Genomic DNA, 71,305 nt, shown 5'->3' on the forward strand with positions numbered 1-71,305 from the left:
GCAATGGACAAATAGCATTATTATTTTTTTTTTTTTTTTTTGGGGTCCGGTCATGAGGCCTGAACTCTGGGCTTGGGCGCTGTCCCTCAGCTCTTCAGCTCAAGGATAGCACTCTACCACTTGATCCACAGCGCCACTCCGGCTTTTTTCTTTTTGCTTATGTGGTGCTGAGGAATCGAACCCAGGGCCTCATGCATGCAAGGCAAACACTCTACCACTGAGCCACCTTCCCAGCCCCCTATCATTTTTTTTTAAGGAGAAACTAGAAACAACTTGATGGTCAACATGACCAGCTAGAAATGGAGGTAAAGAATGTTAAGCACAGCCAGTGCCGGTGGCTCACGCCCGTAATCCTACCTACTCAGGAGGCTGAGATCTGAGGATGGCGGTTCAAAGCCAGCCCGGGCAGGAAAGTCCATGAAACTCTTATCTCCAATAAACCACTCAAAAATGGGAAGTGGCGCTGTGGCTCAAGCGGTAGAGCGCTAGCCTTGAGCTGAAGAGCGCAGGGACAGCAGCCAGGCCAGAGTTCAAGCCCCACAACCAACCAAAAAAAAAAGAATGTAAGCACAGACAATCAAATACACTTAATACAAATATACTTAATCAAATATACTTAATACTTATACTTTGATAGTATACCCATGAAATCCCAGCACTTAGTAAACTAAGGTAGGAGAATTGAGAATTCAAAGCCAACCTGAACTATATATATATGAGACTATATATATATGAGACTCATATATAGATATGAGTAAGCCACTCATATCTTTTGGAATACTTAGTTGGCAACATTTCTGAAAAGGTAGCCATAAAACAGATGAAAATTATATAAACCCTGTCTGGCATGCTCTTTCCTAAAAGAAGTCAAGGGTAAGTGAGAAAGGCCTATCCACCAGGAGCTGGTGGCTCACTTCTGTAAACCTAGCTACTCATACGGCTGAAATCTGAAGATTGCAATTCAAAGCCAGCCCAGACAGGGAAATCTCTGTGAGACTCTTATCTCCAATAAACACTCAGAAAAGGCTAGAAATGGTGCTGTGGCTCAAGTGGTAGAGTAGCTACCCTTGAACACAAAGAGGCTCAGGGATAGGCCTCTAGGACCCAGACCCTGAGTCCTGAGTTCAAGCCCCAGCACTGGGGGGGGGGGGGGGGGGGGGGGGTGGAAAGGGGAGAGGTGGGGGGTGGAAAGGGGAGAGGTGTCCAAGCTGAGATCTGCGTATACACATTACCTTTTCATCCTGGGTTGGTTTCACCTTTACTTCCTAACTGATGATCCCACACGTAAGACAAAATCTAGATGAGACTCTTCTGAATGACAGATGACTGATGTCTCCATCCACATGCCTACAGCCAATACCCACCAGAATACCTTCATACAACACCATCAAATTCAAGAGGTTAAAACAGATCTGTTTTGTTCTGAAACCTGCTTCTCCTGTATTTATTATTCTAGTTCAGGTACCATCAATTCTCATCCCCCCCAAGCCAGAATACTCCAGGGATGACTCCTAGGCCCCTACCTTACAACATTCTACCCCAAATTCTCACCCCAGTGCTTTCTCAAATCTCCACAGACATATTTCAAGCCTTCTAGTCATCTAGAACCCTACACTATAAAAAATTGTTCTCATCTCTTTGCCACTCATATCTCTTCTCTAATTTCTTAGAACTCAGATTTCCTAATCCACTTTAAAAATCCAGGAAGTGGCACTGTGGCTCAAGTGGTAGAGCGCTAGCCTTGAGCAGAAGAGCTGAGGGACAGCTCCCAGGCCCAGAGTTCAGGTCCCATGACCAGACCCAAGAAAAAAAAAAAGAAAAGCTCTAGCCTTGAACAAAAAAGCTCAGGGGACAGTGCCCAGGCCCAGAGATTAAGCAACAGGACTGACCAAAAAAAAAAAAAAACAACAACAACAACAAACCTGTTGGTGCAGGTGGCTCACACCTGTAATCCTAGCTACTCAGGAGGCTGAGATCTGAGGTTCACAGTTCAAAGCCAGCTGGGGGAAGGAAAGTCCGTTGAGACTCTTATCTCCAATAAACCACCAGAAAACAGGAAGTGGAACTGTGGCTCAAGTGGTAGAGTGCTCACCTTGGGCTGAAGAGCTCAGGGACAGCGCCCAGGCCCTATGATGGACGAGAAAAAAAAAAATCCTGCTGGTTAAACTCTTCAATTCATTAGCATGATATCTGTAACTTCAAGTCACAAAAATAAATTCAGCATTTGAAAAAAATGTACTTTCCAGGGCTGGAATGTGGCTCAGTGGTAGAGTGCTTGCCTAGCATGCATGAAGCCCTGGATTCGATTCCTCAGTACCACATAAACAGAAAAGGCCAGAAGAAGTGGTGCTGTGGTTCAAGTGGTAGAGTGCTAGCCTTGAGCAAAAGAAGCCCAAGGACAGTGCCCAGGGTCCTGAGTTCAAAGCCTCAGGATTAGAAGGGGGGGGAAAAAATCTACGTTTCATAGCCTCATTTTGTTGATACACCCTGAAGCTTGAAAAGGGAACTATGCAAATTCCTAAGTCTAAGTTCTCTTTATATAGATAAAAATATAGCAACTTTGACATTAAAGCAATTTCCTAATATTAAAATATCAACGAAGTGGTATACTGAGGATTAAAGTTGCCTTGTTCAGACACTAATAATCCATTTGTATAATGCTAGGTCAATCATCCACCCTTCTCTGTACCTCCATTTTCTCTTCAATAAAAGGAGACCATTTTCCTGAAATCCCTTTAACACTAAAATCTACAAGCTTACCAAAAGTTGCAATTTGGGTATTAAGTGGGTGCATATCATATAATGCTAACACATGAGGATATTTTTTTCGGTTGTGGGGCTTGAACTCTGGGCCTCGACACTGTCCCTCAGCTCTTCAACTCAAGGTGAGAGCTCTACCACTTGAGCCACAGTGCCACTTCCGGGTTTCTGGTGGTTTATTGGAGATAAAGAGTTTCATGGACTTTCCTTCTGGCTTTGAACCACGATTCTCAGATATCAGCCTCCTGAGTAACTAGGATTACAGGCATGAGCCACCAGCACCTGGCCACATGAGGAATTTGAGTTGTGGAATACCAAGATTCTTTTTTTTTCTTTGTCAGTCATGGGGCCTGAACTCTGGGCTTGGGCACTGTCCCTCAGCTCTTCAGCTCAAGACTAGCACTCTACTACTTGAGCCACAATGCCACTTCCGGCTTTTTCCGCTTATGTGGTGCTGAGGAATAGAACCCAGGGCCTTATGCATGCAGAGCAAGAACTCTGCCACTGAGCCACCTTTCCAGCCCCCCCCCTTTTTTTTAACTAGAAAGATAAACTATAAATTGCCCCTACTTTCTTTTATCCCATACTAACGTTCACTTTACAGAAGAAATTATGTAAGGAAAACAACATTTATATCATTTCTAAGTTTAATATACTAACCATGGTCCCAAAGGCTTCAGTATTTTCCTGATCTAAAAATAGGAGACAATAAATCTGCTCTAAGAATTTAATAAATAGAAAGCACTCAAGACAGCACCTAGCACACAGTAAATATCGAATGCAAGTTGCTCATTATTATCATAGGTATTAAAGTCATTCTGATCTTCACCCTCCAAAACACATTTTTTAAACAGACTTGGGAAAGACCTCTTGATTAAAAAAATAAAACTACTTTGTAGCAGCTCTAGGGAATGAGTTCTACTCTACTAATAATTAAGGAATAGGAACTTTCATTAAATCATCACTCACTATTGTTATAGAAATGTCTGCTTCTTGATGAGACTATAGCACTTACAGGAAACCTGAGTCAACCATTTTTTTCAGTTTGTTTAGTCAACCATTTAGATCTCATGCAGACCCCACTAGGAGAGGATCAAGAACTGAGACCAGCCCAGGCAAAGCCAGTAAATATCTAGGGTATATGTAAATTTTATAAATGCTAGTCTATCTACTCTGCCTACTAAAATCATAACTCTACTTTCATATAGCACGTACACATACTGCCTTACAGTTTTTAATTTGTTAAAAATTCAATGGACTTTGGAGGAAAGTTCCTCTTCCAGCATTATCATGCAGCAGTAGCACAAACAAGGTTAGAAATGCATCCTTACTTGCCTAAGTCTCAAAAGTAAGTCCAATACTAGTAACACTGCTCTTCCAGAATAAAACACTAGTATTTGTTATACAGATATTCTAATCTGACTTTAGCAGTCTCTCACTAAATATGCCTCACAGTCCTAAATCAAAGAGACCATTTTTCTTTTTCTTTTTTTATTGTGAAAATACTGTACACAGGGGTTACAATTACATGGGCAAAATAATAAGTACATTTCTTATCAAGCATTGTAGCCTCCTTCTTTGTTTCCCCTTCCCATCCCTTCTCATCCTCTCCGTGCCCCCCCCAATCCTCCCCGCCCCCCTTGGCCCCCCCAGACCATAATTTTTCAAAAAGCAAAACAGTGTTAAATGACAAGGGTACTCTTGTAAGGTCAACAAGACAAACTGAAATACAAGCTGACCTGAAAATTAAAACTGAATACATACCATTGATTACTTAGAAACTCTACCATGTTGTGTTTCCCATGTTTTTAGTTTATATTATTAATGCCTCATCTTTTCTCCAGTTGTATTTAAGTAGCCTAATGCTATTTTCTGAAAATCATTAAGTGCTAGAAGTCCTTCCCATTTCACATATACAGACCTGCTTTTCTGTCAAAGTCCCAGGGTCAGCTTATTAAGGGGGCTTTTTGCTTCTTTGCCTTCCCACTACAAGACTGTCCTAAACTAAGCGCAACTGGCTCACCTGTAATCTTAACTACTCAGGAGGATGAGATCTGAGGATCACAGTCTGAAGCCAGACCTGGCAGGAAAGAACATGAGACTCTATTTCCAGTTAACCACCAGAAAACTGAAACTGATGCTGTGTCTCAAAATGGTAGAGCTCTAGCCTTGAGCAAAAGAATTCCAAAAGTGTTCCAGCCCTGAATTCAAGCCCCACAATCAACCCCCCCCCCCCAAAAAAAGGAAAGTCTCACACACTTGCCTGCTCAAGCTAGCTTTGAATCATGATCCTGAGATTTCACCTCCTGAGTAGCTAGGATTACAGGCAATAAGCCACCAGCACCTGGCTTAAAAATCAAGATTTTTAAACAAAGAATTTTCAAAGAATACAACTGTTCCCATGTCAACTCCATTGGATGAAAAAATGCCTAGGTTTGCTGGGTACCAGTGGCTCCTAGCTACTCAGGAGGCTGAGATCTGAGGATGAAGGTTCAAAGCCAGCCCAGGCAGGAAGTCCATGAGACTCTTATTTCCAATTAACCACCAGAAAACCAGAAGTGGCACTGTGGTTCAGGTGGTAGAGAGCTCACATTGAGCTGAAGAATACAAGCCCTACAACCGAGAGAGGAAAAAAAAAAAAAAACCTAGGCTTTACATACCTAACCTGTAATTTCAGCAACTCAGGAGGTGGATGGTAGAACTGAAGACTAACGCCAGCCCAGACAAAAGCACAAGACAACCCGAAAAAACAAGCTAAAGCAAACAGAATTTAGGCATGGCTCAAATCATAGAGTGCTTGCCTAGCAAACATGAGATCCTGAATTTAATTCCCACTAGTAGAAAAGGGAACAAGGAAAAAAAAAGCCTAGGAGAATAGTAAAGCCTAGATCTGTCTATATGAGGGCATTTCCAGAAACAAATTGTAGTAAGCTTATGTTAATTTACAGATTTATTACACAGAGTTCTGACCAAATGCAATAAGGTTAAGAAACAAAATTTGGAAATTCTTTTTTTTTTTTTTTTTGGTCGGCCGTGGGGCTTGAACTCTGGGCCTGGGCGCTGTCCCTCAGCTCTTCAGCTCAAGGCGAGCGCTCTACCACTTGAGCTAAGCGCCACTTCCGGTTTTCTGGTGGTTTATTGGAGATAGGAGTCTCACGGTCTCTGCTGCCCGGGCTGGCTTTGAACCGCGATCCTCAGATCTCAGCCTCCTGAGTAGCTAGGATTACAGGCGTGAGCCACCAGCTAAAATTTAGCCCGGCTAAAATTTGGAAATTCTTTTTTTTTTTTTTTTTTTTTTGCCAGTCATGGGGCCTGAACTCTGGGCCTGGGCGCTGTCCCTCAGATCTTCAGCTCAAGGCTAGTGCTCTACCACTTGAGCCACAGCACCACGTCCAGCTTTTTCTGCTTATGTGGTACTGAGGAATCGAACCCAGGGCCTTATGCATGCAAGGCAAGCACTCTACCACGGAGCCACCTTCCCAGCCCCTAAAATTTGGAAATTCTTATGTGTACATTATACAGCTTAGCAGATACTGAGAAGCTCTATCCCTCATTATCAGTTGTGTTTAAATTGTTTCTGTGATCTGTTGTTTCCTTGTCCTTAATTCTGTCAGATGGATCCCAAAAAGCAAATGCTACCCCAAATCCCAGGTGAAAGTTATAGGAATTCTTCCAAGCCAAAACAGGCATGCATGTAACATGATTGAGAGAGCAAATATAAATAAAATCTACAAGATCTACATAAGACATTAAGTGCTTTCTTAAACCATCTGCTTTATAGCTAGACTCTTCATGATATGACACTAAAAATGTCTTATTTACCTAGTGATACATAAAACATGAGCTTTTTCCTTTTTTGTGTGTCTGTAGGGGATGGTACCAGTCTTAGAGGCTTGAACTCAGGACCTGGGTGCTGTACCTTAGCTTTTTCACTCAAGAATGGCACTTTTTTACCACTTGTGCCACAGCTCCAGGCTCCAATTCCAGCTTTTGGGGGTTAACTTAAGATAGAGTATCATGGACTTTCCTGTCTGGACTGGCTTTGAAATGCAATCCTCAGATTTTAGCCTCCTGAGTAGCTAGGATTACAGGCATGAGCCACTGGTGCCTAGCTTGACCTTTCTTCTTGAAACAACTTCAGGGTTCCTTCTACCAACAAGATAGTAGTCCAATGTTCTCTAAACAACTGAGAAAATGTTTTGCCCTTTTGGTACACTTAAAAAAATCTTTCAGACCTTATGGTATGGTCCACATATAAAGCATTTTGTGTGTTTATAATGCTGGTGATGGAAACCAGGACTGTGAAGCACATGTTCTACCACTAAACTACATCTCCAATCCCTAAAACATTTGTAAAATACTATCTTTTTTTCTTTTATACTGCCCAAGTATAAACAGAAACTTACTAAAGTTCCTGCTCCTGTAACATATTTTAATAATCAATTAAACCATTAATTTTTAAAAGTGTTAAATATTTGTTCTGATTTCCTACTGGGTTCAAAAACCTCTTTGATGTTAAGATAAGAAACAGATCTTTTCACTAAATCTAAATAGCACAAAGTGACACTGAAAAATTCCACCCTACATTAAACCTTTTCAAGTATGTATTTCAAATGTTCAACAAATAAATGGCAAACTTATTTATGTTTATAATCTTTCCTAAGCTTCTTTTCTGTAATAGTGCCTATTACTATTTCTGATCTTCAATGTACACCAAAGGCTATGCTATGCCTTTTAATGTTTTAGCAAAGACTAGATTCTACCTAACCTCTTTTGAAACAAACAAAAGCTATAAATGTAACTCAAAATAGCTTTTGTAGTTCAGTTCAACTCAAGGTCATTTCAGGGCTTTTAATTAGTAGGCAGGATTTACAGAGATACACACTTAGTATAGCTGAGGGAAACAGGAGCTTACTTATTCACTTTCTCATTGAAGAGTATTATAAAAACTATGTTGGCAAATATCAACATTCCTGACCACCACTGGAGGAGCACAAAGCAAAGCAATTAACTTCAAATATTTGTGTTTATTTTCAATCAACATAAACCTCAAAAATGATTAGAAGATTCCTTTTAGTTGTACAAATATAATATCTCTAATTAAAATTTATAGATAATCAAACTCCCAAAATCTTTTTGCTTCCATTCTGAAACGATCTTTGTTAAAAATTTTGAATATGGGCTGGGAAGGTAGCTCAGTGGTAAGAGTGCTTGCCTTGCGCGCGTGAGTCCCTGGGTTCGATTCCTCAGCACCACATAAGCAAAAAGAAAAAAGCCGGAGTGGTGCTGTGGCTCAAGTGGTAGAGAGCTAGCCTTGAGCTGAAGAGCTGAGGGACAGTGCCCCAAGACTAACCAAAAAAATTTTTTTGAGTATGAGACCAGAGCTAGTGGCTCAATGTTTGCTAGCTCCTCAGTAGGCTGAGATCTGAGGACCATGGTTCCAAGCCCTGAACAAACAAATTCTGAGAGACTTATCTCCAAATAACCAGCAAAAAGCCAGGAGTAGAATTGTGGCTCAAGTTGTAAATCACCAGCCTTGAGCATAAAATAGCCAAACAAGAGTGCCAGGCCCTGAATTCAAGCCCCCAGTAGCAGCACAAAATTTTTATTTGCTTTTTTTAGTGTAGCAAGGCACAATGGTTCACATTTGTAATCCTGGCTACTCAGAAATCTAAGATCTGGAGGATTTGAGGCCAGCCTGGGCAGAAAAGTTCCTCAGACTCCATCTCAGACATACTGAGTTAGAGGAATAAGTATATCAGAGACACAACACATATATCAATCCATCCTTCTCCACTTTGGAGAGACAACCAACTTTAGAAAGGCTCCAGAATATCTCTGCCATTCATTGACCTTCAATCTATGGAAAGAAAGAAGACAGTAACTGAAGGGTTGAAGGGTTCCAATGTACTACTGGTATGTAGGAAAGACTAGAGTAGAGGTGAGACACAACTAACTCCAGAATCTACAAGATTCAAAAGCAAAATACAGCAAAGAACCAGAAGTGAAGCTGTGGCTCAAGTCCATGCATGCATGCCATGGTTGAGCTTATGCTCATCCTGGGCTTGACTCTTAAAGGCCTGGGTGCCATCCCTGAGCAACACACACAGAGGGAAAAGGTAAGAGGCTAATAAAGTCAGTAGCAGCAACCTGACCTACACACACACACACAGACACACACAGACACACAGACACACACACAGACACACACACAGACACACACACAGACACACACACAGACACACACACAGACACACACACACACACACACACACACACACACACACACACACACACACACACACACACACACACACACACTCCAGAGGGAAAAGAAAGGTAAGAGGCTAATAAAGTCAGTAGCGGCAACCTGACCTCAAATGATGGACCATTGGTCTACTGTTTGCACTCTCTCCTGGGGCAAAGCAGTACTTTTTTTTTTATTCCTTTTTTATGACTACATATGGTTATACAAAGGGAGTTACAATTTAACACATTCATTATATGTACAGTGAATTCTGATCACAGTCATCCCTTCCATCATTCTCCCTCACCCTATTTCTTTTTTTAGCAGTAAGGCCCAGGTGCTGTCCCCGAGCTTCTAGTGCTAATCCACAGCTTCACTTCTTTTTGTCGGTCCTGGGGCTTGAACTCTGGGCCTAGGTCCTGTCCCTCAGCTCTTCAGCTCAAGGCTAGCACTCAACTACTTTAGCCACAGTGTTGCTTCTCCTTTTCTGGAGATTAATTGGAGAGAAGAGTTTCATGGACTTTCCTGGCTTTGAACCACAATCCTAGGATCTCAGCCTCATGAGTAGCTAGTAGGATTACATGCATGAGCCACCAGCACCTGGCTACAGCTTCACTTCTGAGTTTTTGGTGTTTAATTAGCGATAAGAGCCTCACCAACTCTCCTGCCCAGGCTGGCTTTGAACTATAATCTCAGATCTCAGCCTCTTGAGGAGCTAGGATTACAGGTATGAACCACCAGCACTCAGCTTAGGCTTTATTGCTTGCCTTTGGATTCTGCAAAACATACTTAGTACCTACATAAGAAAATCAATCAATATGGGGGCTGGGAAGGTGGCTCAGTGGTAGAGCGCTTGCCTTGCATGCCTGAGGCCCTGGGTTCGATTCCTCAGCACCACATAAGCAAAAAGAAAAAAGCCGGAAGTGGCGCTGTGGCTCAAGTGGTAGAGCGCTAGCCTTGAGCTGAAGAGCTGAGGGACAGTGCCCAGACCCAGAGTTCAGACCCCACGACCGGACTCAAAAAAAAAAAAAAGAAAAAGAAAGAAAATCCATCAATAGGGGCTGGGAATGTGGCTCAGTGGTAGAGTGCTTGCCTTGTATGCCTGAGGCCCTGGGTTCAATTCCTCAGCACCACATAAGCAAAAAGAAAAAAGCCAGAAGTGGCTCTGTGGCTCAAGTGGCAGAGTGCTAGCCTTGAGCTGAAGAGCTGAGGGTCAGCACCCAGGCCCAGAGTTCAGGCCCCATGACCGGACCCAAAAGAAAAAAAAAAAAAAAAAAAATCAATCAATATACCAAAATCTATCCCCCTCTCTATCTCTCCTCCATTTTTTGTTTTTAGGGTGTTTTTTGGTTGTTCTATTTTTGCTGGTTTAAGTATGTCATTACTGATCCTTGAAAAGGAGTTCACAGAATAAGAATACCTAACAAGTAAGTTACATTAAGTAGTAAACCACCAACATAGCACTTTCACAGACATTTTCTTGTTAGCTTATTACAACTGCCCATGGAGGAAAGTGAACATTTCTACATGTCCCCACGATCCAGATGATTTGGCCAGGGTATCAAAACTTGCAGTAGCTAGGTCCTGGTGGCTCATTCCTATAATCCTAGCTACTACTCAGAAAGCTGAGATCTGAGGTAAAAGGTTCAAACCAGCCAAAGTAAGAAAGTTTAAGTCTCTAATCTCCAATTAACCACCATAATTCTGGAAATGGACCTGTGGCCTCTTAAGTGGCAGTGTGCAGACCTTGAGCACAAAAGCTCAGGGACAGGCCCTGAGTTCAAGCCTGAGGACAGGAATGTTGCACGTGCATGCATGCATGTGTGCACCTCGCTTGCTCACTCACATACTCACACACCATACACACAAGTATGTTGGTATAAATTGAACTGGTTGCTAGTGAAGGTAAAATACAATAGATACATACATTTCTAGAAAGAAATCTTCCACACCTCTCACCAAACAAAGCCCCAACTAAAGAAAACACAACAAAGAACTCCCGCTCATCTGGTTGAACCACTACTAAATATCCTCATGCTGCTGATCACAAATATGGTATATAACATGTGAACACTGTTATATATTACAGACTGTGGTAGACAATTTGCTCCAGGGAAGTTAGAATGAACTTGTGACTTTGAAATTATGTAATCATTTAATCACAATCAAAAAAAAAAAAAAAAAAAAAGAACCTGGGGAAGGGAGGGAGGGAGGGGATGGTAGGGGGAAAACAATGGAGGGGGTAACAATGTTCAAGAGGAAGTGTACTCATAACCTCACTCATGTAACTGTAACCCTCTGTATAGTAGCTTTACAATAAAAAAAAAAAAAAAAGAAAACACAAACTGAGTATCGGCTGCACTGCTTTCACAATTAAACTATCCAAATGTCTAGCAATCAGAAACTTAAGACTGTCATACAGCTCCCAAAAATTTTAACTTAAGTCACATTCATGAACTTTATGAGAAAATAAAAAAGGTAAAAAGCAGTATATACTATAAAATCACCGAAAGAAAATAAGGTTAAGAAAAATGTTAGTAAAAGTTTCTTTCAGACACTTTTCATTTTCTATTTTCCTAAAGTAACCTCACATTTCCAAATCTAAAGACAATAGATTCTTAATCTCACACTCAAGGGCCCTGAGCAATTCAAGCACAGTTCAGAAATCAGAACCATTCAGAAGCTAAATGCAAGATAGGACTAATTCTGCCAAGCTCTTATTGATATGCAAGTACTTCCAACTGTGGTCTCCTGGATAGGTCCCTTAGACAATGCTCTCACACTGCTTTCCAAATAAGGCATTTGAAACTCCGGCTGTTCCCGAGCCAGGATTCTCCCGTGGACCAGGGAAACTCATTTTGGAGAGTAAGCTACAGTACTTCACATACACTGCTCAAACTGCTGTTTTCAGTTAAAGGATACCTATATGAAAAGGAAACTCACCATGAAATAGTCAGAAAAGGCTCACCGCAACAGAAAATCTTATCTTCAAATGCTAAATGTCCTCATCACACAGTAGTAGTGGCCGCTATGGCTTGCAATCAGTTAAATTCTAAGTTCCAGCCAGCTCAACTATCCTTCAGATTTGATCTGTCAGCAAGAAAGGGAGTATTTGGGATGGGGAAAGCAATTGTATTTTTCCCACATTAGGTGATTGATTAAGCTCTCCCCTCTAAAAGGCTGATTGGGTTTCCTGGTGCCAGTAAAATGATTGATGAATATTTCAATTGCAGCTCCCCTGCTACCCTCCCCATTCTGCCCCTCCCCCCCCATGCACTGCCACCCCTTTCTTGCTGGGTTCCCCTTTCACAGGGCAGTAGCATTTAAGGAAGTTTCCCTCAGTTCTGCTATTTTCTTTAATGAATGCATCTGTTTTTAAATGCAGGGCATTTGATCTTAAGAAGATAGGAATCTTCAAAATGCTAAGTGAGTTTTGAAGATAAAAAAAATATCTTTATAAGAAATGAGGAAATGCTCTGAAATTAACTGTGAGTTTGGCTCAGTGAATGAAGAAATGTTCACAAGAGTGTTGCAGGAAGGGATTATAAATGTGAAGAAATCATGTTTAAAAAATGAAAACTATTACTTCATTACACTACAAATTATAGCATTGGAACTTCAATTATAAATAAAAAGTGAGTTCAAAAACAATGAAATCTGTATGTAAATTATGTGAGCCTAAAGATTCTAAAGCAGGCATGTGCTGTAAAATCAAAACAGGGTGACAATATAAAAATAAAGATGACTGAAGAGTTCCTGAAGTCAAATCACCGCAGAGTCTAGGCTTTGAGTTTAGGTAGCAGCTACTATTCTGTTTAGGAAGGACTTTCCTAAATTGCAACTTTGTACCACAATCTATCTGCGGGTAACTTTATACATTTTCCTCACTATCTCACTTGCTAGGAAATCATCTTCTATTGTTCTATAAACTCTGGACAAGTAGCTCTAATATTTAAAGGACCATATCAAACATCTCAAAGTAGTTCTCTCCTTTCTATAGCTAGCTATGTGTACAGAAATAAAAAAGGTGCAAGAACAAAGGCTACCTTTTCCTTAGCTGCATTCTCAAATGCAATCAAGCAAAAAGTTTATTGGCCATCTTATCTTAAAGATGTATAGAGCGGAAGTGGTGCTGTGGCTCATGTGGTAGAGCGTTTGCCTGAAACTGAAGAGCTCGGATAATGCCCAGGCCCAGAGTTCAAGCTCCATGACCGACAAAAAAAAAGATGTGATATATCTAGTCTCTTTTCAAGTTGCAAGAAGAACCCTATTTCTCAACAGAAATCACATTCTTGTTCCAGGAGAGCCCATGAAACCTTAGGTTAAGCTTCCAGGTACTGCTTGATTTTAACACATTGCTGGCCCTAATTTTCTCAAGTAGTTGAAAATACTCATTTATACATACATACATGTATGAATACGTGTGTATATGTGTGTGAACATGTATGACAAAGATACATAGTTCTATATCATTGAGAATGACTCCTCCAGCCTTTCTTCCTTATATTTGTATACTTTCCTAAAATATAGGACTGAGATAAGCAAAGGACTGATACAAGCAAGACTTCCAAATCCTGACCTAAGTCATCTCTCATTCATTCAACATTCATGAGACACCAAATCCCTTGCTTAGGATACAAGAACACAAAGCATCCCTAACTTTTCCCCAACACCTTTTAGACTGACCAAAAATTGACTGATTTGTCAAAACTGCTTTTTTAGTCGGTCGCTTATTAAAGCTAACATGAGAAAATGAGAACTCTAAGAAATGGATCTTTGTGATTCTCATTTATAGGAATTGAATTCTGAGACCACAACTTTGACCTGTTTATTTATTTGTTGCAGATCCTGGGGCTTAAACTTGGGCTGGGTTCTGTCCCTAAGCTTCTTTTGCTCAAGGATACCACTCTACCCCTTGCCTCTGGGACTTTCCTGCCCTGGCTGGTTTCAAACCATGATCCTTAGATCTTAGCCTCTTGACTAGCTAGGATTACAGGCATAAGCCACTGGCATCTGGTTGACTTCATAACTTTAAATGGCCTAAATTCTCAGATGTAGACATCTTTGGGGGTAAACAATGTAACATTTTACAGACCCTGTACCTAATTCTAGTAACTTAATTTCACAAGTGTTAAAATATAGGCAGAAAATGATATTAAATCCAGGAAACAAATTATTAGGCTGTTACTGTGAAACTGGAGAATTGGCTAACCTCTATGGGACTGTTTTCACATCTGCAAATAAGTAAACAGACTTCTTACCTCAGGGTTATAAAGATAAAGTGAGTTGATATATTTACGCAGCTTAACCATGTATGATGGCTCACACTTATAAATCCCAGGTTCTTATAAAGTTGAGACCAGGAAGATGGTGGTTCAAGACCAGCCCAGAAATTAGCTAATAAGACCCTATTTCAACAATTAAAAAGATGATGGGAGCCAGGCGCCCGTGGCTCACGCCTGTAATCCTAGCTACTCAGGAGGCTGAGATCTGAGAATCTTGGTTCAAAGCCAGCCCAAGCAGGAAAGTCCGTGAGACATTTTTTTTTGGGGGGGTCCGGTCGTGGGGCCTGAACTCTGGGCCTGGGCACTGTCCCTCAGCTCTTCAGCTCAAGGCTAGCGCTCTACCACTTGAACCACAGCGCCACTTCCGGCTTTTTTCTTTTTGCTTATGTGGTGCTGAGGAATCAAACCCAGGGCCTCAGGCATGCAAGGCAAGCGTTCTACCACTGAGCCACCTTCCCAGCCCCAGTCCATGAGATTCTCATCTCCAATAAACCACTAGAAAACCCGGAAGTGGCGCTGTGGCTCAAGCGGTAAAGCACTCGCCTTGAGCTGAAGAGTGCAGGGACAGCGCCCAAGCCCAGAGTTCAAGCCCTACAATCGAAGACAAAAAAAAAAAAAAGATGGGCTGGGCACTGGTGGTTCAGGCCTGTAATCCTAGCTACTCAGGAGGCTGAGATCTGATTTTGGTTCAAAACTAGGGTGGGCAGGAATTCTTATCTCCAATTAACCAACAACAACAACAACAAAAAAGAAGTGGGCTGGGAAGTTGGCTCAGTGGTAGTGCTGGCCTTACATGCATGAGACCTTGTATTTGATTCCTCAGCACCATATACGCAGAAAAAAGATGGAAGGGGTGCTGTGGCTCAAGTGGGCACTAGCCTTGAGCTAAAGAGCTGAGGGACAGCCCCCAGGCCTAGAGTTCAGCGCCCACGACTGACAAAAACAAAAAAAAACTCAGGGACAGTGCCCAGGCCCCGTTCAAGCCCCAGTACCAAAAGGGGGAAAGAGTGTAATGGCACTCTCCAGCTACACAAGAGGCCTAAGTAGGTCCAGACCAGCCTAGACAAAAAAAAACAAAACAAAAAACTGGGGATCCTACTTGAAAAATGACTGAAGCAGATTTGAAGGTTGGTTCAAATGGCAGAGCCTCTGATTAGTAAATGCACAGCCCTGCGTTCAAATCCCAGTACATACACAAAAGTAGGGAGCTTAGAATATTAGTATTATATAAATGTTAGCTGTTATTAAGAACGCTAAAGTTCTGAGAACAAATGTCAAAGTTACAGGTTATGATCTTTGTTCAGCCATACTCCAAGCCTCTCTCCCTCTCACACCACTGAACCAAAATCCTTCCCCCCAGGCTGCAACTACTACTAACACTTTCAAAAAACAAAGCCTCTAAATGGATGTCAGAAGGGGGTATCCCCCAGGTGGTTTATTATCCTGCTTTAAAAAAACAAAACACACACACACACACACACACACACACACATACCATCTTAGGAGGAAGGACTTCGAGGCTTGGAAGATTCATGACAAAAGTACAGTATATAAACACATCAGTCTGTTATTTCAGTTATCCAGCTTAATTACATGACTTAATTCAATATTAAAGAATGCATTTAACAATTTCACCAGAAACATGAAATAAACTCTAAGCATGAAAAAGAAAAAGGAAAGGCTTGTATCTTCCTATTGTAACTAAGATTCTTCAGTTCCTACAGAGCATAAAAAACATTTAAAAGGTGCATTACAAAACCTCAAGAACATCAAGGTAATTACAGAGCTGTGAGAAGGAACCCCAAATATCCCACCTATCTTTCACTGTCCCGTCCCCCCAAGCTTCGCTTGACTCCTTACTGTTATTCACATGGTTATGTGACATTTCTTCAGCCAGCAAGCTCCCCCCCACCCCCAGACACACACACACACACACACACACACACACACACACACACAATGAGTGTCAGGAGGAGTAAATCCCTCTTTAACAACACAGTAATTGACTTACACTAAAATGTTACTCACACTAAGAAAGGGTATTCTTACACCAGAAGAGGAGATTCTTCTATACAGACTTTATTACCACCTCAGTGAAAACCAGGTTGAAAGCAAACCAATATACAATGCCAGAATCCCAACTTTAAAAAGAACTAGAGAAAGCCCGAAATCCCTAAGGAAAGCAAATAAGCAAGCTAATGTTGATGAAGGGCTTTTCTTTTTTTTAACCTCAAGTATTTTACTATTCCTATAGCAATGAATCTTAGTAAAATATTTTCATGTGGTTAGATTTAGTTCCACCAATTAGTGCCAGTCTATGCTCGGTGACAAAAATGGTCATGTTGGAAAACAAGATAATTACAATCAAGCAACTTGCTTCATTTAGCAGGTAAAAAGTTCATGAGAGATCAGTGAAGCTGAACTATGACACATTTCACCCAGTCGAAATCAAATAAAACTTAAAATAACAGGCATTCATTTCTGGGAAAGAGAAACTCCATTATGGAGGGGAGGAAAAGGGAAAGAAAAATAAAACCCAAACTGGGTGCAATACCACACATCTGTAAAACCAACAGCTGAGAAAGGAGCATCCAAAGTTGCAGGCCAACCTGAGCCACACACAGATAGACTCTGTTTCAAATTAAGAGAAAAAGAGATACTCAAATAACCAAATACTAATATAATCGCCATCTGATGAAGTCACTATTTTCTTAGACAGTAAACTAGTTCACTGAGATCACAGGTCTCCTCTATTTTTGTTGGAGTGCTATCAAAACTCCTACTATTGAGAAGTATGAAGACTCCAAAGAGCTGGTCTTGAGGTGAATTTATCAGTTCTTACCACATTGGAAAATAAAACTGAAAAAATTAAAGTACTTAGTATTAACTTAAATATAATAATATCCATTACATGTTATATATTAACAACTACATTTTCCAATAAAAAATAAATTAGAAGAGTGTTTTACATTTCTGCTTACCTCTTCAATTTCCAACTAATTGTAGCAACTACATTCTCCTGTTTCTCCAATCAGTATGGTGTGATACATAAACATATGTGCTTTGGGGTTTTTTTCCCCTATACTAAGGTTTGGTGGGGTGGATGTTCAACTGGTACTTTAAACCTCAAGTCACACCTCCAGTCTCGCTTTTTTGCAGGTTAATTGGGCTTCTTCTTGCTGGGTAAAAACACATCAATAGGTGTTTGGGGAAAATAATACATAGTGCGGTATGTTCAAAATGATGCAATATCGAAAATCACACCAAAAATCACCAACTATCCCGGAAAAGCTTTTATTCAGCTGCAAGTTGATGCCTCATAGTTTAAAGGTAGCTCAGGCAGAAAAGTCTGTGTGACATATCTTTAACGAGCAAAAAAGCTGAAAGTGAAGTGTGGCGCAAGTGGTTGAGTGGCAGCCCTGGCACAAAAAAAGTGCAGAAAGCTTAAGCATTGAGAAGCTGACAACCTCACAGAAGCATGTACAAGATTCCAAAAATTAGGCTGGATGCTGGTGGCTCACGCCTATAATCCTAGCTACTCAGGAGGCTGAGATCTGGGGATATCGGTTCAAAGCCAGCCCTGGCAGGAAAAGTCTGTGAGCCTCTTATCTCTAATAAACCACTCAGAAAACTGGAAATAGTGCTGTGGCTCAAGTGGTAGAGCACTAGCCTTGAGCTGAAGAGCTGAGGGACAGCGCCCAGGCCCTGAGTTCAAGCCCCACAACTGACCAAAAAAAAAATCTTTTTTCAAAAATTATGTCATGAGAAAACTCAAATTTTCATCACTGAGAACAAATATTTGTTAAGTTTTCTTTAACAGATCTACTGTTCATTTTTTTAGGAGAAAAAAAAAATGGTCTACCAAATACCCAAATCATAGAATGTCAACTGCTCTTTCAAGTATGGTGGTGAACTATAGCTAGTTCAGCTAACAACATAATCACATAAGCATATGATTTAGTGAATTAGTATCCATCAGATATGCTTTATGTTTTCCTATTTCATCACACAGAAAACCAATAGGACTTGTGCTCAATGACTGAGATTTTACAAAACCTACTCATTTTTTACTGCTTCTTCAAGGACTTATTTTCTTCTTGAGCCATGCCTCCAGCACATTTTACACTCTGTGTGTGTATGCATTATATGTATTGGGGGAGGAGAGGGAGAGAGAGAGCGAGAGCAAGAGAGAGAGAGAGAGAGAGAGAGAAAGAGAGAGACAGAGAGAGAGAGAGCGCCCGAGCAAGAGAGAAAAAGAAAGAGAGGGGAGGGCTGGGAAGGTGGCTCAGTGGTAGAGCCCTTGCTTGCATGCATGATTCCTCAGCACCACATAAGCAAAAAGAAAAAAGCCGGAAGTGGTGCTGTGGCTCAAGTGGTAGAGCGCTAGCCTTGAGCTGAAGAGCTGAGGGACAGCGCCCAGGCCCAGAGTTCAGGCCCCACAACCAGACCCAAAAAAATTAAGAAAAACAAAAAGAGAGAGAGAGAGAGAGAAACAGGGAGAGGGGGAGAGAGAGAAAGAATACCTCATGGTCTTATTATAGCTCTTTTTCTCTCACTACCACTTAACCCACACCTCCACTTCCAGTTTTCTGATGATTAATTGGAGGTAAGAGTCTCTGGCATTTGTTTGCCAGGGCTGGCTTCAAACCTGGATCCTCAGATCTCAGCCTCCTCAGTAGCTTGTAACTAGCACCCAGACCCTCAGTTATTTTTTTCTATAAGGTCTCCATTTTTGTCAGGACCAGGATGATAGATATGGCTACCATGACCAGCTGCTGTTCTTGTTTTTGTTGAGACTAGATCTCCAGAACTTTATCCAAAATAAATACATAGAGGTCAAGAACACAATACCTATAATTTATTTTTTGATGGTTTAATTTACACTAAGGTTTCAGCAGCTTTTACTCGCTATTGCTTTTGTTTATTTTTTTTTTTTTTTTTTGGTCGGCCGTGGGGCTTGAACTCTGGGCCTGGGCGCTGTCCTTCAGATCTTCAGCTCAAGGCGAGCGCTCTACCACTTGAGCTAAGCGCCACTTCCGGTTTTCTGGTGGTTTATTGGAGATAGGAGTCTCACGGTCTCTCCTGCCCGGGCTGGCTTTGAACCGCGATCCTCAGATCTCAGCCTCTTGAGTAGCTAGGATTACAGGCGTGAGCCATCAGTGCCCGGCTTTCACTATTGCTTTTGTGAATGTCAGTACAAATATCAACAGGGTAAAAAAGACTAATAATATCTTGATATTATAATGAAGAAATTTGCCCTGTAGAGCACAGTAAGTGGTCTCAGCATCACTTAGAAGCACTGTGGAAAGGGCTGGAAAGGTAGCTCAGTGGTAGAGCGCTTGCCTTGCATGCCTGAGGCCCTGGGTTCGATTCCTCAGCACCACATAAGAAAAAAGAAAAAAGCCGGAAGTGGCGTTGTAGCTCAAAGTGGTAGAGCACTAGCCTTGAGCTGAAGAATTGAGGGACAGCGCCCAGGCCCAGAGTTCAGGCCCCACGACTGGACCTAAAAGAAAAAAAAAAAAGAAGCACTGTGGAAAAACACTTAAGAATTCAATGCGAAAAGATTGATTGTCTGAAACCACTTAATAATAATCAAGAAATGATAAATGAAACCCAGATGCTGATAGCTCACACTTACAATCCTAGCTACTCAGGAGGCTGAGATTTAGAGGATCAAGATTCAAAGCCAGCCAGGGTAAAAAAAGTCTGTGAGATTACATCTCCAAAATAACCAGCAGATAAGCAGTACTGGCTCAACAGTACATGGCTCAAGTGGTAAAGCATCAGCTGAGCAAGCAATCTGAACAAGCTCAAGGCTCTGGTACAAACCCTGCTACCAACCAAAAAATAAACGTGAATGACAGCAAATTTTCAGTCCAACTGAGTATTCTATTTCTTTTTAACTATTTTCTTACTTATTTAAAAGGCAAGAAATGAAGAAACCAAAGTATATTTAAGACTACACAGCAGTGTCCTTTCTCTTGTGACAAAAAGAAACTTAATTACATAAATTGTATCGAACCAGGAATAAACAAAAACAGTCTAAGAAAATCTAGGGCTAGGACTGTGGCTTAGTGGTTAGAGTACTTAAGTGCCTTGCATGCATTAAGCTCTGGGTTCAATTTCTCAGTACTACATACACAGAAAAGGCCAGAAGTGGCACCGTGACTCAAATGTAGAGTGCTAGCCTTGAGCAAAAGAAGCTCAGGACAGTACCCAGGCCCAAAGTCAAAGTCCCAGAATGGCAAAAAAAAAAAAAAAAAAGTTCTAATTCTTTTAGGTGATATAGCTTCAGGATCAAAATAAACACAAAAATTAAACAGAATTATTTTTATAGTGAAAACTAGAAGCTGGGAGCTAGTGGCACATGCCTATAATACTAATTACCTAGGAAGCTGAGATCTGAGTATCATGGTTTAAAGCCAGCCAGGCAGTAAAGTCTGAGACTCATATCTCCAATTAACCACCAAAGGCCGGAAGTGGAGGTGTAGCTGTAGCTCAAGTGGTAGAGTGCTAGCCTTGAGCAAAAAAAAAGCAGGATTGGGCACACACACACACCAAGAAAAACTAGATATAGTGAAGTTTGTTCCCTTCACTGAATCAGTCTATCCTTCATTTTAACATACTTTACTGAAATGTTTCATTAATCTTTTTTTTTTTTTTGGTCGGTTGTGGGGCTTGAACTCTGGGCCTGGGTGCTGTCCCTAAGCTCTTCAGCTCAAGATGAGTGCCCTACCACTGGAGCCACAGCACCACTTCCAGTTTTCTGGTGGTTAACTGGAGATAGGAGTCTCACGGACTTTCCTGCTTAGGCTGTTCTGAACCGTGATTTTCAGATCTCAGCCTCCTGTATAGCTGGGATTATAGGCATGAGGCACTGGGGCCCAGCTCTTTCATTAATCTTCATCAGGTATGTCCCAACTAACTATCATAGGTAAAATAAGACAGGAAGTTTCATGAATTACCTTCTCCAATACAAACTACAGAAATTTTGGCACTTGGAAGAGGTGGAACCCACCCAAGACCTCTGGAGTGCTTTTCAAAAAGACGTAAAATTCCATAATTCTATCAAATAAAAGTTGTTAAAAATAAGCTGAGGGGGCTGGGAAGGTGGCTCAGTGGTAGAGCGCTTGCCTTGCATGCATGAGGCCCTCGGATTGATTCCTCAGTACCACATAAGAAGAAAAAGCCGGAAGTGGGGCTGAGGCTCAAGTGATAGAGTGCTAGTCTACGCTGAAGAACTGAGGGACAGTGCCCAGGCCCAGAATTCAGACCCCATGACCGACCCAAAAAAAAAAAAAAAAAGCTGAGAAGGCTACTGTAAGGTCCGCTCCAGGATGGCTAGCAGACTCCACCCTCCTCACAGCAAAGTCTCCACCCAGTACCTGCGTTACCTAGGCAACTGGGACACCTGGAAGAGGTCACATCTGCACCGCTGAGGTCACATCTGAATTTGATGTGGCCACACCTTTCTCCGCCCATACCCTAGATAAGGGCTAGCCCAGGCCCAGACTCTCTCTCTGTTCTATTCTAGCTCTCTCTCTGTTCTTTTCTAGCTCTCTCTGCTCTCTCTGCTCTAGCTCTTTCCTCTCTCTTTCCTCTCTTTCCCAGCTCTCTCTCATTCCCAGGCCTTTCCCAGCCACGTGGAGTGCCACCCTTGCCTGGTCCCATCAGGTCTACTGAATAAACCTACCCCTTACCTGAATTCCACGTGCATGCTAGTGCTGTTCTCACTCAGCTACCTCTTTTTAAAAAACCTAACAGCTACCTACTTATTCCTCAAGAGTAATTTTGTTGTACATTTCTTGCACTCCAAATTATTCTCTTGAAGTTACTATTTTCTAATATATTTAATTATGTTGCTTTCAACACAAATGGTTGCTCAAGTATGTATCTGTTAGACACATTCTTTGCTAATATCCCAGAAGTACAGTTCCAATGTTTGTTATTCTAACAGCTCCTTCTATTACTATCACCAAATTATTTCCTATGACATCTTTGACAATGAAAGTAAAGTCAATCAGCTAGTTTAAACCACTCAAAATGTATATCTTCAAGTCAAATGCTCCGATTTGTTTCCCAAATAATTACATGTTGCTGCCCAGGAAACTGGTTTTGGAAAGATTACATCTGCCAACTGACTTGCTGACAACCAGAATTTATACCAACTTAAAGCAACAACCAGTTCAGAAAATAGAAAAACACCCTATACTTCCATCAGTGGTTTATCCTTGAATAGTTTCTCTCGTGTAAAGAAACTTAATGATGTAAGCTTGCAATTTGGACTCAAACAAGTTCATCATTTGAAGATACTTTTGTAAAGTTAATCCTTAAAGCATAAGAAACATAAAAATTTGTATTTCTCCATTCAAGATTAAATAGAAATAAACTGCTTTGAATAAAAGGTTTTTCTCCTGCACAAAAGCTATCTTTTGAAAATATTAAAGCAAAACTTAAAAAAAGCGTGTTTTTAAGTTTTCTACTTAAATATAAATTCAACCAGCTTGCTTCCATCAAGATAAAAATTTGAGGGTTCAATTATTCCTATAAATGCAAAAAATTGAAAGCATAAAATATTCCAAGATGCTCAAACTACGCTATTTTCGCAAAACCACTGTAGCTTCCAGATCAAAAGATTCATGCAGCTAGGGGTGGGGAAAAATGCAATTCAGTTCCCGGGCAGCCAGCTGAGGAAATCCTGGTCCCCTCTCAGACTGAATCACTGTTAATTAAAATTACTGCGTACACTAGTAAAGTCTTAGATAATTTTATCCAGACCCATTAAAAAAAAACCTATTTCTTGAGAAGGTGCTCTAGAAAGGCTGCTGGTTAACAGTATGTCTTCAGGTATAAAGAACAAGGAAATACTTTTATTCTTTCAAATAGACTTCTCTCTAAACAACAATGGAAAAAAGTAAGACTAGGTAGCTCACACGGAATTTTTTTTCTACTTTTTCATTACTTGCAAGCTAAACACCTGAATATTTTTCATAAAGTCAGACTATATTGGAAAACATTAATAAACAGAAGACAGCTTGACCCAGAGATTTTTGTGTATTTTTTTGAGGATTAAGTTCAGATGAATCTGACACTGAAGCTCTAAAAAGCTCAATACCCAGAACAGAGTTACCTGATTAAGTATGAAGTCCCTTCTTGCAGATTTTTAGCCATTTAGTAGTTCTGAACTTCAAGTATCAATCAAAGGCATTCATAAGTCTATCAGAAATTGACTTAAGCAGAAATTTGTTTTTAAGCTAGCCTTAAGAATATAAAAGTTGAGGGACTGGGAGAAAATGAGGGAACTGAAGACACTGTTTGAAAAGAAATGTACTCATTACCTGACTCATAATTGTAATCTGTCTGTAAATCACCTCTATAACAAGTAATTATTTAAAAAAAAAAAAAGGAAAGTTTGATGGAAGTAGAGGTGTGGCTCAACTGGTAAAGAACCAGCCTTGAGTGAAAAAAATTTCAGTTTGGGAAACATTTTCAAAGAACTACAAAGAACTGATTTCAGATCACTGTCTATGAGAACATACTAGACAGCTATCTCTAGTTTAAAGTTGTTTCAAAGACAATTATTCTTTGTTAAAACTGACATCTGTTTATCTGTTGATTCAGAACTTTTTTTTTTCACTCTGACATACAGATGACCTGAATCTGGTTTATACAGAAAATAAGGCACTTTCACTATCCTACTTTATATATTATAAATACAATATTAAAATGCATGGTGTGGGCATAGTTTTGGAAATTTGCCAGCAGTTTAATTATTTTTTTTCATTAGTTTACCTCCTAATTCCTTTTCACATGTTAACACAGGCACAGGCATATACATTTATGCCACAGAATTCAGGCTTCAAATTAATTTATATGAATTATGATTTAGGAGCATTTCATGATCATATCCCGGTAATATGAAGCAGAAATGCTCAGAATTGGCTAATGGACATCACATATTGGAAATGTAGCTATCTCCCAACTCAGCTTTTCAAAATTACCTGTGAATGGATCTGTTCATTTTGGCCTTTCAGTAATCCCTGGAAATTACAGAAACTTCTAAAGAAAACCCTTGTGTTGTATATTTAAGTACTAGGTTTTAAAAAATAAAAACAAAAGTAGAAAATTCTAGGTTAATGAAGAACTAATTTTTAAAGTCAAAGAACTGAGAATTTAAGTTGTCATGGGAAATACCTGCTAACTTATTTTCAGGAACATTTTGTTACACTCATAGCAGGAAAATGACTTATTACTTAGGGGACTAATTTTCACTAATGTGTAATTATATAAAATATGTTTCTAGTTACTTATAAAGGCTTATAACTGTCTTTTGCTTTAAATATTTAAAAGTCTATCCCTTACTCTCTTAAAAAGAACAAACACAAGACTCAGCATAAGCTTCCTCAAATCATTCCTCTTCCTTCTGAACTCCCAAAAGGGACCAATCCTCATCAGGACTAAATGAGTTCATGTTTGTTATGAAAACCTATAAGCAACAACTGAAAAGAGCACAGTCAGCACAGGGAATTCCTGGAAGGGTGATAGTGCATCAAAAAGGCTAACAACTCTGTTCTGATGGAATCATAAAAAACATTTAAAGGACTGTAAATTCAGCATCAATGGCGTTTCCGGCAGGAAACATTTCTAAAATTCCACCTCCAGTTTTTCTTCATGACACAGACCAAAGACCTTCTACCTAGATAACATCTCTTGTAAATACTTCATGCAAAATGGAAATTTGTGGCTGAATGAAAAGTTAGGTGTTTTTGTTTTCCTGGCCAGAAATTAAGCAGTTTCATTTACCTCTAGAGAAACATATTAGGAAGAAAAAAAAAGAAAAAATGTGGTCATTATTAAAAAAGCAATTTTTGATAGTTCTGTGACATTAATAAGTACTAAAAAAAACCTGTGAAACACTATACAATTCCATTTACACTAAAAAATAAAATATCCCACAACAATATGCACGTTTAAGCTTATTAACCTGTCAAAAGTTCCCATGTGTTTTCAGCAGAAAAAAAAATATATATATGTATATATATTTGCATCACTAACTCAAACTGATGTAAAATACTAAAGATATGTTAGCCTAAATGGATTCTTTTAAGTGGGTCAGACCAGTTCAGGAGATGAGACTATGAAAGAGAAATCTGATTAAGAGTTAAAATTGCCATTGAGGTCTTGAAAATGTATTAATGAATAATTAATAAAAATGCATTTTTCTTTGGCTTCCTTTACAATAATATTCTCAAGAACTGAAAGTGATATCTGCAGTAAAATCTGTCATCTACATTATATGCATAGGTGGATAAAGGGAAGTACTCATACATAAGACATTATGGAAATATACACCCTAATAAATTGTTGTAAAATATATCTGTAGCTTATGTTAAAAAAAAGAACCACCGTGATAAATTTTAGATTATGATCTACAACCTTCACCAATTAATACAAAATCAAATCACACCAAGTAGGCTTTAGAGGTTGAAAGCATTAAAGAAATCCTTTGTTCCTATACTATTTCCTTCTATCCTAACTGAACTCCTGCCTTTTCCTTTGTGACATGGAATTTTATTGATTTCAAACATGCTCACATTCGGAAAGTCTCAGAAGGCACCTCAACGGGCGGCGTAGCCACCCAGACACCACACATCATACACATCTGTAAAAAAGAGCAAGGGCCTAGAAGATCTCACTATTTGATAAACATCAAACTAAAGTAACCAGGCTCTCTTCTAAACACTTTTCCCTGAACTGGATTGGAACAGAACAGACCTATTGAATTAACAATAAAAGTTAATAAACTTATGCAAGCGCGGATTCGACCTAGATTTCTTTCCTCCCGTAGCTTCTCATTCATTCAAAAACTGAACGCCCAAGTGACCTGTTTTCAGGTTACTTTCCTCACACCTGCCAGGTTACTGTCCTGATTGAGAAACTTCTCGCCAAAGCAATTAATTTTTAGTGCCTCCTAACTGTCCCGGGTGTTTGCATTCAATTTGAAATCTGTTACTTGTTAGTCACTGTTCGGTCCTAGATCTTTCTGAGAATTGCGAGTTTATGGCGCAGAGAGAGGAGGAGGCGCGGATCTCCGAGAGCCTACCCTTTATTCGGAAATGAGACGTGAAAGGTGGAAGGCAGGGCAAATAAATAAATAAATCGGGTTTGCCGCGGGAGCGTTTGCCGGCCGGGCCGAGCACCCTTTGTAAAGCAGCCCTCCCGGGGCTATCGCCTGCGCTAATTGCTCCAGGGCGCTTTCCAAGTTCAAAAGTTCACCTTTTACGACCTCACAAAAGCTCCTTACGCGTTACCAATAAAAACATTCCGCTGCAAACACCGAGAGGGAAAATATCAAACAGATACAAATAAAACACCCCGCGGGAAGGGGGGGGACGCGAGGGGAGGAGGGCGAGCCAGGCCCGAAGGAACCTGAGGACCCGGCCCGGACCAGAGCAGAGGGGGGTGGGGGGGGGACAGGAAAAGGCTCGGCCAGGTGAGGAATTCCCAACGCCTGGGGTCCTGGACACGGACAGGAAGGAAGAGGACGAGGCTGGACAAGTGCGGACCGGGACGTGCCGGCAGAAGCCGGGAAGAGGCAGGTGTCCCCGAGTCCGGGTCCGGCTTGGGAGACCTGAGCCAGCAGAAAGTCGCCTGGCTGGGCAGGACTGGGCAGGGGTGGAGGCAGGCAGAAGAGCGCGGGGGGTCGGAAGGTGGGGGGGGGCAGGGCCATTAAGAGGTCCGAAAAGGGAAACCACGGGGCGGGCGGGGGGGGGGGGGGGCAACTCGCTGGATGAGGAAATGCGGGGCTTGCGGAGAAGAAAAACGATCTAAAAAGGTAAGGGCAGGGTGTGGCGTCGGGTCCGCAGGACCGCGGGAAGCGGGGGGAGGCGGCGGGGGGGGGACCCCGGGATGGAGGGAGAAGGGCAGGCGCTAGGCACTCTGCCCCGCCGCGTGGGTGGGGTTAGCGCGTCGAGGGGCAGGGGAGGGAAAGAGAGGTCCACCGGCGGTGAGGGTTACGGGGGCTGCGGGGGCGGGCGGGGGGTGGGGAGGAGGGAAGGCCCTCGCCGAGGGAACCGGGCGGAGGGAGGGTCCGCGCCGAAGGCAACGGGGGAGGGGGGAGCCCGCCTCGAGAGCGTCCCGCGAGGAAGAGGGGCGTCCGCGGGACCGGGGCGAAGTCCGCGCAGCGGGTTCCCGGGGCGAGAGTAGGCTGAAGGGAGGGGGACCGCCGATGGGGGCAGGGGGGGACAGGAGGCCGGTCCTCGCCCGGCCCAGGCTGCTCAGGCCCCTCACCCACCGTTGCGTGGCGGCGGAGGGAGCGCGGCGGGCGGCTCCAGGAACCCCGTCGAGCCCCCGCCGCCTCCCCCTCCGCTAGGCGGCCGTTCGTCCCGCTCCATGCGCCGGTCCTCAGCGCCCGCACCGAGTTCGCTGCTCCGCCATGACCGGCGCCCTCGTCGTCGTCCACCGGGGGGAGGGGGCTGTCAGGGGCCGGCGGGCTCCCGGCCACGGCGCGCTCTGGGGCCCCGAGCCGCCGGGCTCCGCGCCCCTCTGCGCCGCGCCCCCTCAGCACTGGCCAGCTCCCTCCCCTGACGTCACGCGCCGCCGCCACGCCAGGACCTGCAAGGCACTCTGGGAATTGGAGTTCTCCGGACGAGGCCGGCCACGCAGGACTCTACCAATTGAAGGGGATTACAGGTAGGATGGGGACGCTTTGAGCCGGACGAAACAGAGGCCTATCAATACCACGAGCCCTGATAGGACTTTTAATAACCAATTAACAAAGCGTTACTTCAAGCTCTTCTCTCTACTGTGAACTATTAAAGTCAGAGTGCCCTACTACCCCTTTCTCTTCCCCCGCGCCAACAATGAGACCGTCCTAGGAGGAGGGTCGAGAAGGAGCGGGGTGAGCACGTGCATCGAAGCCCGGCCCTGTGGGCGGGCCGCAGGAGGCGGGGTTTCTAGGTATTCACCGGGGCCCTGCTCCCAGGCCGCGGGACAAATTGGACCGGAGATTAAAGGAACGGAGTTTAACTGGAGGTGACTGCGTTCGTATGCAAATGGATCTATACAACTCTGCTTTCCGGGGAAGTGTTTAAAGCCTTTTACCTCCGGGTGGGCGGGAAAGACTTTCTCTTCCTCCTCTTTTATTTTCTCCCGGCCCATAGGACAGATGGGCAAACTAAGATCCGGGCCATTGGTGCCATCAAAGAAAGCTTCAGTCTTTTAACTCCAGGTGTCCTGATGCCTCTATTTTAAAAGGGCTCCCTTATTCGGCCTGTCTTCCCACCCACCCACCCCCACACACACCTCAGCACACTTTCCTTATCTGTGAAATGGGATTAGACTGGGGACCCAGTCTAGGTGAGAGATTCCCAACCCTCCTGCAACTTAATCTACCCCGCCTCAGTTTCCCAGGTTTTCGGGAGGGGGAGGAGCAGGGAAATCCTAAGCTTTTTCTCCACTGCCCCCAGCGGACTCCACCACCCGTGGCCACCAGGTGGCGCGCGGCCTCTGGACCTGCTGGGGTGTAGGTCTGCAGTGACCCCACCACAGCCACCTCAGGCCCTACCTGGCCTGCTTGAAGACAAAGAACGAGAGCGCTGGCGCTGCGCCCGCCTCTCCTCCGCCTGGGCTTTGTTTGGAACTTCTTCCCCACCGTTTATTCCCCCCTCGTTCTCAAATGCGCCCCGCAAATTCTTTTGCTTTTCCGTGAGATCCTTAATAAACTTTAAATCCTCATCCTGACACGGTCACGCATTCCTTGCCACAGCCCTTCCCTCACCTGCCGTGTTCAACCTCTGTGCCAGCGTTCTGAGAGATTTACGTTAATGTTACGTTATTTAAACTTCCACCCCGTTCAACCAGGTAACCCCAATATTGTCCACATGAAATATTGTCTGATGAAATCGCCCAGGAGTGATGGGTGATTTCATCTCTTCAGTCAGAAAGGCTGCTCAAATTGTTCTTCCTAAGTCCTGTACAATTGCCACCTTCGTTAATGCCTCCCACTAAGGAACAGCTGGGTCCCCTCTGTTCCCACACAGCCGTATTGAGCTGGACTGTGAAAGCAATGATCTCTCTCGGTGGTTACTTCTTCATCACTAGAGATGGGGTCTAGATGAGAGATCCCAACCCCCTCCCCGTTTCTGAGCTCCCCAAGGGCAGGAGCTGCTCAGGGGCAGCCCTTTGTAATAACAGAGCCCTGAGCATTAGAAATGGGAGATAGATAGGTCCTCTGAGCCATTTCCCCCTGGTTCTGGGTTCTACAATGTCAGGCACATGTGACCTTTCTAGGGTGGAAATTTTTCTCATTGCAGGCCTCAGGAGATAGCTACATGCTATCTGAGTGAAAGAAGGAATCAAACCAGACCTGCGATTTGAAATATTTACTTCTAAGCCTCAGTGTCCTGCTTTCTAAAAGGGATACAAAATAGTAGTTACTACCTCATAGGAATATTAGATGATGCATGCTAATCAATTAGTATAAGGTCTGACTAGCAAATTAAACCTATTACTAACGTTACTCTGAGAGGTCCCCCACATCCCAGATACCTGTCTTGTGAAACTGTATCTGGAGAGAGTCAAATACCACAGCCCTGAGAAAAGCAGAATGTGAGGCCCTTTGAAAAGCCAACTTTGAATCTAGCACCTACTAGGATCATTTCCTCTAATTTCTCTACATTTCTCCTCACAATCCTGAGAAACCAGTACATCCCCTCAGTTTACAAATGAGGACACAGGCTCAGAAAGACAGAGAAAAGAAGGGGTGTGGTGGCTATAATCCCAGCACTTGGGAAGCTGAGGCAGAGGATGCAGAGGATCCCGAGTTCAAGAACAACTTGGAGCAAGACCCTGTCGATAAATAAATAAAGCTAAAATAAGATTAAAAAACAAGCAAACTTTAAGCACCTGAAGTACTCGAGACACAAGAACAGGAAGGAAAAATATTTAAAAATGAGTAAAGGAAGCCAGGCACTGATGGCTCATGCCTAGCGACTCAGGAGGCTGAGATTTGAGAATCACAATTCAAAGCCAGCCAGGGCAGTAGAGTCCATGAGACTCTCATCGCCCAATTGACCAGGAAAAACAAAAAACAAGTAGAGCTGTGGCTTAAGTGATAGAGCTCTAGCCTTGAACACAAACGCTCTGGACAGATCCCATGCCTTGAGTTCAAGCTCCAGAACCAGCACACACACACACACACACACACACACACACACACACACACAGAGTGAAGGGGATTGGTCTTGAGACCAGAAGCAGATAAATAAATAATAATACAAATAAATAAATCAAGACAGGGCTAGAACTAAGAATAGGGTAGGGATGAGTCTCACCATGGAGGAATACTTATCTAATAATCACACAAATCCACCATTGCACAGAAACACACGGCAGCTGACCACACTGGTAGACATTCCAGGTGCTGTGGGACTATGTGATGGTTCCTGGTGACTGAGAGGGGGGGGAAAAAAGATGAAAAACTACCCATAGTGTGTGAGAACAGCCGGCAGGGGGCAGAGTTACCTTGGTGACCGCAGCCTTCCCCTTCCCGGGTCCTACAGCCCAGTCCTGAGCTGGCTGCAGAGTGTTAAATGGCTGGGGAAGGGAATCCTGCCTGGTTGCATTGAAAAGTACACCTTGTCTATAATTGGACAGAGAGTACATTGCGCATCCACAGGGGCAAGGCAAGTATTCAAGGAAGGGTCTCCGGATCCAGTTCTTGACTGCTGGAGCCCTCCTTGAAGACCCCGACCCGGTGTAGCGTGTGTCCTTTCAGCCTTTGTACACTCGCCTTCCTTCCTTTTAGCTCTACCCTGGTCTCCAGCCCCATCCCCGCCATCTCCAAGTTGTCTCTAGCTAGAACGAAGGTGATGTGTCCTAAGCGCCTCCCTTCACACCGGATTTAGTCGTCTGAAACTCCTGAGTCTAATGGCCAGGCTTGTGAAAAGACCCCCCCCAGGCCCCCCACACACTCACATACACCCCCCAAACCTCGGTGAGTGGGGGGTGGGATGGGGCCCGGGCGATTTGCATTTCTAACGAGTTCGCAGGCAGAGCTGGGGGCTGCGGGCTGGGGACCCGGCGACCCCCGCTGGTTCCGGGAACCTCGGGAGGGAGCCCGGGGCCCAGGGCTGGAGCCCGAGCCGGGGGCGGGAGGGGGGGGACGGGACGGGGACTGGTGGCCCCTGGCTCCCCACTCCAGCCCAGAAAGACGGTGCCCAGGGACCACGTCTATGAGAAAACAAAGTCTGGGACACAAATCAGTGTCCCCCCCCCTTGGAGGGGATGTCTCAGAGACCGCAGCAAGGCATCTCCATGGGGCGATGGGATATGCGGGGAGCCCTAGACGACTTCTGGGAGCAGAGAAGTGGGGTAAGGGCAGGGGCGTCGAAATTTCCAGAGTTTGAGAGGACGAGAGCGTGGAAGGGGGGCGGGGCACAAGAGAAGAGGCCGAGGCCCCGGGAGACAGCTCGGCTGGAGGAGGGGTCCACGCCCAACCGGCTTTAAAAAAAAAGTGGGGAAACTGAGGCAGAAAGAGGTGGCCAGGGCACTTGGGCGCAGGGAGCTCCACCCGACCCCACCCCACCCGGAGTCCCTTTGTGTGGGGGGGGTGCCGGGGAGGCGGGGCGGCAGGGGCGGGGCGGGCACCCCTCCAGCCTGGCTCCGCCCCGCGGCGGCGCGGCGGGGGCCGGGGGCGCGCGGGGGGCGCGCCGGGCGGCAGAGCGGGCTGCGGCGCGCTCGCGGTGCCGTCTGTGCTGCCCGCCGCCCTCCCGGCCGGCCGTGCCCGTCGCGCCATGGCAGTGCCCGGCTTCCTACCCCGACCCGCGCCACGGGCCGGACGTCCGCCGCCGCTGCCGCTGCTGCTGCTGCTGCTGCCGCTGTTGCAGGCGGGCCCCGCGCGCGCTGATACTAAGGTGAGGCGCGCGCGGCTCGGACCTGCGCGGCGGAGCCCGACGCCAGGGGGCGCTGTGGCTGGCGGGGGGGGGGTGGGTTGGGCTTGTGCGGGCCCTCGAGGGTGCACCCGGAGGGAAACTGAGGCTCTGGAGAAGGAGCGATCGGATCTAGGACTCAAAGCCTGAAAGCCCCGGGGATCAGGAGCGTGGTCGAGGGGGGTGTGCGGGAAGAAGCACTGGAGATGAACGAGGTGCTTGAGACTGGGGAAGGGGCTCCGGGGGCGGATCGGTACTAAAGCGCGGGGCCCCGAGAGAGCTCACCGGGGCGCGGGGACCGGGGAGGGGGGACACGGGGCGCTGACCACGTGGGGCAGCGGCTGCCCAGCGGTTCCTCCCCCCCCCCCCCCCAGGTTTGCAGTAGGCTTGGGGCTGGGGCTTTCGGGCCGGGGACGGGACCCCGATGAGCCCGTCTGTGCTCGCCTGGCCTCCGGTGTCCTGGAGGACCAGGTGTCCCCAGAGGTGGCCTGCGCCGGCCTCTGCTGTGGCCAGGAGGAGCTGATCCCTGGTCGCGCCGACCTGAGTTCAGATGGCTCAGCCGCCTCTGCCGGTGCCCGGCCTCTCCGCGCCGCCATCCCTCCGCCCGCAGACCTGCGGGGAATGGTGGTTTCCCACCTCCTCTCCACCCTCGGGAGGCTGTGCCTGCGAGAGGTTCAGCATCAAAAGCCTGGCACAGAGTAGGTCCCCCAGCAAACGGCGCGGTGCTGATGGAGTCTCATCCCCGGGGTCCTGAGCGGGTGTGCGACACAGAATGAAAGAGGATCCAGCCAGCAGGCGGGCAGACCGAGCAGGGAGCCGTCCCTTCGCGGTGTCTGTCAGAGATGACCTGATGAAAGTTGAGCCTGGAGGCCAGTGAAGAGCACAGGGTGAGGCAGCCTGCTGGGCAAATCACTGCCTGTCTCTGGGCTGCCGTTCCCCTCTCTGGAAGAACTTCGTCCCCTGATTTCCCTGCCGTATTGGACCCTTTAGGTCCATTTGGCCCAGGTAGGAGCGCAAGTGAGCCGAAAAATCCCAGCTGGCCTGACCCCTGACCCGTCACCTCTTGCCTTTCCGTTGTGGCTGGTGGAGGGGGTTGGGGGGGTAGAAGAGGGGGGGATGGTAGTCTCAGGCATCCTCTGGATTGTGCAAAGGGCTCACATCCAAAACAAAGCAAAGACAAAGAAAACCCAACCTCTTGTCAGCCAAACACTTGCTAGGTGTGTGTGTGGGGGGGGGGGGATGTATTTAGTTGGTTCCAGGACAAGCTGGGGCTGGTGGGGTAGGGAGGATGCAGGATCTGGGGAACTCAGCACACACACACGCACACACTCACACTCACTCACCCTTGCGCCCTTTCAGCCAGCTGGGAAAAATAAAAATCAAGTGATGGGTGCATTTACTCTGCATTCCTTAGCCCAGCCAGACTCAGAAAACAGAACTGTTTTCATTATCACTTAGTCTCTCCCAGTAACCACCCGCTTCGTCCTCTCCAAGCCCACCCTGGGCTGGGTAGAGGGGCAGCTGGGAGTTTGACGTGGATCTGGGGCTCTAAGGGGTTAAGTTACGTGTCCCCCCCCCCCCTTCTTGTTCTCCTCTCCTGTCCTGTCCCTCAGGGACGCATGGGTAGCTCGCCTTAGGGTCTCCTCCACCCCTTGCTTATGGTGTTTTAAGTTGGTGTTTATGCCCAGCATGCTCCAAAAAAGGATTTGAAGCTTCCTTCTAAGGAAGTGATTTTTCTAGTGGGGGGGGGGGGGGGGGGAGGGAAGTTGCCTAAAGGTAGCTCCCAGCTGCCCTGGTTATTTCTGGAAGGTTGAACAGCTGGAGGTTGGAGGTGTGGATGGACAAACATCCAGGTATGGCACCAATGCCCCCTACACACACCCTGGGGCTATCTCATTTTTCCCATCTGTGAAAGGACTGATGGTTCCTCATTTCCTGCATGCCTCCAAGCCTGGGGAAAGAGCCTTAGAGAGAAGGTGGAGGCCTGGGGGAGCCGGGCAAGGGGCGGGAGGGGGTGGAGACCGACCGGCGCTGTTGTGTCCTAAGCCAGTCAGATGTTCCAGGCCTGCCTGTCCCGGGGGCTTAGGTGTTGCTGTGCCTGCTCCCCGCAGTTTCCGCTTGTGGGTATAATTGAAAGCAGGCTCCTGGACTGGAGCTCAGGGCATGAGTCTTCCTCCGTCCCACAGAGCACCAGGCCGGGCCAGATTTCACCAGAGCCCACCGGCTCTCTGCAGGAAGGCCTTGTCCTGTCCCCTCTTTGGCTGGGACCCCAGAATAAAACCCTGAGAAGCAGCCTGTGTGCCACACCCTGCACCCAGCACTTACATTCAGAATCTGACACCACCCTCCTGCCAACACTGGGAGGCCCCTCCAACCCCTTCAGACAGACCCGGAACACTCAAGAATCACCCTGAGCTGCTCAGATACACTCCTGAGGAAACCAAGAGTCCATCCCAGAGTGCTAGTGTTTTCTGACTTTATTTATCTGGTACTAGTACTAGTACTGAGGATTTTGGTGAGTAATTAGAGATAAGAGTCTTACAGGCTTTTCTGTCCAGCTGACTTTGAACCTCAAGCCTCAGATCTCAGCCTCCTGAGTAGCAAGGATTACAGGTGTGAGCCACCAGCACCTCGCCAGAGAGGAAAGCCATTCAACTGGTTGTCCAGGCAGCAGTTACTGTTGGTCCAACGTAGGACTGGGCTGTGGAGGGACCATCAGGGGACAGAGGGAGGAGATACTTAGAATGAGGACTCCGTTTTATTCAGGTGGGTAGGAGGACACAGGTTTGGGAAGAAGATAAATTTGGGTTGCTTGATAGCAGCTCCAGCCTTCAGACCAAGGCCAAAGGTGTTCATGAGAGGGAAACCATGTAAACCAAACTTTGGAATCAGGTTGTGTGCTATGTGACCTGTGCAAAATTCTGGCCTTCTCTGATCCAAGAGAGGTCATATCAAAGGCAAAAAAAGACAATGAAGTGTGAAGGAGGGCGGTCTTCAGCAGCACATACTGCCTGGGGAGCAAAGTAATTTAGTATTTTCAGAGTCTGCACTGTCTCACTGTCTCTGTCTCTGTCTCTGTCTCTCTCTCTCACACACACACACACACACACACACACACACACACACACACACACACAGAGGAGTCCGCTGAGGCTCAATGGGATCATGGCACACAGGGAGGAGGCATGGGGGCTGAGATTAGAGCTGGGCCTGGCTCTTCTCCACTGGGACCCCTGCTGCGTCCAGGCCAGCCCCTGAGGTTACAGAGGCCCAGGAGGATGGGTGCTGGCTGCCCCCCCCCCCCCCCCCCCCCCCCCCCCCCCCCCCCCCCCCCCCCCCCCCCGCTCCTGACAGCTGGGGCTGCCAGCCGAGGCCTAGCCCGGACTCCTGGCTTGTGTCAGGGCCTTGGCTGCCCCCATCAGGACATAGCACCTCATCGGAAGAGGAGGGAAGGAATGTAGAGGTCTGAGGTGGAGGCCGCTGCTGGTGGGGGTGGGGGGAGAGTCCCGGTGGGTCCCCAAGAGAGAGCTCACAGAGGGCACTGGCACACTGGGCACTTCTGGGTTCCCAGCAAAGCAGAGTGAGAAGGCCCATGAGTCCCTAAATGTGGCTGGCAGGGGAGAATCGGCCCACAGTTCTTAAAGAACATTCCACCTGCAGACCACCAGGACAGAGGACTGGTTCCCAGGAACCCCCACCCCCAGCTTCCCCCACCACCACTGTCTCCTGCCCCCTCAAGGCTGTAGAGAAGGCAGGAAGGCTCTGGGCTGCTGCTCTGCAGCCACTCAGTTGCTGAATCCAGGGCTGTTTCCTCATCTGTAGGATGCTGCTAAAAATAGAAGAGAAAAAACAAACACTACCCCCACCCCCAAACAGCTAATACTGCATCCACATGGAAAAACAGCTCTTCCCCCTTTCAGGATTTCAAATCATGATCATAACAGCTGCAATATAGATAGATATTGCTGTCTTTCCATCCATCCACACCACCCCCGCCACCCCTCCCTCCCAACCAGCTTCCAGGGCTATGATCCATCCCTGCTCAAAACCCTTCTGGGGGTTAGTCAGCTTTTCCCCTCTGCTGTGACAAATCTCTGAGAAAATCAACTTCAGGCTTATGTAGCTAGCTCAGGGTGATGGAGGTGTCCGTCCAAGGTTCCTTGGCTCCATTGCTTCCCAGTCCTTGTGAAGCAGAGCAGCACAGCAGAGGGGCCTGTTGGAGGAAAGCTGCTCACCTGGCTCCTGGCAGCGGACAGAAAGCAGAGAGAAAGGAAGAGGAAAGGACCAGGGGTAACATATACTCTGGAACATACCCTCAGTGGCCTCATCCTCCAACCAGGCCCCAGCTCCTAGCTTCCACCACCTCCCAATAATGCCATCAGATTATGAGTGCAAGAGTGGGTTAATCCATTGGGCAGGGCAGACTCTTCCCTAGCCCATCAGATGGCAGATGGGCCTTCAGCATGTGAGCCTTCGGGAAACATGTCAGACCCAAACTCTTAACAGCCAAGCATCTTCCTCTCTCCTTCCTTCCTTCCTTCTTTTCTTTTTTTTTGATGCAAGTCCTGAGGCTTGAATTCAGGGCCTGGACACTGCCTCCTAAGCTTCTTTCCCTTAGGACTTTAGCACTTTACTACTTGAGCCACAGGGCTACTTCCCACTTTTTTTGGTCATTAATTGGAGTTAAGAGTCTCCTGGACTTTTCCTGCCAGCCCAAATTGGCTTCAAACCTAGTTCCTCAGATCTCAGCCTCCTGAGTAGCTAGGGTTACAGGCTTGAGCCACCGGCACTCAGCTCCCATGTTTGTTATATTAAAGGAGTACATTTGAAAACTGCCACTGTTTGTTTTGGGGACTTTGTTGCTTTGTGTTTTTCTTTTCTTGAGATAGGATCTTGCCCAGCTGCCCAGGCTAGCTACTAAGCCCAAGCAGTCAGCCTGCTTCTTGTTGCAGGGATTGTAGACATACTTCTGTACTCACTCTAACTTCTTTATTTTTATATTTTTTGCACTACTGGGATTTTGAACTCAGGGCTCACATTTGCCTAACAAATGCCTGTACTACTTAAGCTACACCTCCAGCCTTTTTGTTTTCATTTATTTTTCAGACAGGCACTAACTGCCCAAGTTCGTCTTAGAATCACGATCCTCCTATCTCTGCCTCCTGAATAGCAGGAGTCACAGGAGTATGCCACCATGCCCAGCCTCACTCTACATTTTTTAAAATTTTATTTTATGGGTTTTTTTTTGTCGTTGTTGTTTTTGTTTTTTACCAGTCTTGGGACTTGAAGTCAAGGCCTGGCCATTGTCCCTGAGCTTCTCTTGCTCAACACTAGTGCTTTACCACTTGAGCCACAGCTCCACTTCTGGCTTTTTCTGAGTGGTTTATTGGAGATAAGCATCTCACAGACTTTCCTGCTCCTGCTGGCTTCACACCTCGATCCCTGGATCTCAGCCTCCTGAGTATCTAGGATCACAGGTGTGAGTCACTGGTGCCGGATTCCCACTCTACCATTTTAAAGTGACATTTGTTACAATCCACAATGTTGCACTATCTAGTTCCAGAACATTTGTATTACCCCTCCAAAGACACCTTGTAACCATTAAACAATCACTCTCCTTCCCTCCCCCCCAATGCCTTCTATTCTGTCTTTGTGGATTTGCCCATTCTGAATATTTCAGGTAAATAACATACACTATGAAAACTTTTGTGGCTGGCTTCTTCCAGAGTATAATGCTTTAAAATTTTATCCATGTTGCAGCATGAAATCATTACTCCACTCCTTGTTTTTTGTTTTTTGTTTTTGGTCCAGACATGGGGCCTGAACTCTGGGCCTGGGCGCTGTCCCTCAGCTCTTCAGCTCAAGGCTAGCGCTCTACCACTTGAGCCACAATACCACTTCCGGCTTTTTTCTTATGTGGGACTGAGGAATCGAACCCAGGGCCTTAGGCATGCAAGGCAAGTGCTGTACCACTGAGCCACCTTCCCAGCCCCACTTCTTGTTTTTTTTTAGTGCTGGTCCTGGGGCTTGAAGTGAGGGTCTAGTCACTGTTCCTCAGCTTTTTTGTTCAAGTGCTCTACCACTTGAGCTATAGCTTTTAGATGGATAATTGGAGGTAAGAGTCTTATGGACTTTTCTACCCGGGTTGGCTTCGAACCACGATCCCCAGATCTCAGCCTCGCCCCAGCTACTCCACTCTTTTTGATGGCAGAGTAATATTTCATTGTATCTGCCTGCCACCACTGTTTAGTTTTTTTTGGTTTTTTTTTTTTTGGGTCCGGTCGTGGGGCCTGAACTCTGGGCCTGGACGCTGTCCCTCAGCTCTTCAGCTCAAGGCTAGCGCTCTACCACTTGAGCCACAGCACCACTTCCGGCTTTTTTTCTTTTTGCTTATGTGGTGCTGAGGAATCGAACCCAGGGCCTCAGGCATGCAAGGCAAGTGCTCTACCACTGAGCCACCTTCCCAGCCCCCCACTGTTTAGTTTTTGTATGGGTTGTTTTCACCTAGTGAATATTACCAATAACACTGCTATGAACATTCACACACTAGTCTTGGTTTGGATACAGAATTGCTGGATCATACAGCAATTCTGTTTTGCTCATTGAGGTAGTATAATAATATAAGAATAAGAAAATAAGTATATTTTCTCTCTAAGGACTTCTCTAGTCTCTACCACCCACCCCACCAGACCATCCAGGCTGAATTCTGCCTGGCCCACATCTCATTGGAGTTCCTTTCCCCCCCACCCCCCCGCAGGTGTTTGGGGACTTGGACCAGGTGCGGATGACATCAGAGGGCTCCGACTGCCGCTGCAAGTGCATCATGCGGCCACTGAGCAAGGATGCCTGCAGCCGGGTGCGCAACGGGCGCGCAAGGGTGGAGGACTTCTACACTGTGGAGACCGTGAGCTCCGGGGCCGACTGCCGCTGCTCCTGCACCGCGCCGCCCTCCTCGCTCAACCCCTGTGAGAATGAGTGGAAGATGGAGAAACTCAAAAAGCAGGCGCCTGAGCTCCTCAAGGTAAGCTGGGGTGAGCTTATGCCAGCTGGACTTGCTGTCAGCCTCCCCCCAGGCTCCTGCGGGCCCATTCCACAGGTCCGAAGACTGAGGCCCGTCGCTCACTGAGCAAGTTATATCACACTGCAGCCTTTGGTGTTTTACCAGCTATCCTGGATTTTTCCCATATTAAACTTACCCCCAACCATTTCACTTGCTTGCAGCCATGTGCACTTTATTTGTTTTTATTTCTTCATTTGTTTTGTTTGTTTGTTTTGTCTGTTGTGGGGCTTGAACTCTAAGCCTGGGTGCTGTCCCCTCTCAGCTCTTCAGCTCAAGGCGAGCACTCTGTCACTTCTGGTTTTCTGGTGGTTAATTGGAGATGAGTCTCACGGACTTTCCTGCCTTGGCTGGCTTTGAACTGTGAGCCACAAGTGCCTGGCAGTTTATTTATTTTTGCCAGTTCTGAGGCTTGAACTCAGGGCCTGGGCACTGTCCCTGAGCTTCTTTTGCTCAAGGCTAGCACTCTACCACTTAAGCCACAGTAACACTTCTGGCATTTTCTGTGTATGTGATGCTGAGGAATCGAACCCATGGCTCCGTGCATGCTAGGCACGCACTCTACCACTAAGCCATATTCCCAGCTCTACATTTCATTATTTTAAGTAGAGCTTTTCTCATGTCTAAGCAGCCCCTGTAGGCCACATTGTGTGTGTGCATGTGCAGTCCTGGGACTTGAACTCAGGGACTTAAACTCTCTCTGCCATCTTGCTATCACAGACCTTAGTGTCTGTCCCAGAATAAACATCTGCTGGGCCCAAAGAGGGTGGTCAGGCTATACCAGGGAGGGTTCAAATGCCAAGCCCACGTCTGTGCAGTGGGCAGCCACAGGAACTTAGCCAGCGTGGGAGAAACCCTCATCAAAGCCTCAGCGGGGATCAGCCAGGGCTGATCGCCGGGGCTCAGTGGCTCTGTGCTGAGCTCTGCCCCAGATGTTACCCTCCCTACCATACCTCCATTTCACAGAGAAAAAAACGGAGGCTGGAGTCTCAAACTGCACTGCACAGAGCTCCAAAGCTACCCCTGGAGCCCCTCAGGGCTGGGGCAAGGTGGTGGGGGAGCAAGGAAGACTCCGTGAGTCCTACCTCTGATTCCAGTAGCGTCTTTCACCTTCTTGTCTGTTGGAGAGCTCGGCTTCTGCTCAGAGAAAAATTTCCTGCCTTGAACATTTTGAAAACTCCTGGGAAATTGGAGTAAAACTGAGAAACAGCTGGCTAGAAAGAACCAGAGCAGAGCACCGGCTTCCGCAGGCCCTTGAGAAAGGCTGCAGGCCAATGAGGCCAAGAGGGAAGGAATATGCCAGAGAACGTCCTTCCCTGTGCCTACTTGGCATTCTACTGGCATGTTGGTCATCTGTAGAGAATGTCATCTTGAGGAGGTGACAGAGGAGGAGAGAGACAGCTGCAGGACAGAGCCCTGGGCTAATCTTGGGCCCAGCACCTGCTCCAGACTGTGCCACTGCCCTGTTGTGCCAGTCCCTTCCCATCTCTTTGCCTCTGTTTTCCCCTTAGTACTCGAAACAGGATTGATAAAGTGTGATAGGAAAGACTGAAAAAAACAATTAAGTTGGCAGGCACTGGTGTCTCATGAGAGTAATCTTAGCTACTCAGGTGGCCAGATTTAAGGATCAGGGTTTGAGCCCAGACAGGAATGTCCGTGAGACTCCTATCTCCAATTAACCACCAAAAAGCTGTAAGTGGAGCTATAGTTCAAGTGATAGAGCGCTATCCTTGAGCAAAAGCTTAGAGACATTAGTCAGGCCCTGTGTTCAAGCCTTAATACCACACACACACACACAAGTTGGATGTTGGTGGCTCATGCCTGTAATCCTGGCTACCCAGGAGGTTGAGATCTGAGGATTGCGGTTCAAAGCCAGCCTAGGCAGGAAAGTCCGTGAGATTCTTATCTCCAATAAACCACTAGAAAACCAGAAGTGGCGCTGTAGCTCAAGTGGTAGAGTGCTCGCCTTGAGCTGAAGAGCACAGGGACAGCGCCCAAGCCCAGAGTTCAAGCCCCATGACCGACAAAATAAAAAATAAAAAAAGAGGGCTGGGATGTAGCTCGGTGGCAAAGTGCTTGCCTAGCAAGTGCAATGTCCTGGGTTCAATCCCTAGTATCAAAAAAGAAAAGACAAAAAAAAAATGCAGTTAATGAATAAATAAATAAAGAGAGAGAGATTTCCATTTATACTGATCTGATCTCTGCTCTGGGCTCTACCATTAAATGCTGAAGACTTTGGGTTCGTCACTTCACCTCTGTGAGCAAAACATGCAACCTATCAAGCAAACATAAAAGTAGTCAATGCTTTGAGTCTGGCCAGGCACTAGAAGCAGGCCTGGAAGGAAGGCAGTAATTCACTATGAGAGAGTTCCAGAGAAACTGTACGGAAGTGAGAGCGGAAGGGCCCAGAGACGGATGCCCAGTTAGGAGGTGGCCTCAGGCCAAGGCCCAGCCTCTGCCAGATCCCATGTGAGCTTTAGAGAGGGGATGGTGATAACTTCCCCTGGGACCAGGCAGCTAGGCTTGTGGATGCCCAAGCCTCTCTGTCATGCCTCAAGGCTGCTCCCAGCATAGATGCCCAAGCTCTATAAAGTCATTCACCAGCAAGGCACCTGGGGAGGGAGAGAGGCCACTTAGCAGGTAGGAAAGGCAGTCAGGGAGGAGGTGAACTTTTTTGTGTCCATCCTGGTGCTTGAACTCTGGGCATAGGCACTGTCCCTAAGCTTTTGTGCTCAAAGCCAGCACTCTACTGCTTCAGCTACAGCTCCACTTCCAGCTTTTTCATGGTTAACAGTCTCACAGAGGGGCTGGGAAGGTGGCTTGGTGGTAGAGTGCTTGCCTAGCATGTATGAAGCCCTGGGTTCAGTTCCTCAGTACCACATACACAGAAAAAGGCAGAAGTGGTGCTGTGGTTCAAGTGGTAGAGTGCTAGCCTTGAGCAAAAGAAGATCAGGGGCAGTGCCCAGGCCTTGAGTTCAAGACCTAAGACTGGAAGAAAATTTAAAAAAAGTTTCACAGACTTTCCTACCCAAGCTGTCTTTGAACCATTATCCTCAGAGCTCAGCCTCCTGAATAGCCAGGATTACAAATGTGAGCCACCAGCACCTGACAGGAGGTGTAAGTTGACATCTGTAGCGCCATAGGGTAACCATGGCTGGCAGTGATTGTCTATTTCACAGTCTAGTAGAGAGGATGTTAAGTGTTGCCAATACAAAGGAATTGGCAAATGTTTGTGGTGATGACTGTTGCAGTTTCTCTGACTGTTTTACTGCACAACACACCCACCTTCTAGAATGTCACACTGTTCTGCATAAGCATGTACAATGACCCTGTCGATACAAATTAATTCAATTTGAGTGTGTGTGTGCTGGTACTGGGACTTGACCCCAGGGACTTGGCACTTGCTTAGTTGCTTTTTCCACTCAAGGCTGTTGCTCTACCACTTGAGCCACACCTCTATGTCTGTTTTTTGTTTGTTTTGTTTTGTTTTGCTGGTTAATTGTATATAAGTGGTTCATGGGTTTTCATGCACAGGCCGGCTTTGAACCATGATCCTCAGACCTTAGCCTCCTGAGTAGCTAGAATTATTGAGTGCCTACCCTCAATACAAATATATTCAAAGGGAATTACACAGAAGCCAAGAATGGGCAGAGGAGTGGAGCCTAGGGGACCTGGACCAGTCCTCAGTGTCCCCTACATGATTCACGGGGTTGTCACAAGAATTAAGTGGAACAAAAGCCCCCAGCCCCCATGTGCCTTGCATGACCAGTGACCAAAATCTAGAATCTCTGCAGGATGTGTGTCTCAGAGCACTTGCCTAGCATATGTGAGACTCTAGGTTCCTCTCCAGTCTTCAAATGAACAAACGAATGAATGAATGCTGTGCCCATGACTAGGAGCAGACTTGGACTAGTGAGCACTGAGGCCCAAGCAGGCCATTCTGAGGCTCTGGGAATTGGGAGTTCATCACTGCTGTGGGGCTCCTTTTGTACTTTCCCATCCCACCTAACTGCCCTCATGCCATCCCCCAGCTGCAGTCCATGGTGGATCTCCTGGAGGGCGCCCTGTACAGCATGGATCTGATGAAGGTGCATGCCTACGTCCACAAGGTGGCCTCCCAGATGAACACACTGGAGGAGGTAAGGCTGCCCTCCCTGTCTCCCCACCCCCACCCCACCCCCAGGGATTGTGCTCCGCTGGCTGCACCTGAAGGGGCCTGGGCCACTCTGGTTGACCCTGGGGCTACTGGAAGCAAGACTGGTGCTGGGGGAGCTGAGGGAGGGACATGCAGGCCACAAGATCCAGCCTTTGGGAAAGAGGTCTGACTGGAGCTTAAAGGCATGAGGAAACTGGGAAGGCTGAGTGGAGAAACTGAGGCACCTGCTGGTTGTATAAAAGGGTGCAGAAGGAGCTAGTTGTTCTTTTTTTTTTTTTGGGTCCGGTCGTGGGGCCTGAACTCTGGGCCTGGGCGCTGTCCCTCAGCTCTTCAGCTCAAGGCTAGCGCTCTACCACTTGAGCCACAGCGCCACTTCCGGCTTTTTTCTTTTTGCTTATGTGGTGCTGAGGAATCGAACCCAGGGCCTCTGGCATGCAAGGCAAGCGCTCTACCACTGAGCTATCTTCCCAGCCCCAGCTAGTTGTTCTTGACCCACTAGGATCCGGGTCCATGCTGTACAACGTAGAGGTGACACCATGCACAGAAAATACCGTGACCGTATTGGCTGTGAGTAGGTGCTGTGTGACAGGGGTGGTCAGAGCCTTGGAACAGGCTCAGAACAACCCAACAGTCCTGGTACCACCTGTGAGGAGACAGACTAGACTGCTGGTTTTGTACAGGGACAGTTGGGCAATGCTGGATGCTCAGGCTGCAGGTTCAAGGCTTTCCAATGCTGGCACTGCCTGGCCTCCACCCATTTCCTGCATCCGGCCCCTGCTAAGTCACTAGAGAACTGCAAATCTACAGCTGCCTGGAGCAGGCGTGGGGACTTCCTTTCCCAGCTTCCTTTGCAGAGGGAGGGGGCACCTGGGCATCCTGTGCCCCAGGGTGGGAGATAAAGCCCCATGGAGCCCGAAGCTGGGGTTGCAGTGGCTTTGACAATCAGTGAGTCCCTCCTATTGGTTGAGCCCGTGCCAGCTGGGGAAGCTAAGTACCAAGGCTTCCTGTGTCTGCCCAGCGCTCCCGTTGCTGCCCCCAAAGCCATCCTGCTTTGACCTTTCCTCCTGTAATCTCAGGAAATACTAACTCATTGCACGTAATGCTGAGCCTGAGAGAAATCAAAAATGATTTCCGAAGCCACAGAAAAAATGATTGTTTAATTATCTTGTGCTTCACATTATCTGTGCTTTGTTTTTGTTAAACATGGTTTATTTCCCAAAGGATAACCCTATGGAGGGGAAAAGAAAAAGAGAAAGAAAGTTCTTGCTATCCCTGGAAATGGGAAGGGAGGCCAGGCTGTCTGACTCAGGAGGAACTGGCTCCCCAGCCAATGGAAAAAATCCTCCCAGAAGATCAAACAGCGATCTGCAAGTCCCAGCCTCCCTCAGCTCTTTTCTCGTCTGCCAGGGGTCATTTGTACCTCATTTCAGCTGAAAATACCTAGAGATATCTTGAGCTAGGGACAAGCGGATGCTGCTAGCTCCTCATTGGTAGAGTTATTGCTACGCACCCCCAACACATCGACTAGGCTTCTAAAACCGGCTTCCCACCTGGCAAGATTCAGTAGGGCTAAGATTCAAAAATACCTCTTGCATACTTTGACTTCCACCTAGCCTTGAACTCAGGGCACTGTCTCTGAACTTTTTTTGCTCACGGCAAGCACTCTGCCACTTGAAGCACAGCTCCACTTCTGGCTTTTTGCTGGCTAATTAAAGATAAAAGTCTCATAGGCTTTCCTGCTTGGGTTGGCTTTGGATCACAATTCTCAGATCTCAGCCTGCTGAGTAGCTGGAATTACAGTCATGAGCCACTGGTGCCCAGCTCAAAGTGCACTTTCGTATTCCTCAGCTTTTCTGGGTCTTACAATGACTTTACAAGTTAGTGTCCTTATCATTAGAATCCCTCTTTTAAAGGCACGGAGAAATAATCACTAACTGAAGATTATCCAACCATGAAATGAAGAACAGAAATTCCAATCCGATTCTTTCTCACTGCCTCTCAACATGAAAATTCCAGAGCTGACTGGATGTAAATCATTTTAGGTTATCTTCTGTGAATTCATGATGTGGATGTCTCTGGCTTCTCAGCAAAGAGATGTTTCCTGCAGCTAACTTAACTAGTCTCCTGTTTCAACTGAGAAGTAGGTTTACACTAAGGAACCCTCACCCAGCCAGGTGATGGTGGGTCAGGAGGCTACTCAGGAGGCTGTGATCTAGAGGACTGTGGTTCAAAGCCAACCTGGGCATGAGTTTCCACATCTCAAACATCAGATAAGCTTGGCTAGAGGTGTGGTCCAAATGGTAGAGGGCAAGCTAAGCAAGCATATGGCTTATACATAACCCTGGCCTGCTCCTGCAGCTTAGGAATCTAGAAATAATACCTACCAGACTGCCCAGGCTTCCTGCCAAAGGAAAAGGGGTTCCCAACGTAATAGGGGAGTCCTAGAAGGAGAAATATGAATATGTCTGTTCCCAGTGAGATTTAGAAGCAGAAATAGAGCCAGGGTTGGAGTGGGAGCCACTAAAGCTAGGCAGAAAACTACTCCTCAGCAAGGTAAGAGGCGGAGCCAAAGCACTACTGGAGTAAAGGCAGGAAGCTTCGGGCCTGGAGAGGGGCCAGGACTAGAGACTCACCCACAGAAAATCCTCCAAAGATTTCCCTTGCATCTACATTGCCTGAGTATTTTATTTTAAAAAATCTGTTTATGGGCTGGACAATGGTGGCTCACACCTGTAATCTTAGCTTCTCAGGAGGCTGAGATTTGAGACTCATGGTTCAAAGCCAGCAGGAAAGTCTGTAAGACTTCTTTTTATGGTTGTTAGTCATGTGGCTTGAACTCAGGGCTTAGGGGCTGTCCCTGAGCTTCTTTGCTCAAGGCTAGCACTTGTCTGCTTTGAACCACAGCTCCACTGCTGGCTTTCTGGTGGTTAATTGGAAATAAGAGTCTCACTGGCTTTCCTGCCCAGGCTGGATTTGAACCACAATCCCCAGATCTCAGCCTTCGGATAGTTAGGATTAAAGGCATGAGGTACCACCACCCAGCTTAGTGAGTCTTTTATCTCCAATTAAATACCAAAAAGCTTGAAGTGGAGCTGTAGCTCAAGTGGTAGAGCACTAGCCTCAAGCCAAAAATCTCTGGGACAGCACCCAGGCTCTGAGTTCAATCCGCAGAACCAACAAACCCAGAGAAGTGTGCGTGCATGTGTACACGCACGCATGCACGCACACACACACACGTTTATACTAAATACTAAAAGAGTTTAGGACTGGAGGTCCTAAACTGGAGGTCAAGTAGGAGGCCATAAGTTCAAACCCCAGTACCACAAAAATATAATCATTTTGGGCTGGGAAGGTGGCTCAGTGGTAGAGCGCTTGCCTTGCATGCCTGAGGCCCTGGGTTCGAGTCCTCAGCACCACATAAGCAGAAAAAGCCGGAAGTGGCTCTGTGGCTCAAGTGGTAGAGCGCTAGCCTTGAGCTGAAGAGCTGAGGGACAGCACCCAGGCCCAGAGTTCAGGCCCCCACAACCGGCCCAAAAATATATATATATATATATAATCATTTTAAGGTAGCAAAGTATGGAAAAGATATATATGTAGATACATTGGTCCCTATAAAAGAACAGAATGTCTTTAGAGGATACACAAACAAAATTCACAATTATCAGCATTGAGAAATAAACAGAGGTGAAAGGGACATATTTTTTTAGATCAAATTTTATTTCTTTTAATTCTAGTCCTGTAAAATCTGGATATGGTGGTGCATACTTGTAACCCCGGAATTTACAAGAGCATCAAGAATGTTAAGACCAGGAAATGGAGCTATGCTCAGATGGTAGAGTACTAGCTCAGGGCCAGGCTGGGAAGGTGGATCAGCCATAGAGTGCTTGCCTCGCATGCAGGAGGCCCTGGGTTTGATTCTTCAGCACCACACAAACAGAAAAGACCGGGAGTGGCGCTATGGCTCAAGTGGTAGAGCACCAGCCTTGAGCTGAAGAGCTCAGGGACAGTGCCCAGGCCTAGAGCTCAAGTCCCACGACCGACAAAAAAAAAAAAAAAGCTCAGGGCCAGCACAAAGTCCAAGCCCCCAGGACTGGCACCAAAAGAGAAAAAAATAAAAGGGAAGAATTCAAGACCAGCCTGGGTTACATAGGAAGACTCTATCTCAACAACTACAGTAATAATAGTAATAATTCCAGAAATGTATTACCTATTTTTCATTCCATGGCCTGTTAAATGGGAACAACAAAATTGAAAACTTCAGTCATCCAGCACATGCTTTTTTCGACCCACCCTCGCCAGTGCTAATCGCCTTTGCAAACCCCATCCCTGCAACTGGGCACCCAGGCTGATAGTCAAATTTCAGGGACTCGATTCAGGGGGTAGCAGGCCAATGAATGGCCTCGAATCTTGCCCCACAGAGCATCAAGGCCAACCTAAGTCGGGAGAACGAGGTGGTGAAGGACAGCGTGCGTCACCTCAGCGAGCAGATGAAGAGTTACGAGAACCACTCAGCCATCATGCTCAGCATCAAGAAGGAGTTAGCCAACCTGGGCCTCCAGCTGCTGCAGAAGGATGCAGCGGCCGCCCCTGCTGCCACCCCTGCCACAGGCCCTGGAAGCAAGGCTCAGGTAAGGCCTGGCTGTGATCACAAGGCAGAAGGTGGCTGTACTTGAGGGCATAGCAAAGGTTAGACTAGAGAGGTGGGAGGGAGACACAACAGAGAATCATGGCAGATGACAACAGCTGTGTAGCTAGCATGAAAAACCAGGACAGATGTGCAGATTCAGCCAAGAGGGCTGGATGCTAAGCAAGATGTTTGACAGTTTTCTCATTCCTAAACTCTCAAACTTGGAAGCAAGCTTGTAGAGATGAGACTCCCTGCCTGGCCTTGGGAGACCAGCTCTCCTGCTTCAAGCCTTCCCCATGTGGTTGGGCCCTGGCTGGTGCCTGCCAAGCAATAGACAGGGTACAAGTGGTGATGGCTCATGCCTAATAATCCTAGCTACACAGGAGGCTGAGATCTGAGGATCATGGTTGAAAGCCAGCTCAGGTAGGAAAGTCCACGAGACTCTTGTGGGGGGAAGGGGGTGGCGGGAGTTGTGGGGCTTGAACTCAGGGCCTGGGTGCTGTCCCTGAGCTCTTTGGCTCAAGGCTAGGGCTCTCCCACTCTGGGCCACAGCTCCACTTCCAGTTTTTTCTGGTGGTTAATTGGAGTGTGTACAGACTTTCCTGTCTAGGCTGACTTTGAACCTCGATCCTCAGATCTCAGCCTCCTGAGTAGCTAGGATTATAGACGTGAGCCACCAGTGCCCAACTGCCTTTGGAGACCTTTACAGATGAACAGCAACTTCTCCACTTCGCCTGAGTGGAGAACCTAGGCAGCAAACACCCATGTGTTCCACCCTCAAGCTCCGAGCACTGTGGACAGAGCTGCCCATGGCAAATGACCTACCTTGGTGAGACTTGGCAAAGATTCCCCCTGTAGGCCAGACTGGCTGCAAAAATGGCCCTCCCACTGGGCAGCTAGGTTAGCGAAGCCATCTCTGCATGGACAAGTGGCTTAAAGGTTCCTTCCTCAGGTGGACACATGCCAGAGATTGTGACTTGGCAAAAAGAATAGGGACAGGTTCCAAACTCCCATCACTACCCCTCTGACTGGTCACTTAAGGGACAGAACACAGCCAGCAGCCTTGCTTTTCTTGAGTGGCAGAAGAAGAGAGCTGACTGTAAGGATTCCTCTTCTAAGCTTGTCACATCAGTGAGTCCTGTGACCCCCTGGAAGGAGGGCTGACCCCTGCCCATCTGGCACATAAAGAAACAGAGCAGTCACACGGCGAGAGGGTGTCTGAGTTGGGCTGGAAGCCACACTGTGTGTCCGTAGAGCCCAGCCCTCTGCCCCACTGTGAAGAGGTTGTTGGTGATTACAGGTGGCACTGCCTAGCCCTGGCCAGGGCTGGTGGCCAGCTCATTCTCATGCCAGTTTTGCTGGTGCTCACCAATCTTGCTGATGGTCCATCAGCTACTGTGTGCCCTATCTGCCAAAGCTTCTGCCTAACAATGGGTGACAGACAAGGCCTGTATCCCTGTGCCAAGCCAGCATCAGAGGCATTTGAATAGGAAATGAAGTAGATACGTCATGTCCTAGGGGTGGGGTGATCAGCCATGGGACTGAGGGACCTCCCAGAATGCTAAGCTCTCAGTGCTAAAACAGAGACAGTTCTGGGGCACCCTGGGATGCAGTGGTCACCGGCAGAGAGATGCCAGAAGATCTCTGTTGCCTTCCCTGAGAGCCACCTGGTCCTTGTCTATTCCCAGGGGAGGAGTGGACAGGAATTGGGAAATGGGTCAGGAATCCAACCCACCAGGTTGGTCTTCAAATGTACTAATCTACTAGGGAGAAGGGAGTAGGGAAACTGAGGCAAACCCACTATGGATGCAACCACTGAGAGAAGGTTTGAAAGATGAGCACTTCATGGGCACCTGGAAGGTAGGGCTTGGAGCAGCCCCCGCCCAGCCCCTACATCTGAGCTTTCATGACCCCCCACAAAACCCTCTCTGCTGCTCCCCAAGTCTGTGATTCTTCTTTTCTCCTAGGACACAGCTGGAGGGAAAGGCAAGGATACCAACAAATACAACAGTATGCCAAAGAACTTTGCAGACAAGGTCCTCACAAAGGCTCCTAAGGAGAAGCTGCTGAAGGTGGAGAGATTGAGGAAGGAGAGTGCCAAGGGCCGATTCCCCCAGCCCACAGCCAAGCCCCGGGCCCTGGCCCAACAGCAGGCGGTGATCCGGGGTTTTACCTACTACAAGGCAGGCAGGCAAGAGGCAACAGAGGGCGTGGCTGGTGAGTCGGAGGGGAGTGGAAACATTGGGGCCTGGCTGAGAGACAGCTGCCTCCCAGATCTCCTGGACTGCTCTGTACATAGCCCATAGCTCAGCTCCGTCATTGCTTACCTCATCCATGTCTGGAACATAGTACCCACTCAGGTTGTTGGGATGAAATGGTAGAACCAATGTGAGGGCCACTCACTCCTTTCCAGATTGTGAAACTGGATTCTTCCTCCTCCTCCTTCCCCGCTCTTCCTACTCCTTCTTACTCTGGTACTGGGATTGGAACTCGGGACCTCACACATTTGCTTAGCTTTTTTTTCCTCAAGGCTGGAGCTTTACCACTTGAGTCACACCTCCACTTCCAGCAATTTTCTTTTTTTCTTTCTTTCTTGCTTCCTTCCTTGCTTGCTTTTTTTGTCAGTTATAGGGCTTGAATTCAGGGCCTGGGCACAGTCTCTAAGCTTTTGTGCTCAAGGCTAGCACTCTGTCACTTGAGCCACAGCTTTACTTCTGGCTCTCTGGGTGCTTAATTCAAAGAGTCTCACAGACTTTCTTGCCTGGACTGGCTTAGACATTCATCCTCAAATCTCAGCCTCCTGAGTAGCTAGGATTATAGGTGTGAACCACCAGCACCCGGCCACTTCTAGCATTTTGATGGTTAGTTGGATATTAGAGTCACTCAAATTTGTCTGCCTGGACTGAATTTGAACCTTGATCCTCAGGTCTCAGCCTCCTGAATAACTAGGATTATAGACATGAGCCATTGAGCATCTGGCTTCCAGCAACTATCTCCTCCCTCCCCTTCACCTCCCCCCTTTGTTGTTGGTGTGGTCTCTCTTTTGTTGTTGTTGATTATAGGGCTTGAGGCTTGAACTCTGGGCCTGGGCACTGTCCCTGAGCACTTTTTGCTCAAGGCTAGCACTCTACCGCTTTAAGCCACAGCGCCACTTCCGGTTTTCTGGTGGTTAATCAGAGACAAGAATCTCACAAACTTTCCTGCCCAGGCTAGCTTTGAACATGATCCTCAGTTCTCAGCCTCCTGAGTAGCTAGGATTACAAGCGTGAGCCACCAGCACCCAGAAGCCTTCATTTCTTATCTCCCCAAAGAGCTTAGACTCTCCTAATTTTTCTAGAAGCTCCCTGCTAGGCCACAATGAAATTAACTGAGAAACAGGAGAACATAGCTCCAAAAGCTCCCAAAAACTTTCACTTTCGCCACTGATTCCATACTGTTCTTTTCTTTTCTTTCTTTCTTTTTTTTTTTTTTGGTCGGTTCCTCAGCTCTTTAGCTCAAGGCAAGTGCTCTACTGCTTAAGCCACAGTGCCACTTCTAGTTTTCTAGTGGTGTATTGGAGATAAGAGTCTCATGGACTTTCCTGCCCGGGCTGGCTTTGAACTGCAATCCTCAGATCTCAGTCTCCTAGGTACTAGGATTATAGGTGTGAGCCACTGGCAAAAGTGACAGCCCAAGCCTTTTCCCTTTCCTGGGTCTTGCTGCCCACCTTGTCTAGTGAAGCCCTCTGTGGGGCAGTGTCCAGGGGGACAGCAAGGTGCAACAGTTACAGTTAGGCCTTCAGGAGTTATTGCATACCTGAGTGGTGGCACATACCAATAATCCCAGCATTCAGGAGGCAGAAACAGGAGGATCTCAGGTTCAAGGCCAGCCTCAGCTACATAGTAAGACACACACCCCACCTCCATCTCACAAAACCAAAAGCCAGGTGTACTAGTTGCTTAGGAGTAGAGATCAGGAGTATCCATTCTGAGGCAAGCTCAGGTAGCTGACGCTGCCTGTCAGCCTTGCTTCACAGGAAGCACAAACAGGATCAAGGTCCAGGGTAGCAGGGACAGAAAACCCTATCTGAAAACACAGAGCAAGAAAGGGCTGGAGTTGTGTCTCAAGCAGTGAAACGTTTGCCAAGCAAACTGCAAACACCACCAAAGAAAGAAGGTAGTAAAGAAAGAAGGTAAGAAAGAAAGAAAGAGAAAGAGAGAAAAAGAAAACCCAAAAAACCAAGGGTGGAGAGTGCAGCTCAGTGGCAGAGCGTTTGCTTAGCACGCCCAAGGCTCTGAATTGGATCCCCAACACTGGGGAAGAAAAGGCGCCCTTGTTTCTTGGCTCTACTTGCAGCCTGTGGTGCCAGCTGTGGTCCTTGATGCCTGCCAGCTCAGCCTGGCCACAGCATCAGACCTCTGACCCCTGTCTGGGCCACTGCCCGGCACAGCTGTGGGCATCTGCCTCGGCCAGCAAGGCCCGTGGGAACCATCCTTCTTCCCTATCAGGCTGCTGAGGCCGGGGGCCACCCTGACTTGTTCCCATAGGAGCCCTGGCGCTGGGGAAAAAGGGGACAGAGAAGACTTTCCCTGAGCAAGATAAAGAAAGGAGAGCCTAGCCAGGAGAGAAAAAGACGTCAGGTCATGTTCCTCTAGCCCAGGGATCCCTGTGGCCCTCCCTTGGCTGACTGGCAGTCCCTGGGGGGGGCCACCATGGAAAGCAGCACCTTTGTCACTGGTATCAAAGCACCTTCTAGGACAGTTTGCTGTTGCTCTTAATGACAGCTGCCTCCTGCAGGGAGGACAGGCCCACAGAGACGGAACACCTGGCTTCCGGGCAATAGGTTTCAGAGCCTGCCTTAGACTCCCTTCCCTGGACACCAGTAGCCTGTGTCCCCTGGTCGTGTGACATTGAGTGTCCCTATATCCCCTACCCATCCCAGCTAGGAAGTGGGGCTCAGGTGTGACCCATAGATGGTTCAAACACTAGCAGAAGTTCTTTGTCAGCCAGCAGAGGTGGAGATGGGGAGGTGCCACTGACATAGGGGCCCCCTGACACCCATTTTACAGAGGTGGAACCTGAGGCCCACCACACCAGATGGATGGGTCCCTAAAAATTCACCTGGGGCTGGGGGTGGGAAGTGGATTTGCAGCTGGACCTGGAGCCCATCTTCCACTTGAGCATGTGGGGAGGACCTAGATGGCCTGGAAAGAGCCGGGTAGCAGCATGGCTGTGAGGTGATAAGCACAAAGACAAGGTGAATTCAAGGTCATTTCTCTGCAGACAACGCCCTCAAGAGCACTTCCTGGCTGGAACAGCAGCCGCCCAAGGTTGAAAGCAAGCCTCCTGAGCCCAACTCAGCTGAGCAGGACGAGGCTGAGCCCAGGGTATCAGAGAGGGCAGACTCCACCCCTGCCACCCCCACCACAGATCCTGCCACCACCACCACGGCTCTCTCCACCACCCTGGCTCCCACCACTAGTCCCCCGCCCACAGAGCCACCTTCACGCCCAGAAGACCACAGCCAAGGTGAGTTAGCCTCCCAGGTTTGACAAACTACAACCCACGGCTAAATCTAGCCCATAGTCTGCTTGTTCGGGATCTAAGGATTTTGTGTGTGTGTGTGTGTGTGTGTGTGTGTGTGTGTGTACTACAGTTTGAACCAGGGGCTGGGCACTGTCCCTAAGCCTTTTTTACTCAAGGCTAGTGCACTACCATGTGAGCCACAGCTTAATTTCTCGTTTTTTTGCTGGTTAATTGGAAATAAGAGTCTCAGACTTTCCTACACAGGCTGGCTTAGAACCAGAGATTCTCAGACCTCAGCCTTCTAAGTAGCTAGGATTATAGGCATGAGCCACCCGTGCCAGGCTTTTGTTAGGTTTTTGTTTTATGGTGATAGGAATCGAACCCAAGTCCTTGAGCATGCCAAAGCAAGTATTCTACCACGTAGTTACACTTCCAACCTCCCCAGCTCTTTTTATGTCCACATTTGTGATTTCTACTTGTGTGACATGACAGAATTTTTACTCAGTAGATCCTGGATCTGTCTTTCTGGAGGGTTCTTGGTGATGTAGTCTCAAACCTTCGGACCCTCTGCGGCTGTGGTGCGCTTGCGCACACGTCTCCTGAAGGACCCGCCCACCACGCGAGGACAGGTGCAGCCGAAGGGGTTCCTCTCCAGGCTATTTCTAGTGTCAGAAAACTGGAAATAAGCTGAAGGGCTGGCGTTGGGAGGGACATTTAATAAATGAAAGGGCACAGCTGTTGGGTGGCCTGGCAGGGCCCAGCAATTACATCATTAAAAGGGCTATTTAATGAGGTGAGAAATTGCTCAGAGGAAGAAAAAACACAGGATACATGAAAATAGATTTAGAAGAATCACAGTTTTGCAAAGTATATGTGCATGACTGTGCACGCAAAGGAAAAACAAAGACAAAGAAATACAACCACAACATTTTCTATGCATAAGAGAATTGTTTAAAAGATGTGTGTGTGTGTGTGTGTGTGTGTGTGTGTGTGTGTGTGTGTGTGTGTGTGTGTGTTGATCCTGTAGCTTGAATTCAGGGCCTGGGTGCTGTCCTTGAGCTAGAGCCCTGCCACTTGAACCACAACTCTGTTTGTGGCTTTTTGGTGGTTAATTGGAGATAAGAGTCTCATGGACTTCCCTGATCTAGTTAGCTTCAAACTAGAATCTTCAGATCTCAGCCTCCTGAGTAGCTAGCATTACAGGTGTGAGCCACCAGTGTCTGGCAGGATTTTTTTTTTTTTTTTCAGTTGTGAGGTTCGAACTCTGGGCCTGAGCGCTGTCCCTCAGCTCTTCAGCTCAGGCTAGCACTCTACCACTTGAGCCACAGCATGACTTCCGAATTTTTCTGCTTTTTTTTGGGGGGGGAGGGGGTAGTCCGGTCGTGGGCCTGAACTCTAGACCTGGGCGCTGCCCCTCAGCTCTTCAGCTCAAGGATACCACTCTACCACTTGAGCCACAGTGCCACTTCTTTTTTTTCCTTTCTGCTTATGTGGTACTGAGGAATTGAACCCAGGGCCTCATGCATGCAAGGCAAGCGCTCTACCACTGAGCCACCTTCCCAGCCCCAGATTTTTCTGCTTATGTGGTGCTGGGGCCTCATGCATGCAAGGCAAGCACTCTACCACTCTACCACTGAGCACTCTACCACTGAGCCACCTTCCCAGTCCATGAATTTTATTTTTTTTTATTCTGTTAGTTTTAGGTTTTAATTTTTTGCAAGACATTTTTTATTAGCATGTATCAGGAGTAAAAGGGGACTTCATTATGACATTTTTTTTCTTTTTTTTTTTTTTTGTGTGTGTGGGGGGGTCCGGTCGTGGGGCCTGAACTCTGGGCCTGGGCACTGTCCCTCAGCTCTTCAGCTCAAGGCTAGTGCTCTACCACTTGAGCCACAGCGCCACTTCCAGTTTTTTTCTTATGTGGTGCTGAGGAATCGAACCCAGGGCCTTGAGCATGCAAGGCAAGTGCTCTACCACTGAGCCACCTTCCCAGACCCTCATTATGACATTTCTATACATCTGTATGGTTTTGTTGTTGTTGTTGTTGTTGTTGGTTGTGGGGCTTGAACTCAGGGCCTGGGCACTGTCCCTGAGCTCTTTTGCTCAAGGCTAGTGTTCTACCACTTTGAGCCACAGCTCCACTTCTAGTTTTCTGGTGGTTAGTTGGAGATAAGTGTCACATGGATTTTCCTGACCAGGCTAGTTTTGAACCATGATCCTCAGTTCTGAGCCTCCTGAGTAGGTAGGATTACAGGCATGAGCCACCAGCAGCCAAGTAGCTTTTTTTTGGAGGTGGGCGCAAGTCCTAGGATTTGAACTCAGGACCTGGGCACTATCCCTTAGCTTCTTTTGCACAAGGCTAGCACTCTACCACTTGTGGCTTTTTCTGTTTATGTGGTGCTGAGGAATCGAACCCAGGGCTTCATGCATGTGAGGCAAGTGCTCTACCACTGAGCCACCTTCCCAGCCCCCTGACTTCTTTTTTTCAATATTTTTTTTATTGTCAAAATACTGTACAGAGGGGTTACAATTGAATGGGCAAGATAATCAAGCATTGTAGCCTCCTCCTTTGTTTCCCCTTCCCATCCTACCCTCCCCCTACCCCCCCAACTCTCCTCTGCCCGCCTGACTTTTTTTTTGATTTTTTTTTTTTTTTTTTTGGGTCCAGTCGTGGGGCCTGAACTCTGGGCCTGGGCGCTGTCCCTCAGCTCTTCAGCTCAAGGCTAGCGCTCTACACTTGAGCCATAGAGCCACTTCCGGCTTTTTTCTTTTTGCTTATGTGGTGCTGAGGAATCGAACCCAGGGTCTCATGCATGCAAAGCAAGTGCTCTACCACTGAGCCACCTTCCCAGCCCCCTTTTTTTTTAATGGAAAAATTAAAATTATATATTCATGGCCAGGCATTGGTGGCTCACACCTGTAATCTTAAATACTCAGGAGTTTGAGACCTGGAGGATCATGGTTTGATGCCAGCCCAGGCAGAAAAGTCTGAAAGATTCCACTTCCAAACTAACCAGAAAAAGTAGCACTGGAGGCATGGCTCAAGTGGTAGAACATGAGTAAAAAGCCAAAAGAGAGCTCAAGACCCTGAGTTCAAGTCCCAAAACTGAGAAAAGGAAAGAAAGAGAGAGAGAGAGAGGGTTGGGGGAGGGAAGGAGGAAAAAAAGAAAGAGGGCTGGGAATGTGGCTTAGTGGTAGGCTGCTTGCCTAGCATGCATGAAGCCCTGGATTCAATGCCTCAGTACCATATAAACAGAAAAAGCCAGAAGTGATGCTGTGACTCAAGTGGTAGAGTGCTAGCCATGAACAGAAGCAGCTCAGGGACAGTGCCTAGGCCCTGAGTTCAAGCCCCAGGACTGGCAAAAAAACAAAAAGAAAGAAAGAGAAATAGATCGATTAGCTAGGTGTTTGTAATCCCAACTATTCAGCAGACTAAGAGCTGAGGATTACATTTGGAAGCCAGCCTGGGCACTAAAGTCTGTGAGACTCTTCCAACTGACCACTAAAAAGCTGAAATGGTGCTGTGGTTCAAGTGGTAGAGCTCCAGTCTTGACTGGAAAAGCTAAGGAACAGTGCCTAGGTCCTGAGTTCGAGCCCCAGTACACGCACAAAAACAAAAAATAGAGGGATCTAAGATCCTGGTCACCTTCCCAAGGCCATTGCACTGGCTTGAGAGTCTGCGTACCAGAAACTGCGCCCGTTGCTCCCCGCAGGCAGCTGTGAGGGCACCCTGCGGGCTGTGGACCCCCCCGTGAGACATCACAGCTATGGCCGCCACGAGGGAGCCTGGATGAAGGACCCCACAGCCCGGGACGACAGGATCTACGTCACCAACTACTATTATGGAAACAGCCTGGTGGAGTTCCGCAACCTGGAGAACTTCAAGCAAGGTCAGGGTCCTGGGCAGGGGAAGGGGGCTAGCTGTAGGCAGCCTGGGGAGAGCCCCCCCATGACACCCAGCCCTCCTTAGTCATGTGATTACCTGTGTTCAGCCATGGCCCCCCCAACCCCCACCTTGTGCTGGCCCTGGGCCAGAAACTGGAGGACAGCGGCCAACAAGTTGGACGTGCTTAGCCTCAGGAATGCAGCCTGCCATGCAGGGACAGCGCTGGGTGCTCGCCGTGTTCTAGTGGGCTCGTGTGTTACTTGCCGTATTGTCCCAAGTCCGTGAGGGGGGGGGCATTACCTGTGTTCCAGGAGAACAGGCCCAGGCCTTCGCGGAGCTGCAGGTCTGGGCAGGGCCCGCGGTGCAGCTGTTAGCACAAGGAAGGGCAAACTGTTTATCAGATCCTGGGGCATGCTGGGAGAAGAAGGGTCATTCTGAAAGGGACTGCCCTTCAGAAACCCACAATCTGGAATAGAGGACAAAAGTTAACGATTTGGCAGGCAGCATTATGGGGGTCACACTAAAGAGCTCTGGGAGATAATCAGCCTGAGCTCAGGGAGGACTTTGCTGAGGTAGAGCTCTGGGCTGAGCTGGGGAGGAAAAGCAGGAAGAAGCCAGGCAGGAGAGGAGAGGGTGGTATTCTAGGCAGAAAGCCCGGAAGAGGGTCTGGTATGAGAAGCAGCCTGTCGGCATGGTGGGGGGTGGTGAGAGAATGGGCTGGGACAGGTATTCACCACGTGAAGAAGCTTGAACAGAACCCTGAGATCTGTGGAGTCACAGAGAATGGCCTAGAAAGAATGTTCCTCCGCAGCCAGCCCCAACTTGGCCCCTTTTCCAAGACAAACACTTATAGGAGGCTAGAAGAAAGACCCTTCAACTCAGTCCCAGGGAGGTCAGAAAAAGCTTCTTGGAGGAGGTCACAGTGGCTGAAGGCTCTGAAAACCAGGCAGGCATTCTCTGTGTGGATTGAGTGAGGAACGGCAGTCATGACAAAAGGGGCAGCATATGCAAAGGTCCTGTGGCAGCACAGGGCTGTGTCTCAGTCATCCTCGCCGTGTCACTCCACGGCTGGGGTCCACTCTAGACCCTTGCTGGTCTGTTGGTGTGTGGGGTGGGCTCCGATCTGACTACACACCCTCTCACGGCAGGCCGCTGGAGTAACATGTACAAGCTGCCCTACAACTGGATCGGCACGGGCCACGTGGTGTACCAGGGCGCCTTTTACTACAACCGGGCCTTCACCAAGAACATCATCAAGTACGACCTGCGCCAGCGCTTCGTGGCCTCCTGGGCGCTGCTGCCCGATGTGGTGTACGAGGACACCACCCCTTGGAAGTGGCGTGGCCACTCGGACATTGACTTTGCTGTGGACGAGAGCGGCCTGTGGGTCATCTACCCCGCCGTGGATGACCGTGACGAGGCCCAATCCGAGGTGATCGTGCTGAGCCGCCTGGACCCCGGCGACCTCTCTGTGCACCGGGAGACCACGTGGAAGACGAGGCTGCGGCGGAACTCCTATGGAAACTGCTTCCTGGTGTGTGGCATCCTGTACGCCGTGGACACCTACAACCAGCCGGAAGGCCAGGTGGCCTACGCCTTCGACACGCACACGGGCACCGACGCGCGCCCGCAGCTGCCCTTCCGCAACGAGCACTCCTACACCACGCAGATCGACTACAACCCCAAGGAGCGCGTGCTGTATGCCTGGGACAATGGCCACCAGCTCACCTACGCCCTCCACTTCGTGGTCTAATGGCCCTGAGCTCACAGAGGTGGGCGGGGGGGGGGGGGGGGGGGGGGGGGGACCCATGTGGCAATTCACGGGGGCCTCTGGGGCTGTGGTGGAGGAAGCCAGTAGCCAAGATGGTGCTCCCCTAGTATCAAGCAGGTAATACTTGGCTCCATGGGCAGAGCACTGTGCCAGGGCCTTTTTGAGCATTTACCCCTCTAATCCACCCAGGCCTCCCTTGGAGGCCATGTCACAGACAGGCTGTGTCTCACAGTAGCCCCTTCCTCCAGATGAGATTGGCCACGCCCTCCCCCCCCTGCAGCCCTCTCCTCTCTCTCCCTTCCCAGGCCAATGCACTGGTGGGGTGCCACTCCAGGCCCCTGTTCCAACTGAGCTGTTGGTGGCACCGGGCTTGCCCCCCCCCCCCCCCCCCCCGGTTAATGCCCCAGCTTCTTGCCTTGTCTTTGGACAGTGCCACCCACACCCACACACCCCCAGTACCCTGTCAGGCCACTTTCTAGACCTCAGCTGTCACCTAGCCACGGAGCAGAAGCACCAGCCGCCTCCCCTTTCTACTCTCAGTCCTATTATGACAGGCCGTGCATTTCTCAGCTGCACAGAAGATGCTGGAAGCTGCCCACCTGCAGCTGTCACCACCCAGGAGCTGGGCTGAGGCTCCCCAAACACATACCAGGCCTTGGTCCTTCGCTGGCCTCTCCCACAGCCTTTGCACCTGGGGTCCTTTCTGGACCTTCACATCCACAACCAAAAAGACACTCAGGGATTCCTCCAGCTCTGCCATGAGCAAGGCCTCCAGCCAGGATGGGGCAGTTTTCCTCTCCCTTGTCTGTCCTGAATCTGGTCATCTGCCTGGCTGGCCAGCGGCCTTGAGGGCTGGGGAAGGCAAGGCAGAGTGCCGGGGTCTGGGGAGGCTTTGGGCCTGTTGCTTGCAAAGAAGCACCAGAGGAAGGAAGGGAGCATGCAGGTCTGAGCAGCGGGCTTCTTCTGGTCATGGTGTGGACCTGAGGGTACACAGGGGGTCCTCCTGCCACGGGGACTGTTGGTGCCACCTCCCGTCCGTCCCCCACCCTAGACAGCCTAGAGCTCAAAATCTGCTTCACACAGTATTTTTAGAGTAGCAAGATCTAAGCCCAACTCCCAGGTTTGCCAAAGAGAAAATAGACCCAGAAGGGTTTCGGGGCAGCGTAGAGTCACCCATGTCATGGACATCCTTTGGGAAGGGCTTCATCTTCCCACTTTGCAGACATCCAGTGGCTCAAGCTGATAATTCCTAGCTTCACTGAGGAGGCTGAGATCTGAGGATCACAGTTCAAAGCCAGCCTGGGCAGGAAAGTCTGTGAGGCTCTACTCTCCAATTAACTACCAAAAAGCTAGAAGTGGAACCATGGCTCCAGTGGTAGAGTGCCAGCCTTGAGCAGAAGAGCTCAGGGACAGCACCCAGGCCCTAAGTTCCAGTCCCAAGGACAAAACAAAACAAAAACGAGAGAGACATGCCAGCTCCCAGATGTCTGCATATTTGAGCACTGTGTTGTACTATTAAAAAACTCAGCCACACCAAGAGACGGCAAGGAAACACCATTGGTGCACAGCAGTTCCTCCAGGCATTTCAGGTGGTGTTTTGCTTAAGCTGTAACTCCTGAAATAAAGGGGAACGACGACACCCCACCAAGCCCAGGTCTGACTCATAGTGGTGGCCCCACCCAGCCTTCCCCACCCAACCCACCCAGCTGCAGGCTCCACCCCCAATTTCTTCCCTTGGTCCTGGGTGTGGGGTTTTCATAAGACTGTGTTGTGATGTCACGGCCCAACCATGTGTGTCTGAGACCAGGCAAACTTAAACTGGGTTTGAAAAATTTAAGGACAAATGGCATGGTCTTCGGGGGGGGGGGATTGTGCTGGTTACAGTCTCCCCTTCCCCCCACCACACACACATTTTGCAGCTCCCTTGCCGGTTGGGCATGGCGCATGTGTTCATGTGGTAAGGGTGTCTTCCTCACTTAGAGATGGCCACCCTGCAGCCCTGAGAACTTGAGTCACTTGTCACATAAACAGTTAAGGACAGTGCCAGGTTTCTAAGTCATCGTGAGGGGGAAGCATCGGTGTGTCTGAGCGCCTCACCACATTCCCCGCCCCCCCCCAGGGCAGGTACATTCTCCAGTGCACCCATGGTACAGACGTGGACAGGGAGTTGGCAGCACTTCCCACACCCACACAGCAGCAGGGCTGGTGACTGCGTGTGTGCTGTCGTGTGTGCTGGTCCTAGTGGCAGCTCCACAAGTGGTGGCATCGCTCTTGTTCTGTGTAACAGGTGCCAGGCAGGGAGGGGATGGGCCCAGCTTCAGCCCAGCCTTGAAGACCAAGCCAAGGAGTGGCCTCCCCCAGCCATATATCAGAGCTGTGTAAAAACTAGCAGAAAAGGGAGTTCTGGGGATGGTTATGATTGGAATGGTTTTTCCTGTAGGATCAAGGGCCAGTCTATCTGCAAACTTACAAGCTCTTAAAGCAACCTGACCCCTCTCCCCCAGCTTTTTTACTTGTGGGACTTGAACTCAAGGTCTGGATGCCTTCCCTGGGCTCTTTTTGCTCAAGGCTAGCACTCTACCACTCTAAGCCACAGCATCACTTCTAGTTTTCTGGTGGTTAATTGGAGATAAGAGACTCACAGACTTTCCCTGCCTGGGCTGGCTTTGAACCATGATCCTCAGATCTCAGCCTTCTGAGTAGCTAGGATTACAGGCTTGAGTCACCAGCACCCTACTTATTATTATTATTATTTTAGCCTGTCTTGGGCTTTATTACATTTGACAGGTACTTCAGACAAGGAAGGGCCTGGCCTGGGAGGGGGAGGGATTGGGGGGGAGGGCACACAGCATTTCTTAAAGAACCTGACCATGAAGGTAAAGGAAACCATGTCTCCTGGATTTATTTGTTCAGTACTGGTACTGGGGCTTGAACTCAGGTCCTGGGTGCTGTCCTTAGCTTTTACACTCAAGGCTGGCACCCTAGCAGCTACAGGTAATGAGACGCAAGTTCAGAGCATCTAAGCAACGCGCTCAGGGTCAAGTTCTAACAAGTCAAGATTTGAATCAGGTTTGTTTTTAAGCCAAAGCCCCCAAACTTTCTGTTGTTGAGAATTTGTTGTGTTTTCTTCTTGGTTTTGATTGCTAGGAAACTCAAAGTTAAATTTGAGATTTTTTTTTAATTTGGGGTGTGTGTGTGTGTGTGTGTATGTGTGTTTGCCAGTCCTGGGGCTTGAACTCTGGGTCTGGAAGCTGTCCCTGAGCTGCCTTTGCTCAAGACCACTTGAGCCACAACACCACTTCCAACTTTTTCGGAGTAGTTTACTGGAGGTAAGAGTCTCACAGACTTTCCTGCTGGACTGGCTTCAAACTGTAAGCCTCAGATCTCAGCCACCTAAGTAGCTAGGATTACAGGCATGAGTCACCAGTGCTTGGCAAGAAATCACTTTTAAAAGTCGTTCTGAGTCTCCTTATTAGAGTCACTTCATTCTAGCTTTCTGCTTATACATTCACCCCCAATCCTTTAATTTTTATTCTACTGTATTTTAGGCTATCTTATTTGTAGTAAGTTGCTACAATACCTTTGTGCAACAAGGTAATATACACACAAATAAAACTTATAAATGAAAGCTTAATTTAAAAGTCTTGACCAAGGTGGGCATGGTGCTGCACACCTTTAATCCCAGCATGAGGGAAGCTGAGGCAGGATGATCTTGCGTTTATATGAAATTCAAGGCCAGCTTAGGCTACAGAGTAATACTGACTCAGAAAACCAAATGATGTAACTCAGAGGGCATGCCAAAAGTGCCAAGGCCCTGGGTTCAGTACCCAGCACCATAAAATAAATAATTGTTTTTTAAGTCTTGACTCAATGCTGTGGTAAAGGGTTGGGGGGTGGGGATAATGCTTACCTCAAATGCACAAGCCCTGGATTTGATCCCATAACTCAAGAAATGTGTTCTCTAGCCTTATTTTAACAAAACAATAACAACAAAATTAGAGCTGGGCATGATGGTGCATGCTTGTAAGCCCAGCACTCAGAAAGCTGAAGTGGGAAGATTCAAATTTGAGGCCCACCTGGGCTACGTAGTGAGACCATGTCTCAAAAATAACAAAATCGGCTGGGAAGGTGGCTCAGTGGTAGAGTGCTTGCCTCACATGCATGAGGCCCTGGGTTCAATTCCTCAGTACCATATAAACAGAAAAAGCTGGAACTGGAGCTATGGCTCAAGTGGTAGCGTGCTAGCCTTGTGCTAAAGAGCTGAGGGATAGAGCCCCAGGTCCAGAGTTCAGGCCCCATGACCGACCAAAAAAAAAAAACAGGGCCTGGGAAGGTGACTAAGTGGTAGAGTACTTGCCTCGCATGCATGAGGCCCTGGGTTCGATTCCTCAGCACCACATAAAACAGAAAAATCCAGAAGTGGCACTGTGACTCAACTGGTAGAGCACTACCCTTGAGCTGAAAAGCTGAAGGACAGTGTCCAGGTCTAGAGTTCAGGCCCCATGACTGACCAACAAAACAAAACAAGGAATAAGAATAATTGTAGTAGCTGGGTGCTGGTGGCTCATACCTGTAATCTAGCTACTCAGGAGTCTGAGATCTGAGGATCTCGGTTCAAAGCCAGCCTGGGCAGGAAAGTCTGTGAGACTTTTTTTTTTTGTCAGTCATGGGGCTTGAACTCTGGGCCTGGCTGGGCGCTGTCCCTGTGCTCTTCAGCTAAAGATGAACGCTCTATGCTTGAGCCATAGCGCCACTTCTGGTTTTCTAGTGGTTTATTGGAGATCAGAGTCTCACGGACTCCTGAGTAGCTAGGATTACAGGCATGAGCCACGGGCACTCAGCCCTTGAAACTCTTATCTCCAATTAACCACCAGAAAACTGGAAGTGGCACTGTGGCTCAAGTGGTAGAGCACTCACCTTGAGCTGAAGATCTCAGGGACAGCGCCCAGGCCCAGAGTTCAAGCCCCACAACCAACAAAAACTAAACTAATTGTAGTTTTGCAATGAGAACTGGCCTTGCTGCTGCAAAGTCACTGGAAACTAACCTGCATGATGAGCTGAGCAGAATTCAGCTTAGGCTCAAAGTTAGACCACTGTGAGGAAGGGTGGAAACGAAGAGCAGCTGCCCCTGCGGAGCTGCAGACCCGGCCTCTGGCCCCTCTTCGCCTTCTCATGCTGCAGCAGAGGGAAGAGGAGGATCACCCGCTGGGCTGGAGGCCTGCCACAGCACTCGAACCGGCAATCCCTAAATTTCCTTCCCTGGCATACCCTCTCCATGATTTCTTCTGTCCTCACCCACCCCATCCGCAGGGCGATTTGTTGTCTCTCTCTCAGACACTTCCGTTCCTTTTGCTAAAATAATGTTCTTTCCAGAGGATGCTCTATTAGCTGTTAGCCAAACAAAACAAAACCAAACAATACGGCTATGAATTTGCAGGAGGAAGCTTCATGTCACTCACACACATAAAAGGACCATAAATCTCCTGGGGCCACAAACGAGGATGCTCACATTCTGGTCCTGGGTTACAAAGCAAGATTATGGGATAGGGGGAAGGGAGTCCATGGAAGAATGCTTGCTAGCACACTGGAGGATCTAGATTCCATCCTCAGTAACATACATGTACACACACAAATGCACATATAAACGTACGTACGATGGACTCTGATTGCTCTTTTTCCCTTGATGTCATCAGAGAAATGGGACCCAAAGGGTTTACTATTCCCTTTTCTGGTTCTCGAGCTTGAACTCAAGGCCTGGCTACTGTCCTTGAACTTCTTTGCTCAAGACTATTACTCTACCACTTGATCCACAACTCCACTTCCAGCTTTTTTTTTTTTTTTTTTGGTCAGTTGTGGGGCATAAACTCTGGGCCTGGGCACTGTTCCTAAGCTCTTCAGCTCAAGGCTAGTGCTCTACCACTTTGAGCCACAGCCACACTTCCTGTTTTCTGGTAGTTTATAGGAGGTAAGAGTTTCAATGGGGCTGGGAAGGTGGCTCAGTGGTAGAGTGCTTGCCTTGCATGCATGAGGCCCTGGGTTTGATTCCTCAGAACCACATAAGCAGAAAAAGTCAGAAGTGGTGCTATGGCTCAAATGGTAGAGTGCTAGACTTGAGCTGAAGAGCTGAGGGACAGCGCCAGGCCCAGAGTTCAAGTCCCAAGACTGACAAAAAAAAAAAAAAAAAAGAGTCTCACAGACTTTCCTGCCCAGGCTGGTTGAATTGTGATCCTTAGATCTCAGCCTCCTGAGTAGCTAGGATTACAGACAGGTATGAGCCACTAGTGCCTGGCTCAGCTGTCTCTTCAGATCTGTCCCAAACGAATGAATGACAAATTCAGAGCAGCAAGCCCACCTCAGATACCCAGTCACCACGGCAGGCTCGCCCAGGCCTCCTCTGCTCCACCACACCTTTGAATAACCTGAACCACAACCTCTGTGCTCAAACCTTTCTCTAGTCTGAGCACCATTGCTGCTCCCATCTTCCTGGGCCCAAGAACTGTTCCATCAGCTGTTCCCCAGGACTAGCACCCTCAGACCTACACCTTGCCATGACTGCCTCCCCCTTAGGCTATAGGTCCCGCTGCCCCCTCACCAGGAAGCTGTCACTTAAGGCATTATCTAAAGCTGGCCCCAGTCACATGACTCTCCTGTCCCAGACATGAATGAGTACCTAAATATGCCTGCATCTGTGTCACCTAATAGAGTCATGAAATTCCACATAGAAATCCCTAGAAGGTGTCTATAATCCTAGCTTCTCAGAAGGCTGAAATTTAAGACAAATCCTTGAGACTCTTATCTCCAATTACCCAGCAAAATACCAGAAGTGGAGGTGTGGTTCAAGTGGTAGTATGCCAGTCTTGAGCAAAGAGCTGAGCTAGAATGTGAGGTCCTGAGTTCAAGTCCCAATACCAGCACACGCACACACACACACACACACACACACACACACACACACACACACACGTACACACACAAAATAAAAACAAAAGATAGCCAGGCATGGGTAGTTTATGCCTGTAATCCTAGCTACTCAAGAGGCTAGGAGCTGAGGATCGAGTTTGAAGCCAGCCAAGGGAGGAAAGTCTGTGAGACTTTTTAATTAACTGCCACAAAAGCCCGAAGTGGAGCTATAGCTCAAGTGGTAGAGTGCTAGCCTTGCGCACAAAAGCTTCGGACAGCACCCAGGCCCTTAGCTCAAGCCTCAAGACAGGCACAAAGAAAGAAAGAAAGAAAAGAAAGACAGTAAAGAAATCTCTAGAATGTAATTTAAGATCTTTTTTTTTTTTTTTTTTGGTTCATAGGGCCTGAACTCTGGGCCTGGGCGCTGTCCCCCAGCTCTTCAGCTCAAGACTAGCGCTCTACCACTTGAGCCACAGCTCCACTTCTGGCTTTTTTTTTTTTTTTTTTTGATAGTTAATTGGTGATAAGCTTCTCATAGACTTTCCTGCTTGGGCTGGATTCAAACCATGATCCTCAGATCTCAGCCTCCGGAGTAGCTAGGATTGCAGGCATGAGGCACCAGTGGCCTGCCTTCCTACAGACTGTTATAAGATGCTTATCTTTGGGTGTACCCCTGATCAATACACCAACATTGCTGGGATTTGGTGAGTGTGAAAATATCCCCGAGGAAGCCTGGTATGGTGCACACATCTGTAATCCTAGCACTCAGGAGGCTGAGGCAGAAGGATTGGGAATTTGAGGCTCATATGAGCTACCATAGTGAGACTCTGGTTTTGTTTTTAAAGTTCCCCAGGAGATTCTTCAGGGTATCCAAAATTGAAGCAGAAGGCACCAGGGAAGCTGGATGAGGAGAAGAGACAAGTTTGATGCTAGGGTGAACCCAGGAAAGCCCCGGAGGAACTTGAGGGAGAGCAGGCCCCGGCCTCCCCATGGCTGCCTGCAAAGCTGGGGGTGTTTGTATGGCACAGAACACAAAGGGTCCCTCTGACCCCAAGCAATACCCAGACGCCACCCCACCCAGCCTGAACTCTGCCCACATCCAAGGCCGGCCTGCCGACCCCTCACATTCTTTCAGGGACCCCATGAGGCAGAAACACACTGGGCTTTCAGAGCGACTGCCTGCTGGCAGGAAGAATTATCACGGAGAATTATCTGCCATGAGCACAGGGTGGCATTTCACGTGCCAAAGGTTGGCTGGGCCCGCCCCGGGCCTAGCTGCTTGGCTCTAGGCTCTTCATTCCAACTGCAAAAGGACAGAAACCTTATTCTTCTTCCCCAGCAAGAAGCTTCCACCCCTCCCCATCTGCACAGAGCCTCCCCCAACCCCAGTTACCCTCATCCCCACCCTGGACCCCAAGCTTTCTTTGCTTAGAACTTGGACCACAGCAGATTAGGCAAGGAGGATTCAAAGCCAAGTTCCCCAGGTCTTGTCAAGTATGGGATTTTATTGACAGGCAAAGTCATTGTTACCAGATGTCCACCCCGGCCTGCTCTGGCTTTTCTGCACAAGCCCCTGACAGGTGGAAACGGCTGTCATGGCCTGAGACAAACTCCTCATGGAACAGCCGGGGCTTTTGAGCCTCATGGCTTTTGGCTTGAATCCTGTTTCTCCACCTGCCACAGGTGTAACTTCCTGCCGCCCCTCCCCCCCCCCCCCCCCCCACACACACATACACACCTGTTTGAAGTCTCTGATCTCAGCTTTCTCATTTGTAAAATGAGCGTAACAGCCTTGATCAGGCATCAGGTGGAGGGTAGATTGTCGGCAAATAAAAATGTATCCTCAGAACAGATGATGGTTCTTGCCTAAGATGACAAACAGCAAAGAGGAAGATGACTTCCTTCTCTCAGTTGTATGTACTCAGATTGATTAGTAATGACTGCGTATGTGATTTGCCCATCCAGACCCCCATGTGAGAGCGATTGGCAATGTCTGCCCTAAGACTAAGAAGTTAGGTTATGGGGCGTGTGCTACAGGTCTCCTTTCTACTTAGAACAGTCTAAATAGTATTTTGCACTCCAGTTGGTTGGATTGGAGCGGCATTCTCCACACTGATTTTCCTGTTTCTCTTTTTGTCCTTTTTTTTTTTTTGTCGGTCATGGGGCTTGAACTCTGGGCCTGAACGCTGTCCCTCAGCTCTTCAGCTCAAGGCTAGCACTCTACCACTTGAGCTACAGCGCCACTTCCAGTTTTCTGGTGGTTTATTGGAGATAAGAGTTTCATGGACTTTCCTGCCCGATGGCATTGAACCGAGATCCACATATGTCAGCCTCCTGAGTAGCTAGGATGACAGGCGTGAGCCACCGGCGCCCAGCTGATTTTCCTGTTTCTTGTATCTTCCTATACTCTGACCTTTAATTCAGCTTCCTGGCATGCCGCAAGTGATAACACACCTGTCTGGCAAGCCAAGTTCTTGAGTTCAAGCCCCAATACTGTCCCCCCTTCCCCGTTTAAAAAAAAAAAAAGAAAAGAAAAAAGGAAACGTCAGAAAGCAAGAAATAAAGCAAAAACTATAAATAATATAAATTATTATAATGAAATACTGTATTTCTGGAGCTAGAGATGTAGCTCAATGATAGAATACTAGCCTAGCATACACTATACCCTTGGGTTTAATCTCTCACACCAGAAAAAAATAAGATAATGGGGAAAAACAGCCCTTCTCCCTCCTCTACACACATAGGTACTAAGGTTTGGAATCAAGGTCTCTCACTTGCTAGGCAGGTGTTCTACTTGAGCCATAGAGCCACTTCTAGCTTTTTCTGCTTATGTGGTGCTGAGGAATCAAACCCAGGGCCTCATGCATGCAAGGCAAGCGCTCTACCACTGAGCCACACTCCCAGCCCTACACCCAGCTTTTATCTCAACTGTTATACTGTCCTTGTCCCATGCTGGGCATTCTCTAGCTCAGTCTTTCCAGATTAATGCCCCTGCTTTCTTCAGATCAACTGTCACCTCCTCCAGAGAGCCTTCCCTGTTCTCTGGGGTTTCAACAAAGAGCACCTTCCTGTAGCTCTGGCCACAGTTGCAATTAAATACTTTACACGTGGCCTTATTTGATTGGAGAGGCAGCTCCACCCCATGCCCTAGCAAGCAGGCAGGCGCTGGCCTGGAACTCTGGGCCTTGTGCTCTTGCCTAGCTTTTTTTTTTTTTTTTTTGCTCAAGGCTGGCACTTTACCACTTGAGGCATGACTCCAGTTCCAAGTTGTTTTTCCCAGTTAATTGGAGGTAAGTGTCTCAAGGCGGGCTTCAAACCAAGATTCACCTGAGTAGCTAGTATAGGCATGAGTCACCAGTACCTGGACCTGGATCTCTCTCTCCCTCTCCCTCTCTCTCTCCCTCTCCCTCCCTCTCTCCCTCTCTCCCTCTCCCCCTCTCTTCCTCCCTTTCTCTCCCTCCCTCCCTCTCCCTTTCTCTCCCTCCCTCCCTCTCCCTTTCTCTCCCTCTCTCCCTCTCTCCCTCCCTCCCTCCCTCCCTCCCTTCCTCCCTTCCTTCCTTCCTTCTTTCTTCCTTCCTTCCTTCCTTCCTTCCTTCCTTCCCTCCTTCCTTCCCTCGCTTTCTTTTGCAATGGTAGGAATGAAACCCAGGGCCTCACACATGCTAGGCCAGCACTCCTAGCCCCAATAAACAACTACTGAGCAGACATGTGAATCTGTACGATCCAGGAGACAATGCGGCGATGTGGTGGTGTGGAGGGCCTGGCTGAGTTCTGTGGGCTCTGGGCAGGGAGGTTTATTCCAGGGCAGCTCAGCCCTGGCTTTGCCTGTTAGGCGTAGCTCAGTGACTACACTCACACACTTGCGTGAGTAGCTGGGAGGTGCTGTGGAGGGTCATTTTATTTTCCTGTCTGTCCTCCCAGCTGGTTTATGATGTGACGAGCATCATTTATAAGGGGTTGTGTCATTTTTTTTACAAAAACAGTTTTTTAAATTAAAAAAAAAAACATTCATTTTCAACTATTTGATATGTGGGGAGGAGCTGGTTGGCATTCTAGAAAGTTCTTCCTTTCCCTGTCTGTCCCCCTTTCTTCCTCTTCTGACCTCCAACAGGAGCCCATTCTATAATGGGGCTCCTCCTTCTTTTGTAGGTAGTTTTAGGTTTATTACAAACACCCGAAATGGAGCCAGGTGCCAGTGGCTCATTCCTGTAATCCTAGCGACTCAGGAGACTGAGATCTGAGGATTGCAGTGAGAAGCCAGCCCAGGCAGGAAAGTCCATGAGACTTTTTTTTTTTTTTTTGTCGGCCGTGGGGCTTGAACTCTGGGCCTGGGCGCTGTCCCTCAGCTCTTCAGCTCAAGGCGAGCGCTCTACCACTTGAGCCACAGCGCCACTTCCGGTTTTCTAGTGGTTTATTAGAGATAGGAGTCTTACGGTCTCTCCTGCCCGGGCTGGCTTTGAACCGCGATCCTCAGATCTCAGCCTCCTGAGTAGCTAGGATTACAGGCGTGAGCCGCCAGCGCCCGGCAAGTCCATGAGACTTTTATGTCCAATTAACCTGCAAAAAAGCCACAAGTGGCCCAAGTGGTAGAATGCCAGCCCTGAGCGAAACGCTAAAGGACAGCATGTAGGTCCTGAGTTCAAGCCCCCAAACCGGCCCAAAAGAAAACCAAATACAAAAACCCAATACTCAAAAGGCTCTGCTGGGCTTGGGCTTAGAAACAAAGCATACAGGGCTGGGACGGTGGCTCAGTGGTAGAGTGCTTGCCTGACATGCATGAAACCCTGGGTTCAATTCCTCAGCACCACCTAAGTAGAAAAAGCCGGAAGTGGTGCTGTGGCCCAAGTGGTAGAACGTTAGCTGAAGAGCTCAAGAGTCCAGGCCCAGAGTTCAGGCTCCACGACTGACAAAAAGAAAAGAAAAGAAACAATCATATGGTTAATTTCCATGTGAAAATCACACAGGTGCTGGGGTTTGCTTTTTCCCTCAAAGCTGGAGTTTGGAAGGTCTGAAATAGCTGACTCTCTTCATAAACTCTTGGAATCTCTTCTCCCAGCTATGCTCAGATTAACAGTGTACCTGGGAAATGGCCATTGGTAAGGTCATTCATTTCTTCGGTCTCCCATTCTGTCCCTGAGCCTGGCCCATCAGCAGTGTGAGAGCCTAGAGATGGAGCAGATC

At 47.7% G+C, this 71,305-nt stretch overlaps 1 protein-coding gene across 1 annotated transcript; it reads left to right on the top strand.

The window, feature by feature from the left end:
• Window positions 1–32,072: 32,072 nt before the first annotated feature.
• On the top strand, window positions 32,073–59,517 carry Olfml2a (olfactomedin like 2A). The gene is made up of 8 exons (XM_042678698.1): window positions 32,073–32,207; window positions 38,980–39,243; window positions 43,311–43,418; window positions 47,854–48,063; window positions 50,030–50,279; window positions 53,325–53,570; window positions 57,281–57,457; window positions 58,602–59,517. Exons 1-8 carry the CDS (start codon window positions 32,088–32,090, stop codon window positions 59,204–59,206), a joined length of 1,980 nt encoding a protein of 659 aa, XP_042534632.1. The 5' UTR covers window positions 32,073–32,087; the 3' UTR covers window positions 59,207–59,517.
• The last annotated feature ends 11,788 nt before the right edge of the window (window positions 59,518–71,305 follow it).

Source organism: Dipodomys spectabilis, unplaced genomic scaffold, assembly GCF_019054845.1.
Source record: "Dipodomys spectabilis isolate Male_0828 unplaced genomic scaffold, ASM1905484v1 ptg000046l, whole genome shotgun sequence".
NCBI lineage: Eukaryota > Metazoa > Chordata > Mammalia > Rodentia > Heteromyidae > Dipodomys > Dipodomys spectabilis.

Coding starts and splice junctions, on each gene's coding strand:
- Olfml2a (XM_042678698.1), top strand. CDS start 32,088: ATGGCAGTGCCCGGCTTCCTACCCCGACCCGCGCCACGGGCCGGACGT. Junction 32,208..38,979: donor CCGCGCGCGCTGATACTAAG/GTGAGGCGCGCG, acceptor ACCCCCCCGCAG/GTGTTTGGGGACTTGGACCA. Junction 50,280..53,324: donor GGCAACAGAGGGCGTGGCTG/GTGAGTCGGAGG, acceptor ATTTCTCTGCAG/ACAACGCCCTCAAGAGCACT.